The following is a 57,273-nucleotide window of genomic DNA, read 5'->3' as shown; positions in this document are numbered from 1 at the left end:
CTTGCTATTAGGATCAAAGAAGTCATAATTCAGATGCAGGGATTTCTAAATATTCTTTTTTATAAGGATTCAGATGTAACACTGAAAATATGACATGCTGTATCCATATTCCCCAGCTTAGGCCCTTCCAGTTGCATTGGACTACAATGACAACAATCCCATAATGGTAAGAATAATATTTACAGGGGCACCAAGCCCACAAAAGCTAATTTAGGGTGTTATGAAGGATGCAGGTATATAAGAATTGTAACTGAAAATAAGCCCCTATGGAAGATGTTTAACAGTTTTCCCCAACCCATTATCCTCCAAACATATTGGACTACAGTTCCCATTGTCCCAGCCAGCAAGCCTGGTTGAGGATTATGTGAGTTATTGTCTGGGAAAGAAAGTCCTGTAGTTTATCCTTCACCTTAAAAGTCATCAGTAGAATATAACATCTTGAATGGCTCATACTTCATATTAAATCCCAAATTAATGTAAATAACTTTTTTTTTGGGGGGGTGCCTTTGAGTCAGTGCATGGACTAGCTACCATATCATTAAATGAGAGTTTGCATCAGGCTTTATACTGTAATCTAGAAACAAACCTTCTTCCTCAGGAGGAAGCCTTGCTGAACTTTAATGTAATTACTCAACTGCTTTTGAGTAGATTTATATAGACGGTGATACTTGATGTCTTACCATTTTGTACATCCAACACTTCATTTATCCAAATTCCTATTAAAGTCTATCTGATCCCAGTGACACTTCAATTAAACCCTTGAATTAGACAAGACATGGATGAGGTGCTAAAAGAGAAGAGAATAATCAGTCTCAATTATCAGAGTATGTGAAATATAAAATGGCATGTGGAAAGGAAGGAAGCAATGTTTTTTAGATGCCCTTGAGGTCAGATATGAATCAATGTATAAGACAGCCTTTCTCAATCTGTTGCTGACCAGGTACCTTAGGTTTATTTATTTATGATTTATTTATCATATTTATATAGCCACCCATCTCACACAAGGTGACTCTAGGTTCCTACAGAAGAGAATATATGTAGCTCAGGGTTGAACTATGGAGTCCTTGGTGCTCTCTGAGCTTGGTTGTTTGCTTGCAGACATTTCATTACCTGACTAAGTAACATCATCAGAACTGATGGTCTTACCTAGTTGGGTAATGAAACGTCTTCAAGCAAACACCCAAGCTCAGAGAGCACCAAAGACTCCACAGATACTTTAGGCTCCAGACTGTAGCCCCAGTAGATTGAGAAGGCTGCTTTAACACAAGGCAGGAACAATTCCATCTTGGTTGCTATTTGTCAAAATCAGACCAAGGTCAAGGAAAAAGCTGAAAGAGAACGAGAAAAAACAAAAGACGTCTCACAAACCCATGTCCTACATTCGTCTTCACTATGTGGTCCAAGCATCCTTGCACCTCTTCCTAGGCAGCTGATCCCTAAAGTAGGTTCTTGGTAACAAGAAGGATGAGTAGGAAATATACCTCTGGTGAGGCAAGTCCAGTTCCTCCCCAGTTTTTCCCATTCCTCATAGAGCAGCCAACTGGAGTGACAGATAAATCTTACTTCAACATAGCCAGTGGGATAGCATCTTATGATACAGTGTCCTTCAGAACCACAGGATAGTCTAGAGTGAAGTATGCCAACTGTGGCCATTCAGATACTGCTGAACTTTGGTTTCTAGCAGTCTTTAGTGTTTGAGTCCAGTGCATGGAAAAAATGCATACAAACAATGGAAAAATACATCATCATAGGATATAGAAATAGGGAGCATCAAATGAAGATTCTGCCTTGCCCAGCCTTTTTCAAACTGGCACACACAATTCTCTTTCAATGCACTGAAATGGTGGAGAGAGGCAGTCGCTGCTGTTGTGTCATTCTCCAGCATTGCCTCAAACTGCCTCATAGAAGAGTTAGTCCTAGGACGTTCTCAAACATAAGACAGCTTCCATTTCAGCCCTGTCACCTCAGGGAGGCAGTGAAGGACAGGAAGGCCTGGCGCAATATGGTTCATGGGGTCACGAAGAGTCGGACATGACTTAACGACTAAACAACAAATATGGGGAGGATCCGGGTTAAGAACACCTGGTTTATGGACAACCCATAGGTAAGAATGGAGCCTATTGTAGCAAAATTCAAGTTAAATATACAATGATTCGAGTTCATTACACAATACTACTTATACAGTATTATATAATAATGCTGTTCTGGCTTCCATACAAATTCAGCTTAAGGACAGACCTAGGGAAGGGAACTCATTCTTAAACTGGGGATTACCTGTATAGAAAAATATTAGATGCTGGGGTATCAAGCCACCTCCAGCATCAAAGACCACAGGGTACCTCCACATCATCAGGCAAAGGTTATGACTCCATAGAATCTGCTCCCTTGGACCATTTAACTAGACAGCTTGAAGCTGAACTTCTCCCTTCCTCTTTTACAGGCAGTGTGTACAACTAAGAACTTGGTATCTCCTGTATTTCATCTTCTTTTTCTTTTGTCATTTCCAATGGGGTAGATCAGGCTTCTGGGACAAGGAATTCTTGAAATTAAAAAATTCTAATATTGGCAGATGAACCCAAAGTGATATGATGGTGGTGCTAGGCCGGTGGGCAAAGGAGGTAGTAGTGACAGGAATAAAAGTGATTTATTGATCTCTTGTGTGTGTTTGTGTTTTGTTAAGCAAACAAAAATAATAGTGATTGCATACTAATGATACAAATTATGTTTTTTTAATCTTTCCTTGTTATAAAATCACATAATCTAATGCTAACATTTGTATTATAAACAGTCCAGAAATAGGGTATGATTAAAATAGGGTAGAAAAAGAGGCCTGGAAATTAATAAATAGCTCCAGTAAATTTGACCAAATTTATTTAATATTTTGTGGGAGGAGGTCTTCTGATGAAAGACCTAGGGCAGTTCAGACAGACTTTGCTCTTGTTCAGAATCAGTTCTGGACCTCCATAAATGGATGAAGATAATGCTTCATTTCAAGAACTGAATCGGCTTTTCCCCCCTGCCTTATTACATGGTTCCTTCAAGATTATGCAGCGATATTGGAGCAGCAATAGCTAGGAATCACAGTCAGTGTGAATTTAAAAGAATATAGAAAGGGGGGTTATCCGGGATATAGACCTAATTAGCACTCTGCACAGATGTTGCCTAGTGACCAAATGGCACCAATTAACTTAGCTGGGCTTCTTATATCGAGGGATTGTAGCATTTATAAACCTATGTGTTTGCCGAATATTTTCCCCTGGTAACCTTAAGCAATTGTTCTGTGCCTTTGGATTTCTTCCATTTCTGATTCAAGGTCTTTACTCCCTTAATTTTGTCAGTTTCTTGTTCAGAGACGCTGTGCTAATATTCAAGTGCCTATGTACAATTCTGCAATTTTCTCAAGGGGAGGGTATAGACTACACCAGGGTTCCTTAACCTCAGCAACTTGAAGATGGGTGGACTTCAACTCCCAGAATTCCCCAGCCAGACCTGGAATAGGCAGATGATGATGATGATGATGATGATGATGATGATGATGATGATTCAGTTACCCTGACCATCTTATTATCACCCAAGTGGTCCCCCATTAAGGCCAAACATGCTTAGTTCCAGCCGCAGAAATGCCATTTACTCTAGAGTTCACAAGTTTGACTGAAAACGGAAAGGCTTCTTTGAGGCTATGAATGGAAATGAAACACTATGCCTTAAGGCTACCAAATCAGGGCTGCAAAACTTTGAATCACCACTGGATGGCAGCAAACAATTAAACGTTTTTGTTCGCTTGTTTAAGAAACTCTTTGCTGCCATCTAACAATTGTCTGGATTTTGCAACAGAGATCAGGTAGCCCTAATTTATTAATCAGTGTGAAATCCAATCTACTCAATCAGTTTGTGGTTCCCAAAAGATGAAGGAATTGCTTGTCAAGAAATAAAGGTGATATCTTGAGAAGCAACGGATCTGAGCCTGGACAGGTTTTAAACAGCTTGGTTCACACATCACCTGCTTTGCTTGATCTTGGTTTAGTACGTTGTGGAAATCCAACGCTTATGTTTATAAACCATGAGTTTTGGCTTAGGATGTTGTATGCACTTACCCAATTACAGTTTATTTAAAAATAGTTGACGATGGGAATCCAAAATATTTGAAGCTGTTTTTGCTGACTTTCCTGAATAGTTTTAAATTGTTTTGTTAAAGTAGTTTTAATAATTTTCAAAGTACTGTAGAGCAGGGTTCCTCAACCTCAGCAACTTTAAGATGGGTGGACTTCCCCCTGGCTGGCTGGGGAATTCTGGGAGTTGAAGTCCACCCATCTTAAAGTTGCTGAGGTTGAGGAACCATGGACTACACAGTGGTCTTTGAATTGCACGGCCTTCTATATTCACTTCTGGACCCAAATCAAAGGACCATTGATAGCTACCAAGGCTAGCACATAACTCAGGCCTATAGTCTTCTATCTTCTTCAGACCTGGGATCACCCTATAACCCAATCTGCACTTAGAAGAGCCTAGTTCTTATTTTCCTTTGTATATAGCATTCATATTGTTGCAATACTCTTTACACCATGCAAACAACCATTGAAGACCAAATATGTATTTAGGATCACCTTTCCTAACTTCCTACTGCTCAGATTTATTAGATTAGAACTTCCATAATTTCCAGTTCGCATAAGTACCTGGAGGGTACCAGGCTGGAATATAGAGAGCAGTATCCAATAAGCATCTTCTGAGAGAAATCCCACATAATTTTGAACTGGTTACTGCTTGTGGAGACAATAGGAGACCTATTTTGGAGTGTTGAATACTTTATCAGGCCCTAAGGTCTAGGGTTAAGGTGAATATGGAGTGTAAGAGATGCTGTTTAGTCAGTAACTAACTCTGTGAAGAAGGCTGGCATTAAAAAAACAAGTTATGGGGAATCTCTAAACACTGCTTTAGGTCACAGCAGTCAGCCAGAACTATACGTGGTCAATTGTAAGATTGTTGGGGAAAGCCCTGTTGTATATGCCAAGACTAGCAGAATGCCATCTTGCAGTTGTGTAGTAGCTGCAGCACTCTGAAATGCTCCCTCTTCCAAATCATGATGGGTCTTCTATGATTTTTCCTTAATAAGATTATCTGTTGCCCCAAATGATTACAAGAGTGGAGTGGGGGACACGCTGATAAGAACACAGCCCCTGAAATAAAAGGCATCAGCAAGCAATATACATGGCCACAGACATGCTGCTAAAAAAACTGAATGCTGTATAGTTGTTTGGGAGGAGCTCTTTACCTAGCAAAATTAACCTTCTAAATTCTTTTATCAGGCTTATTTTTCCCCTTCTCTCACCAGTTCTCTCTTCTCTTTACCTCTTCCACATCCCATAATTTACTTTTTTTTTTTTTTTGTCTTTACAATGCACATACTGCTTCTCCACCCCCTCCCCCTTTCTGTTACTGCATGTTTTATCTTCTGTTGTGTCTGCTGCACGAACGGAATGTGTGTGTTCAGTGAATGAGGCTGATTTCTGTGTGAGGATGGTTGTTCTTTGCAGAGGGGATCCATTCCACATTATCTGGAAAATTATAGATTGTCTGTCACTGGTACATCAAGACATGGCCTTCAGGCCAATTGGTTTACTAGCTATCTTCACTTAAAAATTATATAATAATTCCTTATTTAAAGCTCAAGTGCTTTAAGCGAATTAAAAGGGGAGGGGCAATTATAAGTCTTTATTTTCATCACAGCTAAAGAAAAAGGAATTTGGTACATTATGCTTATGGTGGAGATGCAGAACTCTGTATCACCTTGCATGATCTGGGTTCCATTAAATTCCCATTTTTACAGTAGGAACAGCTATTCTTGCACAGCTTCTTGCTGAGTCTTTATTCAGCTGCTTTAAAGAATTTTTAGTGAATTATCTTTTTCTCTTTCTTATCTTGTATCTTTAGTGGATTAACTTTTTATCTTTTAGTGGATTATTTTTAAATTGATTTAAACATCAATTTAAATCCACATTTCTCCTTAAATGAATACTCAGGTGACTAATAAACGGAAAGCAAAATCCCTTTTCAAGTTTTTTTTAATCAACTTTAATCAACAACTTAAAAAGCCTAATCTTTACAGATTTTCAAAGAATAGAGTGGGCCCAAATCCAACTCCCAAGGAGATGCATTCATGGTCATCCAACCCCAGGAATGACTCCCCACGCTAAATAAGCAAGCTTCTGACTAGCTTATTGTTGCAACTGTTGAGTTCTTGGTGTTTTCTTAACTTGGTTTTCCTGTAGCTATTTCATTAACCCAACAGTTCAGCTCTGAGCTTCGCATACTCTCTATTGGAATCATTATTATAACCATGCATTAAAAAAATGTGTGGTCTCTGAAACCTGAATAAACTTCTCAAAGCCATGCTTAAATTACCAATTATAGCTGGGGAAAAAAACCAAGTTTTTCTTTCTTCCTTAGTAGTGGAAGCTTTTAAGTTTAAATCCACCTAAGAATGAGATGACAGTAAGTGGAAGAATTTCATTCATTGGATTGTAGTAGTAAGTTGAGATTTCAAACTGTCTGGAAAGCCATGGAATTTAAATAAATACATGAAACTTCTTTTGACACATAAAGAACCCTATGCAAGACAATTTTTCTAAAATGATGTACCACAGGTACTATTTGGTTTATACAAGGGCACATTTTTATGATACTTCATGCATCTCTCACTCAAGCCTGTAGTGCTGTAACACAATAAGAATTGGGGTGTGTGTGCATGTGCACACACACGTGTGTGTACAGACTATGCTGCTTAAGGTCCCAGGCAAGGTGCGAGGGCAAAATGATCAAGACCTAATATATTGTGGTCTGTCAATACCATCTCTACTTATTTTAGGCCTCCACAAAACCTTAGCAGAACTCAGACAGAAGATCTGGGACTTACATATTCAATCAAGGCCCAAATCTCCCATCTCTATTATAGAAAAATTACCCCATCTTCCAGAACTCTATTTTTTTAAGATCCTGCATGCTTCACATAAGAGTCATTTTTCCTCTGGTTCAAATGGATGTGCTACCCATGTAAAAACTGAATTTTTATGTGTTCAGACATTGAATCTATACCTCATGTTTTATTAAAATGTCCACTTTATACAGAATGGTGATTAAAACTTTTAAACCCAGTTATTACAAAGTATAAATTCTCTCAGGATGAAGAGATCACTCCTTTCTTTTTAAGTGATCAATTCCTAAATGTATCAAGGGTGATGGCAAAATTTCTACTGTAGTTTTAGTCCACATGAATTGGCTGGTGCTTTCTTTGCAGCTTTGATTATCTTTGGCTTTTACGTAATTTATTTGATTTTCCCCCCCAACTGCTGTATATGGTGGAATGTGTTGGTTTGGTCATGGACTGTGAATAATAATCATTTTTTATAATGCTGCACACAATCATGAAAAACAGGCCAATGTCCTGGCATTTAACCTGAATATCCCTCATTGTCCTCTCCCACATGAAGGGATTGCTTAGCAGATATTGACCAACACTTATCTCATGAAGACCCAAAGTGCGAAAGCTTAGGAAATAACGAAGCATCAGAAGAAATGATGAATCCAACAGCAGCATTCCATCACTGATGAGAACATCATCAATACAATGATCTATTCAAAATAACCTTTGTGTAATTTTGACTCAAAAGTTGAGGTTCTGAGAAGGCTGATGTTTAATTTCTGAGAAGTACTTTTGAAGTTGAATTTTATGCAAACATGTTTAAATAGTCACGTGGCGCAACAAGAACAAAGCTATTAAATGAAGTGAAAGTTAAACTAATTATAATCAAATCAACAATGGATGCTTAAAATGAAGAATAACTCAGCACACATATAAAATAGAATCTGGAACTTTTAATTGGTTGATACTGAGAATTGTGGAAGGAATTTCTTTGATGGCTGCCTGATATTCTCTCTTTTCAGTATTTAAAAGCCACTTTCAAAGCAGCAGATAACATGCATTTAAAATGGACAATATGGGGGTGGCATAATTAAATACAGTATCTGTAGGTAAGAATAATAAAAGAGAAGAGAAAGAATAAGCACCAGAGCTCATGGGCCCTTCTAAAATGAAGCTCATCTTGCATGGACATTGCAGTGACCTGCTCTCTACCGCATCATGCTCTAAGGGACAGAATGTGGAGCATTTCATGCACCCTTCCACAGCCATACGCCTCCTACTGAAGCTCACTTCAGACACCTAGCTTGTTGGCTTGAGTGAGAACTACTTTCAGCACGGGCATGAAGGCTGACGTTTCACTGAAGTTACTTGTGCTGACGATGTGGGTGTGGATGTTCAGCCCCTCAGTATAGTTCCGGGTTTCAATGCTCCTGGCAATGTTGTGCAAACCATTGATTATCATTGGAGAGAGCTGGAAAAGAGGAAAAAAAGAATATGGGAACCATCCTTGACACGAAGGACAATATATTGTTATTTTCCCAACCTAGGCCTGTTTGGACATCAAACACTCTCCAAATTGCTATTTGTAGGACAGTTGTAGCTTTTTTTTTTTTTTTAAACCTTCTTTCTTGTTCGCTTGAATAGCAGTTGAACTTGCTTAACTAACAAAAAGCAGCTGCTAACAGGGCAAGGACAGTGATACGTGCCAAGTACAACCGGTAGTTATAAGATTGTAGCAGTATCCCCTCCCCCTAACAGTACGTGATTTACTAAGCCATTTCCCCCAGCCTCTTTCAATTTGCAACCAGAATGCACCACAGAATTCGCCTTCTGTGATACAAGGGCAAAGATGGGCTTTGGGGCCTTGACTACGTTTAGACTACCGTCCCAGTCTTAGTTTTTGGCCAGGCTCTTCATCTCCTACCCTCTTAGAGAGTAATAGCATCCCTAACCATTGTTGCTTTGGGGAAACAATCACTGGTACAGAAAACTAGGGGTTCAAATGAGTGTCTTTTCTGTTTTGAAGCTCAAGTCCTACCATGTGCAGATGCCTAGGAAGCTATTTTTATTTCAGTTTCACTAATGGAGCTTCTGTAAGATGACTAATTTGTACCACCTAAGACGCTCCACCTTGGAAATCATTTTGTGAATGCATAAACTATTTCGCTGCCGCCATCTTGTGTGAATACCCATGTCTCTCCCCTCAAATCTCGCAATATATTTTCACTAGATCACATACACTCAAGTGTAATCTGCCTTTTTCCAAGGCAACAAACTACTGAATGCCAGATGCTACAGTCAAACTATCTTCTGTTGATCCACTGCCACACTGCTGGGGATATACAGTGCTAGAACAGGTGGACCAATCTGAGCTGGTTCAAATAGTTCTTCAAGGGGTCTTGTACTGATTTGGAATCAAGAGATAAATTAGACTTAGTCCTGATTTCATCTCACAGCCAAGTGATCAATGCATTTAAACATCCAGCCACCATACACCATTCCTCTATGATAGCTTATCACAGAAATTCAAATGCACCCCAGGAATGCACTTCATGTATTTGTTAAAACATTACAGGGCCCATTCCTCAGCACAGTGCATGTTTCTAACAAATACAGGTGTTTTTAAAGTGTACGGAGAAATAAAAGCAAAAATAAATCTCAATGCCCAGAGAACTATTTCAAAACTAAAAGAAAGTTCTTCTGAAGTTATCTTGCACGTCTTCTGGAATTGTAAAGAAAGTGTTCTGAATCTGATAAAAAAAAATTATCAGAATCACTGGATGTAAGAGATGTTCACAGCAATAAATAAAACTTACCGTCTGATCTCTAAGTTTATCATACAGAAACTCCAGGCGCTTGTTGGCATCATCTAATTTCCTCTTGGTTTGCTATGGGAGAAAGCAGAACAGAAAATTACTCAAAATGTTGTCTTACAGCACTGATGGAAGACCACGGTTGCATTTACCTATGCTTTCAAGGTGGAAGGAATAGAGTCAGAGATTCTACTTTGACTATTTCCACCCCTGAGAACATCCTGCATTCAGACTGAATACAACATCTAAGGATTTTGCACATATACAGTCTGATGTAGTCTGCCCTCTCTAGCATCCTCCAGGGGTGTTGAGCTAAAATATCCAGAATGCCATGCTAGTGAGGAATTCTGGGAATTATGTAGTCCAACATACCAGGGGATGGAAGTTTGATCTGATGCAAGTTGGCTGGATCCTCAACTTTAGAAGATTTGGACAGCTCAAGTTTGATGTACACCAGTAGATTTCAGTTAAATGTTATTTCTATCCTATGAAGGTAAGGCATGGAGTCCTTTTCTAAACACAGAATCCTTTACTTTGAAATATTAATGTTAAGGCACTGTTGTCAAACAAAGACCTAAATTGTTTACAGAGTTGTTAAACAAAGATTTATGTTATGCTATGGACACGTTTAGTCTTAAATTGGTGACCTGGTTAGGTCAATGCCCTGAATATCTTGCTGTTCCCTTCGGAAAAGATAGACAGGAAATGTGTGGTGGGGGTATGCACATATGTGTTAGAATTTTAAATATTTGAGGGTGGATGTTTCAAAAGTCAGCTATATTTCATGCAAGAGTAATGTGTTGTGGGGGAAAGGAATAAAATGGGATTTATCGGTCAGACCTGCCCAAGCTTTGGCTACATCCTGACTTGACTACTACAATGTGCTCTCCATGAGGCTACTCTTGAGGAATGTCTAAAGCTTAGTTTTTCCTTATGTTTTGGAGAAGCAGGACTGAAATATATCATATTCAGCATTGTTCTAGAAGGAACTGAGAACTGCTCTGTGTAGTTGCCTAGCCGCAGTCTTTTATTTGAGACTTTATAGAAGCTACAAAGGAAAACTGGCTTTGGGATCAAGAAAAATAAGCTTCTTAATTCAGTAGTCCAGGTTCTGGCCAATGGATTTGCATCCTAGTAGTGGGAAGAAGAGAATTCTCAATATTGGACCACAGTCCAAAGATGAACTGGGAGGTGGTTTGTGACATAATGACGACAGGGAACCGTCCTCTGTCCTCTCTTGTTTCTAACTTCCAGCGGCTTTATGGATCTGCCAAATTGAACTGAATCTGAACTGAATTGAACAGCCTGGAAGACCCACACCAGTCATTGAACTGAATCTGCTAATTCTTCTGTAGCCCTTCGCACTTCCTTGTAGGTCTCAGGATGGTGTAATGCTCAAACCTGCTATGCATCTCAGCCTTTTCCAACAGTTGCTCTACTACCGCTTCTATCATTTCTGAGCACTTCCCATTGTGGCTGGGGATGATTAGATGCTGTGGCTTACCACTAACTGAAATGGAGAAAAAGTGCAAACTGAAGATGGTTAAAAGCTTCTCTGTGCAAAAAAAAGATGTGTTCTCCGAGTAAGTCAGGAGCTAACAGGACTATGAGAGTCATCTTCCCATTTTAGATGTAACTATAAATGGATATTTTGCATACCTTTATGTTTGCTTCCCATATGCACTGGCAAGCACTAAATTTCATCTGAGCTTCCAGAAGGAGGGACTCCATCTATGGCCCACTGCATAAATCACACGGTAGCTGCAATTTCCTTGATAACTTGATTATATGAAGCATGGGGAGAGCTGAGCTAGTGGTTATAAATCAGCTCCGGTGACTTGTCATATAATGAAGAATGCCATTAGCTAGAATGTATGATTATGCTACACAAAATGCATTTTTTAAATAACAGAGCTGGCATCTCATGTGAAAGATGTACCGGATCTGTAGCTGAAGAGAGACATCTCTGGATCAAAGCTTCAAAAGTGGTCTTTAGGATAAGGTGTTCCTCAGGAATGGGCTTTTTTGTTATCTTCTCTGTGGGCAGGGACTGCATGTGCTGGGGGAGAGAAAAAAATAATTGAAAATTTTTTGGAACTCATGTGATACCAGCCTTTTTACCAAGTGGGAATTGCAAACAACTATGATTAATTTCACACATTGTGTTATACCACCATAATTTATGGCTTATGACTTATTGTCTTATGCAAACCCATCCAACTGTGGTTTAAAAAAATGGTTTCAGGAAATGTTGTCTTAATGCAAGGCTCTTCTCAGTGCCCACTGGTTAGAGAAAGCCTGCATCTATTTCCAGTCTTTAATAGGAGAGTAATAGATTACAATCAAGTCTGTGAACTCCCTCCATTATGAAGACGCTAAATGCTAACATCTGTCAGGTTTAAAGTATTGGGATTGACAAATATGACTTGTTATGGTAATACGCTAAAATGAGCCAATAAAATAAATAACAGGAAAATGACCCAGTAGCCCAACCCACCGAGGAGGCTCTCAGGAGCCATATTTGTGAGTCAGATCCTTTGATGGACAGCCTAGTGAGTCAAAGGATTATTGTGTTGCTGTGTAGCACCCCCTGGGCCTTGTCCCAAAATGGAAAAGAGGAGCATCTCCTGGCCAGGCAGTCAGCAGCAACCAGTTTGGAGCTGGGTCAGATATTCAAGTAATCCAATCAGCTGATGGCCTTCTCATCCATGAAGGAAAGATGCGCACACTTACAGAAGAAAAAATAAACTGACTGGACTTCTGGCCTTGTAACAAGGGAGGGCCCAAAGGGAATTACAAGTAGATGCTTGACAGACATGGAATTTTTAGAAGATGATGGGCTAATTCACCACCTTCACCTCATTTCTGACACCTAGAGGTCAACACAATTTGGCACATAGGAAAGCTTCTATATCCTTCTGTAAATCCAGACTTTAGCATTTTCCCATTTTTTTATTGCCCATCTCAGGAAAAACATTGGTTTCAATTGACTTGTCACCCAGAGAAGAGGCAAAGGGGATGCCCTGATTCCTCAAAGCCTAAGATTTTTCTCAGGGGCAGGTCTTTGTCTTGATTACCGTTTTCCCCCTTTGAAAGGAAGGAGCATAACTGCTTCCCTGCCAACTAAACAAGATGCCACAGGGAAGGTTAAAAGGGTTTTCTATCTTGGGCATGCAGCTTTGAACCTCCAAGGAATTTGGCATCATGGTCAAAGTTCATATTGTAGTCCAAGTCCATCATACTTCGTATCACAGTTCATGTCATAGTCAAAGTTCAGTGGAGGGGCAGGGGAAACAAACACTGGGCATCTCCATTACTGGGATTTCCTGAAAATCTTCCTGCAGACACTGTTCCAGAATTCCTCCCTAGCAGATACCTCCCCGTCTATGGTGCTTTCACCCTCTGGAGTTATTCAAAATGTTCCATGGAAGAATCCACTGTGGAGAGGCTGTGCGCGCACCTCTTATGCAAGTAAGAACTTGGTGACATCCAAGCACAATCACTGGCATATTAAGACAAGCTGACCTGCATGGTGTTTCCTGTTGGTGCTCCTGGTGCTCCTTCCATGCTAGATGTTGATACGGCTGGAGTCATGATTGTCTGGACCCCTGGCTGTGGAACATTCTGAAACGGGCTCTGTAACCCTGGCTGGCCCGGAGGCAGATGGGAAGGCTGGAAGGGAACCTGAGCTGGAGGTGGGGCTGAAGTGGGAGGCTGCTGCAGCTGAGCTTGTGGGTCTGATAAAGGAGTCATGATGGGGGCCGTGATGGGAACGGGAGGCAAGAAGGTGTCAGGCACCTAAGACAAAAACAAGCAATGAGTGAGAAGTGCAAGAAAAATGTATTCAAATTGTATCAGCTGAAGCAATTATCTTAACTACTTCATTTTTCTCACCCTGCATAAACTAACCTAGCAGGAGTTATCAACTGACTGGTTTTAAGTATCTATGAAAATTAACTTCATTATTAAGAACTTAGCAATAAGGCTTTTTAAATATTTAAGACATTTGACCAGAAAAAGACATAGGCAATTGTTTCTAATCACAACTGCCCCCCCAAAAATCAGTTTTGTTGAATATCATAAAACCACACCCATAGAAATCCGATCTTTTCCCCTTATCCCTCAATCTTGCATGACTCAAATTTTATCATCTCTGCAATTCTGTCGCCTCTTATAAATGATGTTTTAAATTAGGGTGCACAACACTTTTGGGCCAAGGGACACACCTGTCCTTTGAGCAGTACTGCAGGGCTGTAGTTTAAAAAATTGTGGATGAGACCACAATGCCATTTAATTTATATTTAATTAAGATTAAATGTGGTTACTGTTACTATTACCCTCCATAACATATTTCTAATAACTTTCTACTTCTGTCATATTAAAAATCACAATTCTGTAACAATGCTTTCAGGGATCATATGTGGCCCTGCAACATCAATTTGTGTATGTCTGCTGTTTAAGGGAAACAATGACATTTACGCCATTTCTGAGGTGCTGCCTTTTTTGAAGGGGGACTGCATTTAATATTTTCCAAATTAACTCTTTCGTCAGTTAGAGAAGCAAAGAAAAGCCTCTGAAGATGCTCAGAACAGTCCGATCTGCATGCAGTTCCAAGCAAATATTTAATGCTTTGGGCCAGACAGAAGGAAAAAAACTCCCATGACTCTGTGAAAGCAAAAATAAACGTTGGGTGTATTTTTTTCCCCAAGCCACATGGAAGGAGGAAAGGGAAGAGGAAGCTTGCAAGTGTCACGTTGGAAGAAGGCCCCATCCTGCATTCAAGGCTAAACCCTGGCTTAACATTATCTGCCAGCCAGACTGGTGTATGGCAGTTCATCCTTGTGTTGCTAACCTTCTTCTTCTTTGCAGCTCTACTTAGAGCAGGAGGATCATTCCAGCCATTCTGAGGCCCTGCAACAAGAACAAACAGTCACAGGCAAATCTAGAAAATCTAAGTGGCCAAGAGAAAGGCCTGCCACATTCTATATGAAGTTCACCATTTCATCAAATCTAGGAATGTCACAGGATGAACCTTCCGTACTTGTAACATTAGTGTTTGTAATGAATCTAGGAAGCCTTTGGCTTAACTCCTTGCTCCTAACCCTCAACAGAAACTAAACTCTGTTACACTGTCTTGCAACTATGCTAATTTGGCTCTGCTAATTTTTCCTCTCTTGTCAAAATGTAGTTTGCAAACACCCTGGGATAGGGACCTGGGATTTCTGCTTAGTTGACCCCTAAAGTATTATATACCTTGATAGTATAATAAAATTATTCCAGTCATGCTGTCCTTACATCAAGCTGGCAGTGGCTTACAGATCAACAGACAATCTGAAATATTTGTTGTAAGTACATGCTATTACATCGTTTTGAACATTTATTACTATTCATTTGTTATTTCCACCTAAGTTGAGATTTGTTTTAGCAGATGTTAATAGAAGACAATGCTTTGAAATAGCTTCTTTTAACCTGGTGCCCTCCAGCTATATCAGACCACAAGTCTCATAATTCTTAGCAAGCAGGCAACTTTGAGAACTGCAATCCTGGCACATCTGGAGTGCATCACATTGGAATTCAGCCCACCTTGAATAGTGAGTTAAGAGCTGCTTGTTGTTTGGAACAGCATCACCATTCACCTCTATGGATCTGTGCATTTCACACAATGAACATTTCAAGTATGGGGAATCTGCATCTCAGCTCCCCTAAGATTTGACCAGTTATCTAATAAATGGGTACAACCATTTATTAATTACACTGAACTGGGCCTGTAATAACACAGTAATTTTCTTAATACATGGTTCAAATCTGTTCTATGGTTTAAAAGATATTGGGAAAAAGCAAGTAATTTTATACCTGCTGTGTCTCATTATGGAAACTTCACTCCTCACCTGATTGCAGCAACTGAAAAGGGCAGCTATCTTTTACTACACTGATGCTCCTACAAGCCATAATTCCATAGCAACACAACATATGAGAAAAAGTTCAGATTAAACCAGAAGGATCAGAAAAACAAAGCTGCTGTGAACACAGTGTAGCTGCCCACTTACAATCTACAACCTGAATGCACACTGAGCTACCAGCAAATGTTGCTGCTCCAGTTGCTAATCATCTTAAGTGGTAACAAAAGTAAGATTTCTGCATACGAATACTTCTTAAGGAGGCCTGGGTGCTCAAGTGGATTGGCTTCCCACATCTGCAGATAGCTTAATCTCAGAAAGCGGGTGTGGTATAAGGGTTAAGGTGAGGGATTAGGATGAAAATACTAGCTCATTAGGTGTTTTTAGGGCTATGTAGAACACTTCAAATTCAAAGCACCTCAAACTTCAGACAGCTTGTTCCAACTTTCCTGGAATACTTCTAATGCAGTGGAGCAGCTGTTTCAAATTCCAAACAGAGTGCTTTGAGTAAAACCAAATTTCAAGACGGAGCACCAGGAGTGACTTTGGGTCAGCTCAAACTTGGTGTTTTTGTTGCAGAAGAAAAAAACAAAACAAAAAGGAGGGAGTGCTACATATACTGCCTTGACTCCTGGAGGAAAGGGGATATAACTCTAATAAGTAAATAAATAAAGGTCCCTGGGGAAACTGCAGATGGAATGATGTTCTCTCCATCCCAGTTAACATAGTGCTCTAACACCAGGTAAGTGGGTCTGGGTACCAATTTGGCTTACTATATGGAATTGTAATAGACTGGGATAGAATTGCAAAGTGCTAAAGGATCTCCAAAGTTAGAACATAAGCAGTGCCCTGCCAAATTGGACCCCTGGCTCATCTAGTCCAGAAGTCTATTCCCATGCTGGCACAAGAAAGCCACCAGCAGATGGCCTTCGGAGGCAGTCATGCTACCATCAAGATTAATAGCTGCTGATCCCCATGACTTCTATGAATTGGTCCAACCCCTTTTGGAAGTTTGCCAAGCTAGTAGCCAGCACCACCTTCTGCATGTGTTTCCAGCTTCTAAGCCATCCTAGATAACTATTCTAAAATTCCAATGCTTAATGGAAACATTTTTGTATAGTTTTTTCAGTTCTAAACAAGAACCATCAAAGCAAATGTATAAAACTAAAAGAAAAAACTAGGGTGGAAAATACTCTCATCACAAAGTCCATAGGAAAATGATTGGTGAGAAAAAGGACAACCCACATCTCATTAGATTAATATGTGTACGTGCACATCAACTTGTAAAATGGGGGAAAATGTGAGCTCAACTGAAATAGGTCCCTTCGTATAAGTCTACAAGGGAAAATGGTTTGCACAAAAGATCAGATTGAGAGCAAATGTACAATGCCAAGAGATAGGTAGATAGATAATCTACTGAATGTAAATCTAGCTTTGTTCAGTGCTCATGTCTGTATAATTCTGAGCACGCTTTAATCAGTTCATTAGGAATTGCTCCTGAGAAAGTCCAGTTGAAAATGGAGCTGGTATGAATTGCAAAGCTGAAAGAGCACATATTCCCAATGGAATTTTTTCTTATTCAGGAATTCCCAGGATTTCATCCTAAAAATGGTTTGGATGGTACCCAGAAATTGGCATCCTGTCCTTCACTCATCACAAGGACTGTTCAAATTAAAACAAGGAACATATTTGTTGCACAACATTGCTGTTTTTCACCAAGGCCTTTCAAAGTATCTTCTATGGTTTTTAATCATCAGGTTATCTGATTATATTTTTAAAGCTATCTAGAACTGGGCAGCCTATAAATCTGCAAAGTACATTTGAGAAATACACCAAATGAAAATAATTCCTGCTGGTCTTCATAACAACAGAACTGTAAACTTAGCAATACATGTTAACATTCAGTTCTGTTAACATCTAGGCCTCCTCAGAGCAGATCTGTGTACACTCAGCATCAACAAGTATCAATTAATTCTGCTTCACAAGAATTTCGTCTTTGTCTTTGTTGCGTTTAAGAATGACAAGCGAATGTGAAAAACCTGCTAAGAGGACATGACCAATACTGGGGCAATTGCAGAGGCTGGCCAAATTGCTGGATTTAAGATGAGCAAAGATTAAGTGTTCTACATTTGTCTTTCCTCAACTAGCCAAAACAAAAGAAAACATCTCAATAAATTGTAGTGGGCCAGAGGCAATGAAGTATGTGAAACTGAATTTTTCCCTTGCCTGAAAAATGAGGGAACGCTGAGTAATTCCTAGCACTTGCATCTCCTAAATTCCCTGGTCATGTTTTTCACAATATGGAGGGGAGGGGAGGGGAGGGGAGGGGAGGGGGGGCAAAGCTTGTTTTGTTTTCTTCTGCTCCCAAATCTATCTTAGGATGTTTTGGTGAAAAGCCACTTCAGTTTGCCTCCTGCTTTTCTTCTCTCCTGAACTCGGAGTTCTGTGCTAATAAGGTCTGTTCTGTAACACAATTACCTGGTTCCAAGACCTTTTCTTGGCATCCCAAATGCAGGACACAAGGACAGCCCTTTCTCTATGGCAATTTGGGATCTCTTACGAGGCAGATGAGGTTACTCCAGCCTGTGCATTATTGCTATTATCATCATTATCTACAAATGGTGGGATGAGTATGCCGAGATGAACATTTTCATGACTTTTTCTATTCCCTATCTTGGGGGACCCTATCTTGGGGGTCTACATGAGAAAAGAGCTATTAGATAATTTCTGTAATGTTCTTTAATTTGCATAAATTACACATATTAATTCCATCTTGGGGAGCACAATTTCTATTTCTTTAAACACGAAATACATATTTCCTGGGTGGTGGGTGCTATTCCTAAGACTGCATTTTCAGCTCTTCAGCCAGCCTTTCATAACACGTAGCTGAATTGTCTTGCTTGTACAAAAGCTGCTCTAATCACTGACATTAATATTTTGCAGGAGGGTTACTGTTGCCAAGAACTTCATGAATCATTACTTTAAAAGCTGTTCACAATTGTGATTGGAAACCCCAGATTGGTTATTTCATTATCACTTTTTATATTTATTAAAAATGTTATTAGATGTTAAATTTCATTTAAATTTACCAAATTTAATTAATTCAGAATGTTGAAATAGTGATTGCATGCGCTGCTAGATTCAAACTTGTTAGATCCGCTTGTTGAGCTTCAATTATTTTATAAGATAATTAATTCACCTTGCAGGAAACTGGCTTGGTCTTGTAAAGAATGATATTCTGCAGGTAAAATGCAAAAACAACTTAGGAGGTATTTCAAAATATATCCATTATGAACTATTATTATATTTTTTAGGCTTTGTATATGGAGATGCAGAAAATACCATGGAAGCAGCATTCATACCATTCTCCACATTCAGCCCCAAAATTTCATCAAATATGCAAATAATTTACATACTGCACTAAGCCATAATGAAGATTCCTTCTTTGTGGTTTAACATGCTATGTAAACTCTGCCACTGGGGAGTAGAAAGCATGGTTTATGGCTCAGAGCCAGTGTGAATCCATTAACTGTAGTTCAATAAAAAACAACAGTTAACAAAATTATGGTTTGTTGTGATATGCAAAACTCTGCTTGAATTTAACCTGTGAATTCTATTTCTTATTACTGAAATAGGGTTGGGAAGGAGACAGTGTGCTAAAATGAGCACGGACTTGATTGAATTTTGATAGAGTGCTGATGTAGGTTTTCTCCTGGCAGTATGGTATGGCTTCTGAAACTTTTTATTCTGCAGACACCTGCAGTTTTACTACTGATAGTAAAATCACATTCCTCCAGATGTGCCTTTGATTATGTTGGTTCAGGGATTATAGCAGTTGAAGACCAACACCTTTGAAAGAAACCATTTTGGGCAAAATTGTAGAGTTAGATCAATGGGATAAGGCTGGGGGACAAAAAGGAAAGGGAGATATCCCTGAATAGCTTTTAGGCTCATTCTGTTGAGAGCAATGACTCCCTTTTTGCAATAAATATAATAAAGCCATGTTGTCTTGGAAAAGTTTCGGGAAGGTGTATTTCAGATAATGTTCTTGTTGATAATATTCTTATTGAGAGGTTTCTTAGAAAATAAAGAATAGCTTGCTTTGGACAAGGAACAACTAGTTTTGAAATCCTACACTGTGGAAGTTCTGAAGAAGTTTTTCTTCACCTCAGTTCATGGTTCCTATCTGATTGTGCTGGAAGATGCAAGGGTAGAAATGTAAAAATAAAATGGCAGCAGTTGGAATAAACTCCATCTGCCATCTTCCACTCTTCCTGGATTCACAATGAGAAGACAACACCTGCCCTATCTTGGAACTGTCCTCCACCTCCTCAATACTAATCTGATCTCCATGGTCCTGAGGAAGGAGGAAGGAGGAGGGTAAGTCCATCCCTCTAAATTTTGTTATGCTGGCAGCAGCCACTTGGCTCTGAGGACTTCTAGAGATCAATGCATCCAGGCCAACAAGGGGGATAGCAAATGTCCAGCCAAAAGCAGTAGATGCTATGTGGTAGGTTGGGAGGGTAGTGGATGGGGCTAGGCCTTATTTGATGCCTCTCACCACCTGACACCTGATTGCTTCAATTTGCCTAATAATAGAGCTGGACCTGGAGTTGACATTCACCCGAAAAATCAAATTTATGGGCTATTAATTAAAACTGCTACATTTATAGCTGTAGAGGAAATCAAGAGCATGGCAGGACTTTTTTTTTTTTTTTTTGCTTAAAACTAATATTATTACAAGTGATCACAGTGGGCACTGGCTAATAAGTAACCCGGACGTGGCCCTATTTTTGGCAGGACAGGAGATTAGGTTATTTGATAAGGCCCACATTAATGTGCTTTACCTGCCTCAGATAGACAGATCCCAAAGGAAACAAAACACACAAAGATCAGAAAAAACAACAACTGATTCTTGGCAGGTAAGGAGCAAAGACAACAGGATCAGGCAAAGTTTCATTGTCACTGGGAACATGACTTGGCCTAGCAGACCTGGCAATTCAGTTCCTTTTACACATTGGGTGGATCCACTAACAACATAGCCCTACATGTATCAATGTGGTAGTAGGTCCTACTGCTTTCATTGGGACTTACTTCCAGGTAAATGAGTACAGGGTTACATACACAATTTTTAATAGATTGGTTGCAAATGGAAGATATCTCCTCCTCATTACAGAAAGTCTTTTGTCCTAAGAACACTCTGCAGGTTGAATCAGGATGAATAAGGTTAGGCTTCAAATCCCAGTATTTGAAGCTGGGCTGGATAGGGATTGCGAGTTTTCAGCCTGGGGAAGCCTTTTCTATAGTCCTACAGACAATGAATCTGCCAAGCATCCTAACTGTTTTTCTATCCGGAAAGGACAATGGTTTTAAGCTCCTATAGGCTGTGGAAGCAATGGCACTTCAGCTAAGCCTTCACTCTGACAGATAGAGGAAATCTTTTCCCACTGAGCAACCATGACCTCCCCACCATTCACTTAGGGCAGTGTTGTCCAAACTTGGCCACTTTAAGATGAGTGGACTTCAACTCCCAATTCTGGGAGTTGAACTCCACTCATCTTAAAGTGGCCAAGTTTGGACAACACTGACTTAGGGTATAATTTTTTTTTTCAAGAGGGAATACTGAATTACATCAGCAAAGGAACAGGTCTGCTATCATGCATTAAAATGTGCCTGAGACCAAAGGGGGTGGGGGGAGTACAAAAGCAAGGTTAAAATAGCTCCTTGGTTTTTTAAGCCATACCTTGTTCATGCCATACTTAACATACATAAAGCAGCAGATGCTTTATTCATGCACGCATGCTTCTGTTCAGCCCCTGGTGGGGAAACTGCATTGTTTAAATGGCCTTCTAAACTGCTTTGGCACTTGGGTGCAATTGGAAAGGACACACTTCCTTATCAATGAATATAAATTGATGTATTGGACCACCAGCCAAATATGGTTTGCCGGATTAGAATTATGACATTTAAAAATAAATAGGCTAAAGAGAGATTTCAGAGAAGTGGGCAAAACATGACTCTAAAAATGGGGGGCAAATTACCAAACCCTAACTGGCTTTTTGCCAATTTTTGGTAAGAAACAAAAGGGGGGAAAAAGGTATGCTGAGATGTCAAATAGTCTTCGCATACCTAAAACTGAAAAAAAAAAAGGTAAGACCACCCCAAAATAACATTTAAAAATCACCCCCACCCATTTCCACAGCATTATGACATGTCTTTGCCTCTCCCCCCGTGGTCTCACAAAATACAACAGAAAACTACAGCAGCCACCAAAAAAGTGCCCACGTGGCTTCAAGAAAATGTACGTCTTCCAGGAACGATACATTTCTACAAATAGGAAAAAAAACAGCTGCTTTGCATAGATATATATTTTATATAAGCGTTCCCAAACGCGTGCCCTCTAAGTATGTTGGGATTACAAATCCCATCACTTCCAGCCAGGGCACCAGGATAAGGAGGGGTGTTTATAGCATGGATGTGAGCACAAAAATAAGGTGCAGCAAGAATGCCACTCCAAGAACCTATAGAGAGATAATATCTTGGAGGGCCAGAAAAGTTGTGTGATTAGAAAAGGATGTGAAAGATCCTGTCTCAGTCAGGAGACCCAGTCAGATGCGAAGCTCATTACATTCTATGGGATCAGCTGCAGGTTGGGTTCACACATCAGACTGAAGTACTTGGGAACCCAATCACACTGGCTCCACCAACAGATCGTAGTTAAAACAAAACTAGTTTAGCATGATGCATGAACCAGCTACTATGCCATGGTTTGGTCCACCTTTTGGGGTTGGCAAAAGACGTTTACATACAGTGCATTCAGAAAGTATTCAGACCCCCTTCACTTTTTTCAATTTTGTTATCTTGTGGCCTGATACTACAATCGTTCAAATTCATTTTTCTTCTTGTTAATCTGTAGTAAAGGTACTGAGTAAAGGGTCTGAATACTTAAGAACATGTGATATTTCCATTTTTTCTTTTTAATAAATTTACAGATTTACAGACATTTCTGAAATTCTGTTTTCACTTTGTCACTATGGGGTACTGAGTGTAGATTAATGAGAAAAAAAATGAATTTGAACGATTGTAGTATCAGGCTGCAACATAACAAAACTGAAAAAAGTGAAGGGGGTCCGAATACTTTCTGAATGCACTGTAAGTGCCCTAAACGTCTTGGAAGGAAGGATAGGAATAAACATATCAATAAATAAAAGAGCAGCATGCTAATGTCACTGCAAGGATTCATGGCTGTTAAGCCACAGATTGCAAACAATAGCTAAACACTCAAAAAGCCAGATTCCCTTCCACAGCCTCTTGAACCAGACATCTTGTTGTTCTTACAAGCTGCTGATTTAGAGCTGCCAACTCCTTCTGACAGGCACAAATACGTTGACTGTCTTTTGGTGAGCAATCATACGATGCCCTTTAACTAATAAAGTCATGGAAGCCGGTCTTCCTAAAGCGAGAATATTCCATAAAGAAACAGGGAGGAATGCCAACTGCACCCTAGCTTAAGAGCCTCCTCTTCGTGGATGGAAAGCTATCATCTGAACTGTTCTGAACAGGATGTGAGGAAGTGTTTGATGCTATGCAGCGTCCAAAGATGGCAACACTTCTGTAATTGTCAAAGTGTGCCCAGATGCTACATCATTCACAAAACAAGATCAACACATGCAGGCAACACTAATAAGAATAATATAAAAGGCACCCTGTTCCCATGCCCGAGGCAAAAACCCGCAGCCCCTTCAAGCGCAGACCTGTTCTGTGGGAAGCAGCCAACTCACTGGTCGCGGTCTCTGTACCTGTTGGTCCAGGAGGCAATGTATACGGCAGAGAAGATGCTGGAGCTCCTGGCCTGCCATGCTGGAAGGAGGCACCAGAAGGAGGGGGAGGAGGAAGAGAAGAACTTGGATTCAAGCTTGTTGGAGAGGCCTGGGGTTGGGATGGGTATAAGGGAGGAGGCATGGCACTGGGAGGATTAGAGGGCATGTAAGGAGGATTGGGGGTAGGGTAGGAGGTTGAAGTAGGAGGCGCAAGAGGTGGCTGTTGCGGCTGATAGAGTGATGGTCGAAAAGAATACTGTTGTGTTGGCGGACAAGCTACATTGAAGAGGAAAGAGGAAAAAAGTCAGTAAGAAAAACAGCTCTAGCAACTATCTGCAGTTCTTTCAAATCACAGGTTTTTGAACAGGTTCCTGCTTAATGTTAAAAACAGCCAGAATGAATTTTTGGACAGAATTAAAACATGCACATACGCGCAAGGGTAGAACTTACTTTACAGGTTTATATCGGCTTAGAAAACGTATTATTCATCCGAGTGCCATTTTTTTCCTTTGAAATGCAATCATTAAAGTTGGATGTACAATTAAGTAGTCAGTTCTACAAGTACAAAATACTTCGCCCTGCCCTCTTCCCCCAGAATAGAAATGGCTAGGCTGTAAAGTATTGTTGTACTACTTATTGATTAGGTTGGGTGGGAAGGAGAGAAAAAGAAGGGAATCAAATGAGTTCTCATTAAACTACAGTTCTCTCACTGCAAAACATGCATTCATTTTATTTAATGCCTCTATGATGCCCTAGGGGAAACCGATCATCTGGAGCTGCAAATAGCACAATACAATAACCAAAAAGGGAAAGAGGGAGAGACCTAGGCTGAAATCCTGGCTCAGTCAGAGACCACAAAGGATAGGCCATCTGGGCAAGACAGCATCTGTAATCCTTTGACACAGTGCTGGGAAAATACAGTGAGATAAATAACTCATACATTGTTCCTAACCTAAAGTCCTGATTCTCCAGACCTCCATTCAGCAATTTTTGGATACAATGGCCAGCATTTTATTGCAGACTTCAAACCCTTCCACCACAATGAAGTTCATACAAGAACATAATCTGCATAATTTGTGTCATTTTACATCCTTTGCATAGATGTCCAATTGATGTTTTTACACATTTTGCTGAACTGTGCAGAAGTTCTACATTAGTGCATATGACATTACTAGCATCCATCTGGATTTAACAGACATTGGAGTTTAACAGACACCCTTCCCTCCAAATAGCCCATTCAACTGAGGTTTGGCTTGGCTGCCATTAATTAAAAATATGCCCTGCTTTTTCTCTTCACATCTGAAGTTACAGAGCAGCCTTCCTCCACATAGCACCCTGGAGACATATTGGATAGACCTTATCAAACCTAGTGATTTGGCAAGCTGGCTGGGAATAATGGAATTTACAGTCTAAGACAGTGTTTCTCAACCTTGGGCACTTGAAGATGAATGTGCTTCAACTTCCAGAATTTCCCAGCCAGCATGGCTGGCTGGGGAATTCTGGGAGTTGAAGTCCACTCATCTTCAAGTTGCCACGGTTGAGAAACACTGTCTAAGGCATCTGAAAAGCACTGGTTAAGGAAGAGTTCTGTAAAACTTACTCTATTGATAGGGAAGGCCACAGCAAAATGCTTAGGTCCCCTTTACTCCCCCAAGCAGTGATCAAGAACAAGAATCATTATTTTGTCCCTGAAAGGGGCAATACATTATAACAGAAGTGGGGACAAGTTATCCTTATTCGTTTCTCTGTTACAGGGATCACACTTTCAAGGGATACCAACAGTAAGAAACAGCTACAGCGTAGAAATCAGAAGAAAAAAAGAACGGTGGGAAAGCACCTTTTTTTAATAAATCAAGAACAATTATCTCCCTCCTCCTCGCTTTTTTGGAGAAGAGAAAGGGTTAACTCCCCTTTTGATTACATTGGGGTTAGACTGCCTGGCACCAAATAACATTATATTTAGAGAGAGGGAGTTAGATTCCAGGCAAACTAAGGCAATATATTGTCCCATATCTGCTGAGCCATTTTAAAGAATCCAGCGCGTGTGGTCCCTGAAAATCAAGCAAGAGAAGATTACAGCTACTTACGTTGTGGGCATGGCTGTCTTGAGTAAATATTGTAATCGGGATGGGCAGGAAGATGTGGTGGCATATGCGGATTCATGTCCTTTTGCATAATAAACCCTGGAGGAGGTGGGGGGTTATCTCTCTGAGGAAGAAAGGGGGGGGGGAGGAACAAATACAGAAGTTAGACCTGACCACCGGGAGCAACAGGGAAGACCTGTCAGGGATTCCAGGTTTTCAAGTGAAATGTTCTGAACTCATATCAGCCATCAGCTCACGCATCCTTCCTTTCTACTACCCTTGGTTATTGTGTTACCACAGGAATTTTGAATGTAAAGCATTCAAATCTGATTACCAAGAAGCTCATACAGTAGTCTCAAATAGCAACATTACTGAATTGATTACTGGGTTGGCCAGGGAGGAGAAGTGGATCTGTTTCAAGATTTTTATAAATGGGGGAAAGGACGATGAGATAATTCAGGATCATCTGCTCCACAAATGAAAACTATGGGGTTGATTAGTTGAATTCCAAATTTGTAGATTATCTGACATTCACCAAGTATCTTAAAATACAGCAATTATCTCTTGTTGGAGATAAAAGACAGAGAAACTCAGGATAAGCTGGAAATCAGAAACTGCTTCCCAGATGGCCAAGAATGCATTGTGAATTATACAGTGTGTAAAAAAGGAGAGCATGCCAGGAACATGGCATGCGGTCTATAGGAGGAGAGCAGATCCTGCTCAAAGAGGAATAATGAATGCTATACCTGTGTCTCAGAGGGAGAGGCTGCAGGAAGGCTGGGAAGGGCAGTGGGGGTTTTGTTACTCCAGGTAGTAACAGTAGGGGCAATTCTAACCTGAATTGAACAGAGAGATACCAATCATGGAAAAATAAAAATAAATAAATAAATAAAAATAAAAATAAATATGAAAATGAAAATGAAAATAAAAGGAAGTGAAAAGCCAAAAAGTTTCAAACACCCAGAATGCCCAGGAATGCACCAAGAAACAATTTCAGGCCATTTACAGTAATTGGTTGAAGACCTCCATCATCATAGCATGCTAGGTACCAAGCAGCAACAACAGGAAGAGATTAAATATATCGGCAACGCAGCTAATATTGACCAGATACCTTCCTGTATCTTAAGAGGTACAGTCATGCTATGAGGGTTAGAAGCTTATATTGTTTGCAGCTCAAGTTATGTATCCTCTTCCACTGGACAAAGGTAAGCAGCAAGCTAGAGTCTTCGTGCTAACCCACAAAGAGAATTAGACAGAAATGCCTTGCAAATGTCAAAAGAGTTTGAAACATGTATCCTTCCATGCCTTCTTTGGGAAGGAACCTCTGTTGTGAGACTTTAATACAGGGCCCAACACATAGCATTGTGATATATAAGGAAAGGTACTGGGAAGGGTAGGAGTTTGTTCATGCAAAATTCAGGAAGACAGCAGGCTATTCTATGTCCACTACAATTGCTAGACTGGGAATCTAGTATTAAGACAAGGGACAAGTGAAAAAAGCCATATATGCTTAACAAAGTTGCTAAATGAGGTTAGATAATTGAAAAAGACAAAAAGGAAACATGGGTGTAACTTAAGATCAAATGTTCTGTATCTTATCGTGTTTGTTCTCCTGGGCTAAAAACAAAACGCAAATCCATCAAGTAAAACTATGCTCATCTTCAGAAACAAAGCCCTTTTGTAAGATAACATTTCATACAGCGCTGCAATGTTTCGTTTGTAGAATAACAGTCTAGATATCGACACAATGGGATAACTGGCAAAGTGCAGAAACCTCTCCAAAATCCAGCAGTACACTTGCTGAAAATTGGTGTTATGCTTTCCCACCATTTTGTGGCAGGAAGCACAAGAACACTAGTATGAACCTTAAACGAGGCTTTGCACAGTTAAAGAAAAAAATTTAATCCCATATCCCACCCCACCAAAAAAAGAAGAAAAAATCCTGATCTGTTTACCTGCACAACACAGCCTTCCCATTTTTTTTTATAACAGCTTTATTAAATTTTAAGAAGCAGAAAGATAAAAACTAATACAAACTAATAATCAAGAAAAAAGGATAGAAAGAATAAAAGCTAGAAGTAGAAAAAGAAAACAGAAGTGTTGAAAAATAGAAAAGGAAAAGAAGAAAAACAGAAATACAAAAATAATGACTTCTGACTTCTTATACAGTAGATATAAATGAAACATAAAACAACCTCTTACTCTAAAACTACATTTTAACATACATTTTTTGCAGTCTATTAACAGCCTCCCCATTTTCCATCACCGCAACACCCACTCTAGCTCTCACCCCATCAAAAACATTAAGGGGCACCTCTGGACACCAAAGGTTGCCCACCTTCCCTTTATAGACATTTATTTTGCCATCCAAACCAGTCCTTAGCACAAAAAGATTTTCTTTAGCGAAAAGGTATTTCTTCTGTTAAGACTGAATGCACAGACAGTCTCTTTCCCTGTCTTTCTCATATTCCAACAACCAGTTGATTCCTATCAGTAATAAATATATTCTGCTGGCTTAGGACTGCTATTAATTGGGGACCACTTTTAACAACTGATTGTTTGATTCATAGGTAGTTGTTTGATCTTCCAGCAGCCCTATGTTGATAAAAGCTCTTCTGAAACAATGCTGGGTTTCACTATATATATGGCTGCTGTAAGCTGCTTTTATACCCAGCTTGCTTGCAAGAATCATGGTCTCCTGCACCAAGAGATTCTTGATCTCCTGATCAAATGGTACAACACAATTAAGTGAGGCGGAGGTGGGGGCGGCGGGGGGAGAACCTGCATAATCAAGGGTGGGCAACTTCCTCCCAGCCAGAGATTGCAGTTTAAAAAAAAAACAAAAACAGAGAGTTTTGGGCTAAAGGGATCAGGTCCAGGGATAATAAGATAATGTTGAAGCACATGAGGGTGCCGCAAACATTCTGCCATTTTTTTAAAAAAATTGGGGGATTTTAAGAAATAAAATAAAATAGGAGCTTTAAGTCTCTGTAAGAAGGCACCCAGTTAGCACCTTAACAGCTGCACCGCTCACTATTTTGACGCCAACAGAGACATTTCTCAAACTGGTGTTCCAAATTGATGTAGGAGGCTGGATATGGTTTCTGTCTTATGTCTACATAAATGTCTGGATGTGAATGAGGAAGGAGGATAAGATGTTTCTCAGGAATCAATACCATATCGAAGCCCAATTTATTAAGGGGGATGAAGCAACAGGAAACACTTATAGGTTTCCCTCCCCACATCCATAAAATAACTTCATAATCAGCTGATAGAAAGAAACCTATTAAAATGTTAATCAACAATCAGTGCACAGGAACACTCATGCTGGTCATTTGTGTCCTGAAAGAAATGAATCATCCCCTTTTTAGTTTATGAGCCTTTCCTTGTTGGGTGCTGCTGAGAGATTATTTACAAGTCTGGTATAAATGTACAACATTCACTGACTTCAGTCTGTTGTAAGGGGATACTGGGAGTTGTAAGGTGGAAAAGACTGAGCTAAGTGACAAGCTTGCTATAACATTTTTTGGGCAAGACGTCTGCTGGGAAAATGACAACTTACAATGCTAAGCTTTATCAAAACTGAAGACCCAAAGGGGAAACTAAAGCAAGGAATGGAGAAGGGGGAGATCTTCCAGGCATTAGCTGGGGGTAGAACACATTAGCATTCCAAAGGGCGTTTTACATTAGTAAGACCTTGACTAGTCACTGCATGAAACCTCAAGCAGCTTCGTAGCAAGATTTCCAAAAGCGCTTTCTGAAACGAGAAGACAAAGAGCATCTCTCCAAACTGAAAAAGGTATAACAAGCTCTTACTCAAGAGCTTTCAAGGGACATTTCTGGGTAATGTTGAACAGAACATCATGCAGACACACTCAGCGTCATTTCAAATATTGTAACCACCAGCTTAAGGGCAGTGGCTGAAAATGCCTTTACCTGCTGATAATATTGTGGAGTTGGGGCTTGTGGCATCTGCATCTGGCCAGTACCAGACCCACTTCTTCCCTTGGTTGCTGGCTGCTGCTCATAAGGTGCTGTGGGTGCCTCTGGGCCCCTGGGAAGCTCCCCCTGAGCTCTACAGATTCTGTCCCGTAGCACCACAATGTTGGGCTGCAAACCATAGAATACCCAGTTAAACATACTCACAGGACACATGTTAGCCCAGATCTACCAAGAGAACATGTTACGTTACCATAAAATTACGTTACCACAGAAGTGTTGGAACAGAAACAAGAAGACAATGGACTCACAGCAACTGGTTGGAGATGGCTGACCAAGCCTCTGTCCTGCAAGGCTAAGTTCAATCATGTGTGCTAATCTAGCAGATAGCAAAAGAAGAAAATATACATACGTACAGTGAAGTCCATTTACCTGGTTGGCATTAGCTGGAAGAAAAGCTAAAGCCGCAGCAATGCTGCCTTGTGAAGCCAAAAGGTTGGCATATTGGCTCATTTTTTCAGCCAGAAGAGCCCCGACAGCGTTGGTATCCATCATTTGTGTCTGCTGGACTGCCTTACGCAGAATGACCACTTTTTCAATGAGATCCTAGAAGGTTGAAATGGAAGGAGAAAAGGCAAAGGAGACCAAGCTTGAATCTGAGACGGATCGATGTATATAACTAAAGCTGGAAGGAGTGGCGTTCATCATCAGTTTTGCATCCCTGTGCTCTGGGTCATTCTGTAAGCTTATGGCTGGCTCGTTTTTCTCTTTATAAAAGGCCCAGTCCCAAGAAATAGTTGAAGCTCACTAGATGGGGGCAATGTCTCAGGACAAATCAGCTTCCTTACCACTAATCTTGTCAGATTTTTATGCCATTTTAGAAAAATATTTTATTTTTAACTTAGTCCAGGGAGGGGATGTACCACAAGCCCTGTATTACCCATCTTTGCTTTAGATGGTACTTCAGCGTCAACAACCCACACATCAAGTCATTTCAAAGTGGGAAACCAGACAAACTGCAGTGGCTGCACCCAAGCCTTCTTTCCGTAGAAGTATCGGCTTGCGTTCCAGGGAAATGGAAATAGTGTCATTTTCTTGCAAAAACCTAGACACTTTAGAAGGAGGTTGACTATACAGTATCTCCCAAGCACTGGACCAAAAGGGAACCAACAAATAAAGGGCCTAACCTGAAGAGAGAGTGGATTGTTTCCATCCTGAGCTTTAGTCCAGCAGGCAACCAACTTCTCCACATTCCCGGCACAAATGTAACACAGGCAAGCCTGAGTTTGCAAAAGGCTGTCCCCTTCATTTTCAAGTCTCGCGCCCAACAAATCTAGTTAGGAAGATGAACAAAATATAAATGGGAACCCACGTAACCAGGGAACGACTGATTCCCATTATCAGAAAGTGCTGGAAACTCACGTATGCCTTTCCTCCCATTTTCTGTTTCTCCATCTCCATTTGCTGGTGCTGTATCCTCTAAACCAGGGTTCCTCAACCTTAGCAACTTTAAGATGGGTGGACTTCAACTCCCAGAATTCCCCAGCCAGCCATGCTGGCTGGGGAATTCTGGGAGTTGAAGTCCACCCATCTTAAAGTTGCTGAGGTTGAGGAACCCTGCTCTAAACCAGGCCTGCAGAGTTATTGGCCCACCAAGCAATTTTGTATGGTCCACCGGCATTTCTTAAAAAGTCAATAAATTCACTGCCGCTGCCCCAAAAGATGCGCTGCTGAATGCCTCCAATATCTCCAGGCCTCCTCCACCAGCTCCAACGTTCCCACTGCACCTCTGGCCACCAAACAGCAGATTGGCATGCCAGGTATTCCTTTGTAGCCCACAATTATGTTTAATTTATCAATGTGGCCATTTCCCTGATACAAGTCAAGCAGGCCTGCTCTCAGTGCTGTTTGCTATAAGAAGGCATAGCTGATACCAGCAGAGGACAGACTGAACGTGCAGTATAGAAGAAAGGAGAGGTCTAGCATCTTCCGATAATCTGAAACATGATACTGGAATGAGAAGTGGGTTAATGAAAATTTAACCACAAGGAGTTGCAACACCGTCTGGCCTAGTGTAAGCCAATCCAGGCGCTAAGGTCTCCTTCCAGTTTTGCAAATTGTATAACTGGACAATATCCTTCCAGTTCCAGGTTACCACAGCAGTAAAGAGCTGGAAAGAAACCACAAGTGGGTTGCCCAATTTGCATGCTCAGGAAATTGAGGACAGAATCAGCATGTAAGAGGGAAAAGAAACAGGAAAGGTGGTGCACAATGAGCATGTGGTCTATTTCCTAATCCCCATGGCTTCATTTTGGAGATCTGTCTGCATAACATCTGAGTGGTAGTGGAGAATGTCTGTAAGGTGCTGCACTCTCTCTAAAACCATTAAACAGAATGTTCTGAATTACTCCTACCATACCATCATTTTTTTAGCTAGATACGGGAACTTGATCTACATTCCAAGTTGTGCTACTGTGCACTGGTCCCAAAGTAAAGCTGATCAGGATCCAGAATGCTTTCTCATTAAGTCGCTAGAAAGGAACAGCTTTTACAGTTCCCTGCTGCCGCATTCCGATTACAATATTTTAAGAGCCTAATAATGCTGTGATTTCCTCTCAGAGTCTGGATATCCTGCCTTTGCTTTTAAATATTAATCATCTGATATTAATCATTATCACTGCTCCTTCCTGTCAGAGACAAATAGAATGCCATTAGTAACCGAGAGGGTTTAGAATATGAAGCCCATAAAAATGGCAGCACTATTTTTACCTTCAGACATGAAACCCGAGTGCCTAAATTAAATAAATTACAGTATTTGGCAAAGGAGATGTGTCCAGGTATTCCTTCCCTGAACTGAAAACATTATTTATATGTATATATGTATGCATGCATGTATGTGTCTATATATGTATGTATGTATGTATATGTGTGGGGGGGGTATTTAGAAACATTTATGCCCATTTGGCTTACCACAAAGAGCTGCAAATTCATCTGGCCTGGCGTAAGTCAACACAGCTGTTAAGGCCTCTTTCCAGTTTTGCAAATCACACGACTGGACAATCTCCTTCCAGTTCTTGGTTACAACAGCAGTGATCAGCTGGAATGGGGGGAGGGGGGAAACACACATACACATATCAGTAGTATCTTCAAAATGCCCTTTCCCAAAGTTTGGTATGTTACTGAGCAATGAGACCCGGAATACATAAAACAGCCTTCCCCAATCTGATGTCCTCTCGATGTGTTGGGACTGCACCCCCAGAATTTGGCCATCACTGGCTTCAGATGCTGGGAACTGAGTCCCAGTGCACATGGAAAGGTGGTGTAGAGCCTTCCTTGAGCTCAGTTCTCACAAATGACAGGGACAGATGATGGCAGCATTTTAAAATACATGCAGAATCTTAGCAGATCAAATGCTTCTCTGTTTAAAAAAAAAAAAGCTTTCTACATAGAAATTTAGGCATCTTTACGGTTACTAGGCCAAGGGAGGGCAGAGGTTTTTTTAATTCGAAACTTGGAGCCTGTTACAAAAAAGGCACACATGTAGATTCAAGGAATTCTGGGCTCAAGTATATATTTTGAGTAAGTAGTAGAACAAAATGGACAGTCTTTACACATCAAAATCCTGTCTCGTTTTCACAGAACTTTCTCTACTGAATGCACATGTTAACTATTTATCATTATAAAGCATGAATGAGTCAGATCTTGGCATTTATCAAGAGTCTGGGAAGCAGATTTATCTTCTGCCCATCTCTGAGCTATGTCTTAAGTTTCAGCTGCCAGACTCTCCTGCTACAAAGAGTACATCTTTGAAAGAATGGTCTTCTTCTCTTCTCCTTGTAACACCATCCCATACTGACATCTTATGCCCAATGCCAATCTGGTCTTTTAGGTCTTCTCTGGTTTATGTTGACGTGCGTTTCTTTCTACATGTTTACTACATTTCTACCAATTACAGTCTGATGCCACTCTCTCTCTCTTTGGTCCTAGAAATTGTATATATTATGCAGATTCCAAGGCAGAGTGGGGATCTCACTTTCTCTAATTAAAACATTTAAGAATTTACAGTGCAACCATTTTAAAAGCAGAAACGTATATAAAAATAGGAAGTCCAGTAAAATATGTGTTTGAAACCAAGTAGATGATTCTACTTCTAAAATGAGAAAAGCAAAAGCTAAAACTTATGAAAAATAAAAAGAGCAAGGTGCATAGGCTATGTAGTGGTGGCAGTGTGTGTGTGTGTGTGTGTGTGTGTGCAACCGATGAGATGTGTGCAATGATGTAATTACACAAACACTATGACTTGTGTCTTTGTGCTCTTGTCATTTTGGTGTCACACGGTCTGCAGGATGATAAGAACAGGGGGAAAGGCGAGGAAGTCCAATAATGCATCATATTGCTGTTGCTTGCTGTTTTCCTTGTGCAACTTAATCTCTGTTTGGTTTTTCCAAAAGTTTTAGTATGCAGAGATCAGCAAGTCAACTATATTATTTGCTTGACAGTTAAAACATCCAGGATTTTAGCGTTCGAAGCCAGGAACTGGGCAGCCTAAATTACTACTGCGCATTTCCCACTGGATTGATTTACAGCAAAAGTGACCTCTTTTTCGAGACAAGTAAGAAAGACTTCAGTCTTCAGGAGGCTGAGCAAATGCCAAGTAAGCAAGATTGATAGAAGGCAAAGAGGCAATCCATACAAAGTTTGGGCCCACCTAGGGAAAACATGTCTGGAAGGTGGTCTGGAAAAATATCATTTTACCTATTTCCAACACAAGCCGAGCCAAGCCTGTGCATATGTCAGGCACCAATTCCTGCCATGCTTCCCTTTAGTGACTAAAACAAGGTTCCCTAAACAGTGGGCATGTCTGGGGTGGGGAGAACAAGTTACACCCAGGCCCCAAATTAGCTGCCACTCTCATTTTCCATTGGTGCCATCTTCTCTAACCTTCCCAAATGTTGCCCACTATTTCACTTTTCTTCTGTCTTTTTTTTTTTTCTGGGCAGACAAACACAGTTCCAAGCCAAGCACTGGACTGAATCTCCCTGCTATTTCTACTTTCTTAAAAGGTCTCCAGATATATGTGGGGAACCGAAGCATTTTTGGAAATTGAGATTATGCTCAAAATTGGGAAATTTAACATTTTGAACTGAAAGAATCTAAAGCTATACAATACATTCAGGTCTGGAACAGAGCACAGCAGGTGGCACAAGAGGTATTTATGAGCACATACTGGGATGAGGGTCTCAGCTCCATGGGCCAACTTTGGGTCTGGCACATCTATAAGCTGTTGTTCTAAAGAATTACAACAGTGGATGGAAATTCAAGATCTGCCATTAAAGAAATGTACAATGTGGCTATCTCAAGAATGGTTTCAAATGTGGTTTTTATTATTGTTTTATACATGTTTAATTAAGTTTTAAATTAATTTGTTTTTGGATTTTATTGTTCCCCTTTTGGGTTGTCTTGTTTTGGATGGGGAAGCAGAACAGAAATATAATTAATAAAAAAATGTATTATTATGTGTTCTGAACTACTTCCACTTCTGCTGCTCTTATCCGCCAAAAGATTATGCAACAAAGGGAACAGATCTCCTTGCCAGAAATCTTAGCGTTGACTGAGCAGTGTGTGCACATAACCCAAGTTTAAAAGAAAATGTAGAGGGAGCTGGTAGTTGATCTGAAACCCTTTTCTTATTAGAACAAATATAGGTCTTTGAGGATTTTCCTGGTACCATTTACTTGCCAATTACTAATGGCCAAAGTACACATTAACCAGTTGGACCCATTCTCTTTAGCAAATGTTAAACAAGTTAATGAGTGTTTTTTGTTCAAATTATCTGAACTTTCTTGGGCTGGTACATGTATAATAAGGCTAATCAATGCTTAAGACACTAGGAGCAAAAGGCAACACCTTATATTTCCCTCCCTCCCTAAACTACCCCTCTTAATTATAATTAAATTGCATACTGACATTGTGGGGGGATTGGTGCCTTCAAGTCAGTTTTTGACTCCTGGCAACTGCCCAGACAAGTCCCTGAAGTTTTCTTGGCAAGGTTTTTGGAAGTGGTTTGCCATTGTCTGCTTCCTAGGGTTGAGAGAGAATGACTGGCCCAAGCTCACCCAGATGGCTTTGTGTCTATAGTGGGATACACAGTCTCACGGTTTCTAGCCTGGTGCCTTAACCACTACACCAAATGGGCTCTTGACATTAGTATTAACCAGTGTTAAAGCAATTGGGAAGGGCTTAGATGATGGTGGAGGGAGGAACCCTATAACTGCACACTCCATTCATTACTAGTCCTGTTTTATAAGTGCTGACCACAATGTAAAACTCTGATACAAAACCAAAACTATAGAATATATCCTTAGCTGTTCTCTGGATTACCCAAGTTTTTTAAGCTCAACTGTTTTTTTGGGGGGGGGGGGAAGGAAGGAGATAATCAACAGGTTTGCCAATATGTAAGTTTTGTCTTCGCCTCCAAGTGAAAAAGTCCACGTACCCTGGTAATTTTGCCTCTTGTTTTTGCAAAATACTTCTTCTGGGTCTTGGATAACAGTTCCTGGCCACCAGCTATAGCAAGAATAATGGCATCAGCCATACGATTGTCATGGAGGCAAAGATCAACAGCGCTTTCAAAGTTACCCGTCAGCAAAGCCTGAGTGATCAAACCATCAATGTCTGCATTAAGAAAAACAAACAAGAAAAGAAGATGGTCACTACCACGGTAATCTTATAATCAAAGGTAGAAGATTAATTTAGCAACCTGAGGTGCTATGTAAAAAAAAATATATTTTTTTTACCTCCGGTGACAGAAATGTTAAAGGTTTCATTTGTGGGTAGCAGTGAATCAGCCTCGGCATTTTTACTCTGGTAGGGAGAAATAATGCAGCTTAGTGTAGTTTCAGAACGTGTTATTTAAATGCATTCTAATTATGTGCTTTATACTGAGAAGCATTAAGCTATTGCTGCACCGAAATGAGAACTGCCACTTACTAATAACTCCTTTTATCCTACTCACTATGATGAGAAATTGCATATTTACATCAATACCCCTCTGCTCATTCACTTTGGGAATGAACTCAGTGGGGCTTACTTTTGAGCAAGCAGGCATAATGTTGGGCAGATAATCATTTGACAACATTGCCCTATTATCAAATCCTCATACTGAAAGATCTGTAAAGGTATGAGCTGATGGCACACACCAACATATTTAGTGACTTTTCATTAAGATTACTTGTGCACAGTATGTACACCAGCTTTATAACATATATTCCCAAAAAATCCAATCACAGCTTTCTTGAAGCAGGGATGCTGCTAAGTCAAGCATGGCTAAACCCTGAAAGTACGTTGAATACTATCAGTTTAAAGACAGTCCCAGACATTCTAACAGAGGCAAATGGAAACACAGTCCTTGTGATTCCATCATATTCAGCATAAGGGGGAAATCTAGATTCCTTGCATGCAGCAGCCAATGTTCTGAATTAGCTGAAAATCTACAGCCAAGTTCACACATCTGATGCCATGCTACTTTCTCTGTTCTGCTTCCTGAAAAACAAGTTTGGAAGCTTCATTCTTCCTTCCTGCTAACCCAGTGGGGAGACAGGAGGAAGGCGATTCAGTGAAAGGAATCCAGGTGTTCTCGCATCCTGGTGTCCCAGAGCTCCCAAGAGCCACAAAACAGGAATTAAGAAACACAACCAGGTCTGTTGTTTAGGTGGGATATTTCCTCCCACAGCATATGTGAGTAACTCCTATTATGTGGCATGTTTATTCAAGCTGCAAAATTCCACATTTGCTGGAAAATATTTAGTGTACAGAACATACAGCCTTGCTATAGTTCTTCAGGACATTATCCTTCTCAGTCTCCCTCTCTTGCTGGCATTCATCTCTATATAATATGACATTATTGGTAAGTTATTGACACTAGGACATAGACAGACACATAAGCGAACAAGTTAGTTGGGAGTCAATGCAAAATCACCCACATTTACTACAAATGCAAGTTAGTTTGCATGTTCAGCACAAAACAGAATGAATACCTCTGCCAACAGCTGGTCCTTAGCAGCTAGACCCTCTCCACCATCAGTCTGTGCAAGCTGGTCAGGTTCCTCATGAGCCTTTCTCACAGATATGAAGAGGATGTTTCAAAGATTAAAGCAAAGAAACCAAGTGCTTAACTAATGCAGTTAAATTAGCCCCAAACAGCCCCTAGATTTCTCTGTAATGTTAGTAAACCCAGTTACAGCAACAAGGAGAAGAAACCGTATTTCTTTCTTTCAACACTTCCCTTTCTGGTCAGAATATCTATGCTTGTCAAAATATAACAGAGGATCTTCAGCCTACACCAGCAAAGGAGCAATGTGAGGTAGTGTTGCAGAAGCCACAGTGAGGGACCAGAGACTTGATGACTTTGGATGAGAAAACAACTGCATGAGTGCCAGTTAGTTTGAAAGGAAGGAGGACAACGTTAGTGGAGTAAAATTTAGCTTCTGCATGCTGGAAGTTCAGCAGAACTTGTATGACCTTTTGTACTAGTCCGCTGTTATTTACTTGCAAGCATTTCTAGACTTCCTGGTTCAAATTACTACTGGCAGTTTCCAGTAATAGAGTTTTAAAAAATAATGCTTTCTAGGCTGTTCAAGAACTGATAGAAAAAAGACATATTTATTTATGAGTTTTGGAAGACCCTATCACCATGGAGAAGCGTTGCCATGCAGGCATCTCCTCGGTGCAGCAGATCTCAAGGTCTGTGAAATCAGAGACTAAAATAAAGTGATGCTGGCTTGCATAGGATACTCTAGGACAGTGATTCTTAAATTGTTTGACCCAATTACACCTTTCCCCCATCTTGAATGCCATAATCCCCACAAAAAAACAGACTCCGTTGTTTTACACAGGTGTCTTGGCAACAGCAGTCCCAAACTGGATCCTTGATTCATAAACAAGCAATTACAAACTATTCCATTGTCCCCAGGATACGCCCAAATTTTCTCCTGGGGGTATTTATCTCCAATTTAAGAATCACTGCTCTAGAACATCCTTTGCCTACTTAGCACCCTACAGACGTGTCAGACTATAGCTCCCCTAACATGGATGTGTATGGAGGGAATTGTAGTCTAGTCTATCTAGAGAGTGCCAGATTGAAGAAGGCTTTTTCACATTGAGACAAATTTGGGATTGACAACACAGACTGGTCTAGGGTTCAAGGTTTTGACAGATTTTGCTAAATGGTTAAGAAACTCATCAGTAACTCTCTTTTCTGCCACCCCTTCCACTTTCCGAGGTTCAGCTGCCTGAGAGACCATGTGGTCTTTCCTGAATATTTTGAAGTTGTGCAAACATAGGCTTGTTTCAAAGATAATCTGAATATACTTTTCTCGTGTATTTGATTATGGAATTGGTTTTTGCTATGTTATGATTCCTATTTCTGGAATTCTGTTTCATTTATTTACTTGGCCATTCTAAAATTTAGTTTTCAACTCTGTTGTTGTTACACATACTTCTGTGGAGAAAAACAGAGCAGAAACCGAGATAAAGATAATCTGAAATACGTAATCTATCAAATGTAAAAACAAAACAAAACCTAATTTAAGATAAATACAAAGCAAAAAAAAATCAAAATTAAGTACTGCTGTAGAAAGTACAAAACGTGCCATAGAAGAGGGGAAAAAGAAGAAAAGGAGAAAGTTAGACCATGGATGCAGAAGAACAATGAGGAAACACTATGGGATAAAACTGGGAGCCAAACTGGGACTCAGGGAGATGAACAGAGAACTGCAAGAGGACACACGGCTCAGCATGAGACAATATTTAACTTCTGCAGAGGAGGAGCAATAAAAACTATAGCTTTTTAAGTCTTTGAAGTGATTCATGTTGCAATGGACCTGTGCGTACACAGTGTGCAAAATGAAAGTTTAGAGTGACACTAACAAATTGCAATGAGTACTGAGTCTTCCACACACACCCTTGTAGAGGTCAGTGTGGATGTTTTCCCCTAATGTGTGTTGCGTTGTCCAGATTATTTTAAATTCTTATTTTTCACTGTACAAGCACTCGGCTGCCACAGAGTCAAAGTGAAAGGGCGCTACTTTCCAAACTTCATCAAATTTCCAAGAAAAAAAAAAGTTGCACTGGATTTTTTTTTTTTTTTTGGTTACCTCATCTTGGTCTCTGCCCTGAGGACTCTCTTTAGCAAGAGTTGAAGTAATCTAAGGAAATAAAATAAATGACATAACGTTTATTTTGGAGAATGAAGCCAATTTTCAACCCCATTAGTTTGCTTATTTTTTAAAAAAACAGGCAAAAAGATTAAATATTTTCAATTTATCTCAAGTCAGATTTTGAGTGACGATACTGAAATAACAAAAGGGATACTAAAAGTGTCATGAAGTAATTTTTTTTTCTTCTCTCCTCATCCCTCTATCCTTGTGTGTTAGTTGACCCAGGTGAGTGATGTATTCGAGCAAGAAATGGTCTGTGGATGTCTGCATTATTAAGACCAACCCTTTTCAACTGGGGTTCCACAAGAGATCGTGATGAAAAAAATAATCTTTTTTGAACTGTGCGCACTGCACAATGCTAGCATGTGCAGCAGTGGGAATTTTTACACACTGCAACTCAGGTGCCCACCTGCTGTTTTACTGCTGTTGTAAATGCTGTGAAACGTAGTATTGTGAAGTTTTCATACGGTTTGCGATTTTTAGGCAGGGATTCCCTGAGACCTGAAAATTATTTCAGGGGTTCTTCCAGTGTAAAAAAAAGGTTGGGAAAGGCTGCTTTAGACTAAGAAACTATCAGTAAAAAAGAGAATGATGTGTCAAGCAATTACTAGGAATTTCATTAATTCCTAGTAATTCCTGAGCATTTTGTTAATCAGAGAACAGGCTCTTTAAGATTATAAAGAGGTGAAAGGCTAATCTTTGCACTGCCTATTTTCTACCCACACCCCCATGATTTCTCCCAAAATCAAACCCAAGTGGCAATTAATATATGCAGAACATTTCTAGCATAGTTCTTAAAAATGCAACATAACAACATTTACCTTCGGCCCCAGACCATCTTTTTTGTACCCCAAGAGTTCCAGATATTTGCCACGCGAGTCTTCCTCAAAATGCACCTTCAGAAAAACAGGAAAGAAGGCACTGGAGATAATGACTTATTTCTGTGTTCTTCCTCTATCTGCAATGCAAGACGCCTTTTCCAAACAATTACTGTAGATTATGGTAAATTTCAAATGATACATAGCTATGAAAATCCTGTGGCAAAGCAACTGACTTGAGAGAAGAAACCCTCAGAGGGTAACAAAATCATCTCTACGTGGGGAAAAATGGGAGAAAAATGAAGGCAAGCTGGATTTATTTTCTTTTTGACTTCCCTTACCCTTCTTCCCGGAATTTGTGAGTAATTTCACAAGTTAAGCCAACAAAATGCCTTCTTTTCAAGATCTATTATTTATAAGTATTAACCCATTTTCCAGGAGATAGGGTCTTTCTGGGTGAGATTATTGTGGGTTGGCCAAAAGGGCTCCTTAGAACACCAACATCTTCCTCCCAACAAAGTGCTGCCCTGCAAGCAGATCCTATATGATCTACTTCTTCCCCCACAGGTGGATCATTGAGACCTACCTCCACCTTGTCAGAACTGTCAACAAATAAGGGAAGGCCTTGTTGCTTTACAGCTTGCAGGGGCATGCATAAAGCACCTCTTCTCAAATCATTAAGGAGCTACTCTGTCATCTCCAGGACTTCCATGGCTGCTTGGAAGTGATTTCTGGCGGTCTCTGAACGCCTTCTTCTCACTGAAGCAGGACCTGGCATGCCGATACAGCTGAGAGCAGATCTGAAGCAGCCACCCAAACCTTGCAAACGACATGGCTGCTTTAATGATTCAAAAAGAAGTGCTTTATATGTACTCTTCTGGGTTGTGAAGCACCTCTTCTGAACACTTTGCAAATCCCTAGATGAGTACAACAAGGCCAATATTTAAATTCATCTTTTGATTCACCATCTCACTTGGCAGCATGTGGATTTGAAGTGGATGGAGTTGTGGTAGATCCAGCGCGGACACCCTCACTATACTGGGGCCCATGCTGGATCCAAAAATATTTTCCACTTTGGATCTGAATACTGCATGCCTCTAGTTTTTAAAGAGAGGAAGGGATTCTGAATGCAATCAACACTGAAAATCACCTTGAGGAATGACCACACGTTCCTCTCAAAGTCATTCTTGGCTGCATCAATTTTCTTCTGACAGTAGCTGATGAAGGCTTCGGCCTGAACAGCTTCCTGTAGCTGACTGGACCGGTTCAAGAATTCCTTCTCGGTGACAACTTGACTAATGTAGACGTGATAGTGCTGCTGGGGATGTTCTCCTTGCTGTTGAGGCTTGCTGTTCTCAAAAGTGACCAGCCTCCCTCCGAACTGGAATTCAAGCAATCAGTTGCATTGTTATCCATCCCTACTCATACCACTAGGTGGCCTTCAGGCAAGTCCTCCTTGCTTCTCAGTCCGATATGTGGGAATTGCAACGGTTTGCTTCACAAGGACTTGGCAATATGAAACACAGTTGTGAACACCATAAATAAAATCACCACTCTTCAAACAGAAGTTGGCGGCCCTTTTTTGTCTAGGGGGCCACACAGGGTCTGGCCATTAGCACTTCCAGAACTGGTGGAGCCAAACCATTGACCATTCATTTTGCCCCTAAAGGTAAACTCAAAAGACAGTAAAAATGGCTTACATTTCAAGGAAGGGGAGCTATAGATAGCTGCAGTATATATTATTTTACGTATATGTCTACTGACTTTTATAACAGAGATTAAAACCAATTAATAACATATACTGAATTAAAACAAATGTAAAAGAAAAGCCATTACTGAAGTTACAAGTATTAATTCTGAGAGAATAAAACACTACTGTAAATTCAGCAAGCGTGAACAATTAAGATAAAATCTAAATCACAGAAGGTTCAGTGTAGCTGTTGTTAGACACTTAGCTGTGTTACAAGTAATGTATTTGTTGGTCCTTGTGATTAAAATGTTACATAAAAATGGATGTTTCCTGTTTATTATAACCGGAGATAAAGCATTCTCAGTTGTTTATACTAATTGCAAAACTGAAGGATATACTCCCGATTCTGCATTTGGAGACCTCTTTAGTTATATTTGGTTTATAACTGGCTGCTTTGTTCTCCTGGACGGCCATGATCTCTTTTTTATATGCATTATTTTCCTTTTTATCTGTAAGCTGCCAAGAGTATCAAGCAATTGGGTGGCCTTGAAATTGGATAAATAAATAAAAATTTTCTTCTATGTAAGATTATGCCTTACGTCTACGCAAGTGCTTCTCTAAAATAACATCACAGATTTCTGTGAAGCATCCTGCAGAAAAAAGATCAGAAGGTACTCCTTTTTTCTAAACAGCAGACACTTACTGAAAAAGAGGCTCCCACAGGTCGGCGAATCCACTTGGGCGGTTTCTTCAGGGGCAGGACTGTACTCTGTGGGGTGGTCTGTTGTGGGAGCTGTAACGGAGGGAGGGGTTGCCCTGTTCCAAATGGATCGAGATTGCCAAAAGACGAGGAGAGCTTTTAAAAACAGAAGAGAAAGAGAAAATAATTCCCTGTTCTTTAGCTGCATCAGGGCAGACGTTTATGTCAGATCTGTTTACCATTTCTCGAATGGGCTCTCTGCAATTGTTTTTAAAATCAAAGGATTATAAGCAAGGATTTTAAATGGATTAGAGCAGTGTTTCTCAACCTTGGGAACTTTAAGATGTGTGGACTTCAGCTCCCAGAATTCCCCAGCCAGCATGCTTGGCTGGGGAATTCTGGGAGCTGAAGTCCACACAGCTTAAAGTTCCCAAGGTTGAGAAACCCTGGATTAGAGCATGAAATGGATGGAGCCGAAGAACCACTAGTACCGGTCAGTATCCCATCTGTTCCTCCTTGGTAGGTGGACATTTAAAGCCTTATGAAAAAAACCCACCAAGAACACAGTTCTGAGACAGCCAAGATTGCAATCGCTTATTTTTAAGCATTTCAGCATATACTGCAAAACCTGCCTTTTTCCATTTTTAAAAATGAGATACCTTGTCCACTTGCTTTTGTCGCAGGCTGTCTGTGCTTCCTCCCATGATTGAGTAAACACTGATTTTCCCATCAAATGAAGCAGCAGAGAGAAGGGCGGGATTCCTGGGACACCATTGCACATCAAAGCACCACTGGGTAGAGGTAGGAAGCTCATATAACACCTGTGACCAGAAGAAAGGAGGAACGACAACCATGGCTGTCAAAATGAACAACTGCAAAACTGGTTAGTGACATGTATCAATACGCCTAGCAAGATGCAGCATTAAGGGTGTACAGAACGTTTCTTTTCACGCAGGGCTGAGCACGAAACTTCGCAAAACATCCTAGTTTTCCCTACTGAGGATACCTAACCCCATGCCAATGGATGACTTGCTCAGTGGTCTTGTCAGGTTCAGCCCAAGAATCACCACGAGACAGTCCAGAAATCAGCTCAGCTTCTTTATTAGCTTGCACCTAATAGACAGAATCTCGCCAAATGAACTCTAATCCCCCAACGACACCAATTATAGCCATCATGCTCTTGGGGGGGGGCAGTCTCCTCTTGACTTTCACACAGTCCATCTGGGGGCTGAGGAGATGCTTGCCTCGGAATGTCTCTCCCCCTTCCCTATAACCTTGAAGCTCCATTCCAGAATCCTCCCCGCTCATGGCTTCCATCACAAGTCTCATGTAGATGTTAAACAGGATTGGGGAGAGAACCCCGCAGAGCAGAATCTTAGGGTAGACCTCTCCCTTCCACCACCAATATTGACTTTAGCCAACCCCAGAGGAAGGAGGAGAAACTACCACAATACTATGCTCCCAACTTCTTGAGTTGATCCCAAAGGATTCCATGACTGAGGGTGTCAAAAGCTGCCAAGGGATCAAGGAGGGATGTACTACCCCCATCTTGGTCCCTCCAAATTACAGGTAGTCCTCAATCTATGACCATTCATTCAGTGACGGTTCAAAGTTACAATGGCACCGAACAAATGGTGGTTACAACCAGTCCTTGGAGTTCTGGCCTTCCCAGCACCGCTGGGGTCACATGATCACAATTTGGGCACTTGGCAACCGGTTTGCACTTACAACTGGTTGCAGCGCCTCACAATCATGTGATCGCCATTTGCAACCTTCACTGCCAGCTTTCCCAGAAAGTCAATGGGGAAGCCAACAGGGAAAGTTGCAAGTCTCCCCCACTTGCACACCCTCCTCCAGCTCCTCCCTGACCCTTGCCACACCTCTCTCGCACCGTCCCCGACCCTTGCCTCTTGCACAACCCCTCGCTCCTTCCTTGACCAGTGCCATACCCATACTGTGCCTCTTGCGCAACCCTCCCTCGAACCCTCCCCAACCCTCCTATACACTCTCTCTCGCACCCCAACACATTCCACTTACCTGCCTGTCAGCCTGCTTGCAAGCCATCTGGGACCTACAACTTCCTGCCACTTCCCCACTGATTTGGTTGTGGGAAGCCAGCAGGAAGTTGGCTTGCCTAACAACCATGGGATTCGATTAACAATGGCCACTGGGACTGTAGGGACTGCTGTCACTAAGCGATGCAGTCACACTTTACAACCACATTGCTTAGCTACGGAAATTCCAGTCCCAATTGCCGTTGCATGTCAAAGACTACTTATATTTAACATTACTGGATTTTAAAAGAAACGTATTGTATTACATGTCCTTGTTTCATTAATTTATATAATAGATAAATTGTCATATGCAAGCATTTCCAAGCCCATCTGCACTCAAAATCACGTCACAAAATATAAAGGTTATATTCAAGGTACACAAATAGTTTAAAAAACCCAAAACAGTAACTTGAAGAGAATAGCACTGAAGGCATAAATATCATATTCATAAGGGGGATGTTTATTTTTTCATTAGGTTCCTGAAAATTTAAAAACTTGGGAGTCAAAAGTTTGTTCGGACACAAGGTAATGGTGAAAGTCAATGAGCAATTTACACACTGCCCAGATAAGAAATGGAAAAACGTGTTTTAAGTTTAAATGTTACTTAAAAGCAAATACCTCTCCTGTGTTTGGATTGGAACAAAGAATTTTAGAATCCTTTCCGCAGCTCAGCAGAAGTTCAGGATCTGCCATACTCCAAGCAATGGTCAAAATACCTCTATGTAAAAAAGAAACCAATGCTTATCAAACTAACCAAACACTGCAAATATGTAACTGATATCAATGGGATGTTAAAATTTGAAAAAGAGGAAAGGTAAGAATAAAATGGCCTTTATCATAAACAGAACTCCACAAAACAAAGTCCTTTTTTTGCCCCTTTCTCAAATAAAATAAAATACTATGTTGGTCAAAAATATGTATCTGCAATCCATTGCTTCAAATCCTATACATTTATTTTCCAGTGTTACTTAATAATTATTTTGTCAACCCCCCTTGCATGAAACTGTCTTGGTAAAGGGGGAGTTTTGGTCTACATCTCCACCACTGTTCTCAACCCATATATAAACTCTGTATTTTATGCACCTCGCATGGTTTTCAAGAACACGAAGCGGCGAAGATGCAAATCTCAGATCCCACATCTGGATTACAGGCAGCCGGTCATCTTCTGAAGCCAGAACCATTTGTGTAGCAACCTCAGGATGCCATCCCAGCCCTGAGCAATGCATCTGAAATGGTATAACCAATGTTCAATTAACAACATTATGTAAGCGTGAAAGAAAACTACTTCTCTTTTAGGCATTCAAGACTTCTTTTATAGGCTGTGTTACTAGCATGGCTTCTCCTCCTTAGAGATACAGTCCTTCTAATTTTCAGCAACACTTCCACTTAGTTAGGAAAACTAAGGCAGCAGTCAACATGCAGAATGTGAAAATCTCAAAGGGATCACAAAGGTAACTCATTGTATATTTATGAAGGGGCTGGCTCATATATTCAACAAGCCAAAAAGTTGGCTTGCTGGCTGGGGAATTCTGGGAGTTGAAGTCCACCCATCTTAAAGTTGCTGAGGTTGAGGAACACTGATTTAACACATAAATTTAACACCATAGCTGAACAGCTACCCGATTGCTGTGGTCGCTGACTTTGATGATAGGCTCATTTTTCCTGAGATCCCACACTGTAGCACGACCACTGGGGCTTGCGGAGGCCAAGATATGTTGGACTTGTCTGTTCCATGCAATACAGCTGATATCTTCAGGAGGCTGTTGGAAAAAAGTTTGTGAAGCGATTCAGCTTTCCTTAGCCCAATTCTTACTCTGCACCATGAATGTGTTAATTCTTTCTCTCTTACTACCCATGCAAGGATTACCAACCAGGAAACAGACGGAATAGAAGTGTAACTAGGAAGAACTGACAAGTCATATTTACAAGATGAGATTAGGAATGCAATGTGCCTATGGGGCAAACACATGACCTGGATACTCCCTCGAAAATACAATTCTGGCTATCTGTTATTCTAAGAAACATAATACTTCTTTGACTCAGAGGTTTCTCACTATTCTTTACCAGTTTTTCTAGAATAACCTGCAAACACCTAAGAACATTTGTGCACTTTAGAACATGCATACACAGTAGGAGAAATCAAATGTATTTGCTTTATTTGAAAAGTCATCATTGGACACCCACCAAAACCAGAGATAGGACAAATCACCAGAGACATACAGAAATTCCCCCTTAACAATCTTCAGATCTAGGGAGGAAAGCTTTCTGAGATTCTAAGTCAACCCTCACAAACTTCTGAATGCAACATAAGGCAAACACAACTGTACCTACCATAGGTGCAAGACAACCTCTATGATCTCACCCCTCTTATCCAGTGATTTGGATAGCCCCCTGGACATAATATATATCCTGTACCTGTGTCTTGGTTCCTGGTGTCATTGGCGTTGCAAAGTTATTTAAATCCCAGATGTAGATCTCTGACTCATTTGCACCAGAGGCTACTAGGTTTGTCTGTAACACAAAGCAAACACTAAGAATTAAACTGCATCAAAAGCACCTTTTTCAAGAAAGCTATTGCCCATGATGGCTTTGGAACTGCTGGAAACTGTGATCTAACAAACTTAGAGAGGACCAGAATGGGGAAGTTTGATCTAGAATGCTCTGAAGACATTATGAAAAGTTATAAGGAAAATCTAACCTGGAATAGATTAACATCCAGAGCCCTTACAGGTCCCGTATGCTTGTCGTTCTGAGCAATCACAACTTCAGTTTCACCAGCTAATATTTTAGCTGGATCATACAAAATTATATTCCCATTTTCACCACCAGCAATAAGAACCCCTGAAAGATTCCCATCGGATACTGTTTTGTGAGGACTCCAGATCAATTTGTGATACCTGCAAGACAATATCAAGAACACATGGATAAAAGTTATTTAAACAGATATATTTTTCCACCAGTCTTGCTCCATTCTTTTGAGAAGTGATACTGTTGAGTTTGCCAGTAGGGGACCTGGATCAGAATTTTCATTAGAACATGAAACAAACAGACTGGATGATATATTATTTAAAAGAAAGCCAGTTTGAAGTATTGGGTTTAAGGCACCAGGCTAGACACCAGGAGACTGTGAGTTCTAGTCCTACCTTAGCATGAAACCAGTTGGGTGAATTTGGGTCAGCCCCTCTCTTCAGTCTAGGAAGAAAATAAGGATAAACCACCTCCAAAAATACTGCCAAGACAACTGCATGGATTTGTCTAGGCAGTCTCTGGGAGTCAAGACTGACTCGAAGGCACCTACATTATTTAAAAACTTTAGATTTAGGTTGAGGAATCTGTGGCCCTCCAGCTGTGCTGATTTACAAGTCCCAGTTACCTCCCAAAACAAGGTCAATAGTGAGGGATATTGTGAACTGTAGATCAGTGACAAGTGAAGGACACAAGTTCTTCATCTCATCTACTTTTTAGTTTTCAAAAAATTGGGCATGTTGTATTTAAGACGTTTGAAGAGGAAAAGGCTGAACTGTTAGTGTTAAAAAGAGCAAGCACAGCAGTTTAAATCAAGATGCCTCTAGTGACAGGAAGCCAACAGAATAACCAAGGTTTAAGGTTTCAGTAAGATATTGATTAAAGCGTAAGCAAAGCTCCTTTGCTATTCTGAGGAGCCTTTACTGATACTGTCAAAATTGACACCAAAAGCAGATGATATAAACTGAGAGCAATTCCACTAAAAAGATCAATAGGAGAATTTTTCCTGTTAACTAAATGCACACAGTACTGTGGCTTTTAAACCAATGCCTATGGGCTAGTCAAGAAGACCACAATGGATTGATCAACGTAATATGGCTTGGTGATATGTGAAACCAGCCAGCTAGCTGAAGAGGAGGATGGAAGTAGAGCCTTACATTCTGCTACCCATACCCAGCCATCATGAAATCTAAGAAATCTACACTTGTTGCATGGTTCTTGCGTCTTCCTTCTCCAATCCCATCTCCCTGGCCCAGCAAGTACAGAATCGGTAGTAATACACATCATACTATCATCATCACTAGGTAGTAATACTATCAGCCTCCTCTCCAAATATGGCTTATAGTTCTTCAAACTTTCTGCCACAGCTGGATTTGGCACAACTCCTTCCATGATTTTGGAAAAAAAAAACCTCTGCCTCCCTGAGCTGCTTAGAGATCCTGTTAGCGCACAAGTATGACCAAACACATAGTCTCCTTGCTACCTCAATAAAGCAGCAATACAAGCAGTGCACTTTCTCAAGTGCACCAGTTCTTGAAGCTGGCTGTGAGCAGCATGTACATTTTGTTCTTGCGTAGGGAAACCTGGCATCAGATGGATCATATCCAAGACTTATGTTTATTGCAATTATCCCAAATGATGCAGCCCTTAACTACCATCCATATTCTGACATTTCCATTTCTAAGATGTGCTGCAATTCTCAAGAGCAGAAATAAAGTTTTAACATCCAGGCCTTACCTATGAGGGGAGGAGAAAGTGGCACAGGACTTCATATCCAGTGCTGGGTCTGTCAAATCAAGTTCAAATATTTCTAGGGAGGCATTGGTACTGAAAGTGGCATCCAACTGCTGAGCAGATGTACCTGCAAGAAACATACAACTGCTTAATATTGATTTATTATAAAAAAAAGGGCACTCATGAATTCCAATATAATTTAGCACAGCTGAGGGAAAGCATTAAACTAGTGTTGTTCTTTAAAAAACTAGTCTTCTAAACGATAACCCTTTTGCTGTTTGTGACTAGGATGTGCAAAACCTTCTTCGTCCAATCTTTCTGTGTCCAGATCAGCTGGTTTTCAGTATCTGTGCTTGAACTAAAAAAAAAAACACACACACATTTTGGATTTTTTGGTCTGTACATAGAAGGAAACAGGACTAATTTTTCTGCATATGGACTGCTGCTTTAGGGAAGAGGCTATATAGCCACCCATTTAGAATGCTTTAGCAGATTCTGCATAAAGCAGAACGTTGGGCTAAATGACTCGAGTCCCTTCTAGAGCTGGATTTTGAGTGGGAAAAAGCCAAGGGTATTGGAGGGTAGGGATATGACTGTACAGCTTACTATATTGTTAGTGAATCTTTGTAACACTCATTAGATGTTCAGAGCCCAAACTGAATCTTAAGCAAGCACTGCAAAAAGGCTGAAATCTGACCCACAGCAGGGTTTTCTCCATGTGTGCATGCACAGGATTGGACTATAAATGGATCTTTTCTCTCGGCCAGATGACATAAAAGCCAGAAGAAGCCATGAAACAAACGTTATTTCAATTATGGAACAATAGCTCCACAAATTCATGAAGTCAGTGGCTATAAAAGATGAACCGGACTTCACCACACAAAGATAGTTTCTCTGTGGTGCTAAACAGGAGATCTGAATTAGATGGATATTGTCTGTTCTAGAGACCTTAATTTGTTAGGCATCCATTTCCACTTTCTACATAATCAGCTAACTGTGACTTTTTCCCAGCTGTGACTTTCAACTGCAGTCATTATCAAATATGGTCATGTTTGGAATGAAATATTTAATGCAGTCTCTTTTTATTCTTTATTATTCCACTGTCCAGCCCAACGGAGTGCTGGAAAGACATTATGAAAAGGGACTCAGGGCTCTGTGTAACCATCTATCCATCAACAGGATAGCTCTCCAAAAGCAGAATTGAATGGGACAAAAATTCCTAGTGGGGGGATGGGAGTGGGGGAGAAGCTGGTCAAAGAAAGACTGAATTCTAAAATATGTGAGATCCAACTGGGTGTGGGAGAAAAAAAAATCCCCCCAATGCATCCCTATAGAAAAGGCATCTGGGCAGATAAAGAATGCTGCCAAAAGTTCCATTCTAAGCGTCCTGGTCACATGACTCAGCGTGGAGCTGCTCTTAATGGGTCGGACAGAGTTTCAAAAGCCAGGCTTTGCACTCTTACCCAATCCTGTTTAAACAAAAAACAAAAATCCAACAATATACCTGTAGCCAAGTAAATAGGATGATGTTGAGAAGGGCTCCATGCCTGCATGGCAGTACGGTCTACCTCTTTTAGTTTCATCCTGCTAAGAAAATGAATACAAAGAGCATCAACATTATTCTTTTATTATCCTACTAAGATCACTTATTTTAATCTCTTCATTTTTTTCAGAGAAAAAGCATCTGGGGGAAAAACTGGAAACTCATCCATACCCCTTTCCTCCTCCAGGTTTCTTTCCCACTAAAGGCATTTCACTGACCAGTACTGATTCAGATCTGATTTTCATGGACTGAATGCTTCCTTTGGTCTTAAAACATCATTACAGGCAAGGAAGATTGACACTGTGGAGCTCTTGGTGCTCTCTGAGCTTGGTTGTTTCCTTGCACTGCTGATGATGTTACCTAGTCAGGTAATGAAATGTCTGCAAGCAAACAACCAAGCTCAGAGAGCACGAAGGCTCCACAATGCCAATCTTCCTTGCCTGTAATGATAGACTGTTTGGAATCTAAAACAGTAGGAAATAATACATCTACTAAATGCCAGGTCAGTGTGCAACAAAGCTCAACCCTGTGGCTGACTCCATGAAGTAGTGAATTCATCCTTGAGTGAGAGGATGGTTCCATCTGTCTTAATGGAGGTGGTATACTCCTTCCTTCAGAAGCCACTGCTGAACCTAACAGTTCTGGATAATTTTCGTTCAGTCGGGTTTCAGGCTGGGGCAAAGTACAGAGATAGCACTGATTGCACTTGTTGATGACTTCTGGCAGAGCTGGGACAGAGGTATTGCAGCTGTTCTGGTTCTCCTTGATCTTTCAGCAGCTCAATAATGGTATCTTTCTGAGCCAATTATGGTAATTGGCAGTGGAAGCATGGCGTTGTGGTGGTTCTTTTCCTTTCTCTTCTGTGGCCAGTTCCAGGGGTTGTTGGCGGGGGAGGAGGTCAAGCTCAAAGCCTCTGGTCTGTGGGGTGCCTGAGGGCTCAACACTCTTGCCCCACCTGTTTAACATCTACATGAAATCATTGAGCAAGGTCATCCATCAATACAGGATCAGGTATCATCATCATCATGAGGATGATCATGATCCATGGTCAACCAAGTGATGCTGTCAAGGTCTTGCTGCAGTGTCTGGAAGCTGTTGGTGTCCAGATGGGAAGGAAAAGGCTTAAGCTCAACTTGGACGAGATGACTGGCTATGGGTTTATGGTTCTTCTAGAGCTGGGGATTTTCCACCAATCTGGAAGTTCAAACAGCTTTGATCCTACCATCCTTTAACTAACTTTGAAGTTCTGGCTTTCCCCCCAAACTCTAGAATAGGTTGAGATGCATTCACTTGTATTGCATTATGTTGGGATATTTATGGTATATGTCTGTTCCCCCTTACATTAATTTTTCATTTTGTTTGGTTCTGTTTTTAATTTATACACAGCCCAGAGTGATTATTGGGTTGGCCAGCCTTAGAAATCTAAATTATAAATAAACACTGTAAAAATGCATGTACATTTGAAAAATATATACCATAAAGGCAAGTTAAAAGGCTATAATATTCCTGCAAAGAGATGAGACAAAGAGGGCAGGACTGCATCGTGCAATCTGGTAGAGTTAAGATTTTCCATCCTCTCCACTCCCAGGAGCGGCAGGGAGGCATGGGGATTTTTTAAATAAATATGGTAATTTTTATCAAAATGGCAAAGACTGCACTGCCAATTTTGCCCAATTAAACTATTGTTATTTGGTAGCTCTGCCAAAGACAGCCAGCTTGGTGAAGTGGTTAAAGCACCAGGCTAGAAACCAAGAGACTGTTAGTCCCTGCCTTAGGCACAAAGCCAGCTGAATCACCTTGGACCAGTCACTCTCTCTCAGCCCTAGGAAGGAGGCAATGGCAAACCACTTCTGAAAAACCTTGCCAAGAAAACTGCAGGGACTAGTCCAGGCAGTCACCAGGAGTCAACAATGACTTGAAGCCCCATCCCACATGCACACAAAGGCTCTACTAGAGCGGGCTCAGAGAAGGCTGCAAAAAAGGAACTTGAGGACCACAAGTTGCACACTTCGGCCTTTCCAAGATTACTTAGGTTGCTTCACTAATAACTGTTCTTTTCAAGTTAAATTATTTTGAAAATGTTTTCTAGTTACAAGCTTATTTGCAATAATTAAACTCAGCAAAAGGATACTCCCAACATCATAAATTACTTTGATTATGCATTTCCAGCTTTTTAAATAAAAAGATAAAGCAGCAAATTTCTCTCCCTCCCCCCCGCCCTACACAAGACCAAGAATGCAGTTATGAGGATGCAGTGAAGTTTTCTGGGGACTACAACCCTGAACCTCATCTTTCATGCTCTTTAATCCAATCATATATGAAAACACTGCTCCCTGTTATCACTTCTGAACTGGCTGGTTTTGCAACACTTGTTCTGTTACTTCTCAGCTCAGTTCCTGTTTTTAATCTGTGGAGTAACAGTTAAGGTGCTAGACTAAGGCCAAGGAGACCCAGGTTCAAATCTACCCATGATCCCCAAGTGACTTTGGGCCAATCAAACATTCTCAGCCCAACTAACTTCAAAGCATTATCGCTGAAGGGAAAAACTGGAGGCAAGAGTGCTATATACAGTGCCTTGAGATCCCAGACAAAAGACAGAGTAAAAAATCTAACAAATCAATATATAAATACATGGGTTGCATTTGAGGGGCAACTGATGCAGAATGCCTTCTTTCAGTTGTGGAGGACATGCTTTTCTGTGTATGTCTTACCATGGTGAATTTGCTTACACAATCAATGCAAAAGAATGGCTGTAAACTTTAAATTCACATTCCAAAAAAGGCCATATTGTGTCTGCTGAGATTCTGAAAAGGCTACAAAACTTCTTTTGCCAGCCAATCTCTGGCTAATCTGTGTTCTATAGCTAAATCTGTAGCTTGGTGCTATTGCTATTGTTTCTATTTATATTAAGTTATTATTTTTACCCTTTTTCAAGGGTTCCCACAAATATTCTATTTTTTAAACAATATGGCATGTGCTTTAATACAATTTCAATGATCTGGCAATTATTACTCAACTAAGACACAGTTTCCACCCCATCTCACTAAGCCAAAAACCAAGCAACTCAAATTATGACTGAGCACCTTGTTTGAATCCAATCAAAATGGAGCTTGTGGAGTTTGTTTGTTTGAATTGGGAAAGAAAGCCGACTGAAAGAAAGAAAGAAAGTCTCAAGACACTTGTATTAAGTTAAATTTTGTAGGATCCTCTTGTATTAATCCAATTTCTGCTGGTGCAACAACTCAGAATGGAAGTTACAGAGGATCTATCAGAAAGCTGTAGCAGAGGAAGACACCAGCTGGACGTGCACATGATGCTGAGGCGATAGGCTTAAATAACAAAAAAGAAGATTTTGGTTGGACATTAGGAAGAATTTCCTGACAGAGCAGTTTGACAATGGAAAGGATGCTCAGCAGATGGTGGACTGCTGGAGTTGTTTTAACAGGCTAGATGGCCATTCCTGTAGTGGGTTGCACTAAATGAGCTCCAAGGGGCCTTTTAATCCATTATATGATTCTACAGTTTAATCATAATGTATTGAATAAACCAAAATTGATGGGTTCATAGAATACACTAAGATATAAAGCCTGATTCACAAATCACAATAGCTGAGTCTGCACAGCAGGCTGAGCCCCCAAAACAGAACACACTGGGTCATAAAATAAATTATGACCATGTTATGTCCATACTGTATTGTATATATTCTTTGGGATCAATCTTGCAACAACTGACAAGACCATGTCTTCTTTCCACCTAAAATACTATGTAAATCCTATGTCTTGAAATAAGAGCCAACAGGAATCAAAGAATTAGCCACAAAATTGTATTTGTAAGAGACCTTAAGTGCCTACTTGTTCACACACAATCCTTTAATGGGAAAGCACTTGTTAATCTGCACATAGCTGATTTTAGACTGACTAGTACAGGGCACATTTCAAGACCCCCACAGAATTCAGGAGGACAATATGGGAGAGGCCTCTGCATAATCATATTTCAAAATAATTCAGCTTTCGGTCCCTTGTTACTCTTTGCCTTTATAAAGGAGTGCTCAGAAACTTCCATGGCAGAAAGCTCTACGAACCAATCATGTACTCAACTGATAAAGCTGAAATCTTTATTACTGTCAAATCAAAGAAATCCCCAATCTCCTCCAGAGATTAATATTGAAAAGGACTTATACTTAGGAACACAGCACTCTTTGCTTTCTCTTGAGTAAGCTGTAGTTTCTTCCCACTCACCACGATGGAAATCGTATGCCAAATACAGGAATCTAAATCAACCTAACATTAAAATAAGTTTTATTATGTTATGGTCAATAAATTACCATGCCCCTGAATTTGTATTTACACAGATAGGGCTCTCCAATTCACCCATAGCCTTATAAAGAAATATGTATTTGTTAGCATGAATTATTACTAGGGGTGTGCAGTGGTTCAGATGCAAAGGCAAAAGATGCTCCAAAGCACATGGGGGTGCTTATGTAACACCTACATGTAAGACCTTTGAACAGATGCATTTTTTCCCAGGTTCATGTAGCTGCACTCCACAGCTGAAACTCAGTCCACGAAAATATGCATTTGGTTTAAGAAGTTGCAGACAGATGCTATAGAAGCCTCCCCTTGCACTCCAAAATGCCCTCCTGCCTTTTGAATCCAAAGAACTACACAGAGCAAACAATGACCATAATTTTGCCATTTTAATCAGCTTTCAAGAAGAGAAGGCAGAGAGGAAAAGTCTGTTCACTCAAGCCACTGAACCGATTTTAGTCTAGCATGCTGCCCAAATTCTGCCTGTGTGATTAATTGATGGCTCAGTACGTTATGCAAACCCAAGAAGTAGAGTTAGAGTAAACCACAGTTCAATTAATCATGTCAGGTAACCTCAGCCACACATCAATAATTTGCGCTAACACAACCACCATACAAGTCAGGGATCAACTAATCAAAACGAAGAGTGAAAATTCATATATGCGTAGGACTTGATACATTGGCATCTTCTAGGACCTATTAACTATGTATTTTGCAACTGGTACCTAACATGATAACTTTACCATGCCCAGTATTTTAGACCTTACACTTTTTTTTAACAAGAGACTCACAACCCCTTATCACAGAAGCATCCTCTCCATACCCTTCCACCACCTGCTTAGATATGAACACCACATTTTAAACAGGAGGCAAAAAACCAGTCATTTAGTGCAAAACACCCCCTGCAAGATTTTGCCCAGATGTGTGGCGTTCTCTTCTACAACCACAGTCACAAACATACAGACTCGCAGGAGCTAGAGGAAGAGAGAGGCAGGCAAGCTTTACATCGGACAGAGTTTGGGCTTCTCTTCCCCGACCTGAATTCCCAAGACGCGTCTGAATCAGCTGAGCCCTTTTGAACCCTCCGCGTTGTGCAAACCCAGCCTGGGGGATGAGCCGATGATTCACAGCGTGGCAGGGAAGCGGTTCACCGAGGAAACGGCGGCCAAGAGCGGGCTGCAAAAGCCACGGGCTGGCCTAGAGCTCTCGCCGGGCCGGGCCGGGCACAGGCGGGCGCCGTCGCCCGCAAAGCCGCGGAGAGGCCCAGCGCCGGGGAACAAAAGCGGGACAGCGTCCGAGCCGAGGCGAGCGGCGCTGCCTGGATCGACCGGCCCCTCTCCCAAAGCCGAGGCGGCTCGGTTGAGGGAATGGGGCGCCCCCCTCAACGTCCCGCCTCAGCCGCTCGGGACGGACGCTCCCCGCAGACCCTCACCTGCTCGGCGGAGCGCCACTCGGGCCGCTCCAGGCTCTGCTGCGGCCGCGGCTCCTCCTCCTCTCCCTCTCCCTCTCGCAGCGGCCGCGGCTGCTCCACGTTCCGCTTCAACGTGGCAGCGGGAGCGCCGCCTCCATCGCCCGGCTTCCGGGAGAAACCGACGCCCGCCCGACGCCTGGGCTGGGCCTCCTCCGCCACGCAAGCGAGGCCTGGCGCCTCTCCCTTCCCACGCAGCCCCCGGCTGGGTGGCCGTCGCAGACGGGGCCGCCGGGGTCAGGACCGAAGGCCTGCGCCAGCCGCCCAGCCTGGCCATCAGGCGCGAACTGGGCGAGTGCTCCACCATTAACCCTGGTTTGAGGAAACCCGCTGGGCACGTTCACGCGTCATGCTATGGCCTAGCATATCGCTCTCTGCAAGCGATAGTAGCCTAGTTTATGCGGTGCTCACCCAGAACTAAATTGCGCGATGCTGGATTCCCACATCATGCTCAAACATGCTTCTTTTTGGCAGAAGCAGAGTATAAACTAGGCTGTATGACGAGCCGTTTTCTGCCTAAGCCATTTC

The 57,273-nt window shown here is 40.9% G+C and overlaps 1 protein-coding gene across 11 annotated transcripts; it reads right to left on the bottom strand.

The window, feature by feature from the left end:
- Nucleotides 1-7,854: 7,854 nt before the first annotated feature.
- SEC31A (SEC31 homolog A, COPII component) lies at nt 7,855-56,867 on the bottom strand. 11 transcript variants are annotated; one of them, XM_088133119.1, is made up of 29 exons: nt 56,710-56,867; nt 50,932-51,014; nt 49,431-49,554; nt 47,647-47,845; nt 47,364-47,459; nt 46,568-46,708; nt 46,032-46,174; nt 45,567-45,666; nt 43,554-43,715; nt 42,898-43,050; nt 41,655-41,885; nt 40,508-40,582; nt 39,624-39,674; nt 37,506-37,583; nt 36,267-36,333; nt 35,966-36,144; nt 32,440-32,566; nt 30,657-30,802; nt 29,902-30,075; nt 29,467-29,640; nt 26,277-26,366; nt 25,534-25,654; nt 23,381-23,722; nt 18,826-18,864; nt 14,582-14,640; nt 13,255-13,527; nt 11,669-11,788; nt 9,733-9,804; nt 7,855-8,387 (listed from the first exon to the last, which is right to left on the bottom strand). In XM_088133119.1, the coding sequence occupies exons 2-29, from the start codon at nt 51,008-51,010 to the stop codon at nt 8,208-8,210; spliced, it is 3,795 nt and encodes a 1,264-aa protein (XP_087989245.1). In that variant the 5' UTR covers nt 51,011-51,014; nt 56,710-56,867; the 3' UTR covers nt 7,855-8,207. The 11 variants fall into 11 exon arrangements, with proteins under 11 accessions (XP_087989245.1, XP_087989248.1, XP_087989246.1 ...); XM_088133122.1 differs by having other exon boundaries at nt 23,426-23,722; XM_088133120.1 differs by having other exon boundaries at nt 50,932-51,011; nt 56,710-56,855.
- Nucleotides 56,868-57,273: the final 406 nt, after the last annotated feature.

The sequence above is a fragment of the Python bivittatus genome, unplaced genomic scaffold (genome assembly GCF_059951505.1).
Source record: "Python bivittatus isolate LINGU-HERP-01145 unplaced genomic scaffold, Pbiv_v1 ctg000070_np1212, whole genome shotgun sequence".
Lineage (NCBI taxonomy): Eukaryota > Metazoa > Chordata > Lepidosauria > Squamata > Pythonidae > Python > Python bivittatus.
Note: the sequence above shows the minus strand (reverse complement) of the source record. Positions and strands in the feature narration are given on the sequence as shown.

Bases quoted from the DNA above. Each gene is read 5' to 3' on its own strand.
- SEC31A (XM_088133119.1), bottom strand. From the start codon at position 51,010: ATGAAACTAAAAGAGGTAGACCGTACTGCCATGCAGGCATGGAGCCCT. The intron at 46,709-47,363 runs GTACAGGATATA...TTTTTCCAACAG, and splicing joins CACCAGGAACCAAGACACAG to CCTCCTGAAGATATCAGCTG. The intron at 30,803-32,439 runs GTAAGCCAAATG...CTTCCTAACTAG, and splicing joins TGAATTTGCAGCTCTTTGTG to ATTTGTTGGGCGCGAGACTT.